This window comes from Manis javanica, chromosome 7, assembly GCF_040802235.1.
Source record: "Manis javanica isolate MJ-LG chromosome 7, MJ_LKY, whole genome shotgun sequence".
Lineage (NCBI taxonomy): Eukaryota > Metazoa > Chordata > Mammalia > Pholidota > Manidae > Manis > Manis javanica.
The window spans coordinates 138,664,520-138,736,608 of NC_133162.1; positions in this window are offsets into that span (position 1 = coordinate 138,664,520).

The window sequence follows — 72,089 nt, forward strand, 5'->3', positions numbered from 1 at the left end:
GGCACAAATAGGATAGATGCTGAGTGTTTTACCTTCCAGCTGGTGGTTTGGGAATCTCTGCACTGGAATTTCAACCAGAAACCTAGGGTTACATTGGCTGTTGCTTGAGGAGAAAAGCCAAAAAACAGTTTGCTTCCATCTGGATAATTAGAACCTCAGCCTGTCACTTCTGAAAGGGGAAACATACTAATTACCAAGAAATCTTTGCAAACTTCTAGAGGGAAGTAAAGAGGAAAATTCTAAAGCCAAGTGGTGATTGTTCACTAAACTTTGCAGCCTCCCATGAGACAGAGGTCGTGCTGAGCCAAGCCGGGCCTGTTAACACAGCCGTCGCAACGATAGCACCCTTTTCAGGCACCCCTCAAGCCTGGAAGAAGTGGGGAATCAAAACCATGTTTTCTTTCATCATTTCAGATAGGCGGAAGCACTTAGCTTCCACAGTGAGAAAGCTGAGGTTCATAAGGTTCATTCACTTGGACCCGAGTTCTGTTCTGTCTCATCCTGAGGGTAAAGAGTGCTGGCTTCTCTCAGGAAGGGGTCAGGTGGGGGATCTACGGCCTCACCGTTAGGATCCCACTTCTCTTCACTATTAGCAAAGCTGCCGTGGGCTGGGGTTGGTGTCTCCCCAAGATTCATATGCCAAAATGTGAACCATTAGTGTGATGACCTTGGGGGTGAGGTCTCTGGATCAGAGCCCTTGTAAGGAAGACCCCAGAGAGCTCCTTGTTCAGCTCCCACCACGTGAACATACAGAAGAGGACCTCTGCCTGGAAGCCACCAGGCTGCACCTGATCTCAGACTTCCAGCTTCCAGGCTGTGGAAGGCAAGCGTCTGTCTTACCCCCCACCTCATCTGTGGTGTTCTGCTAGAACCGCCCAAACTGAGTAAAGCACTATTTACTGTAAAATAAAGTATGTGGACACGGGTGCTGCATTTGTGTGTTATGGCTTTTCTTCTACCCTGGGATCCGGGTGGAGACAGCATTCTTGCTGGTGGACACAAGCCATGTCTGATAGGCGTGTGCATGTCACAAGAGGAGCTTGACCCCCACCATCCCAACTCTGCCAGCTGTCCACTCTGCCCAGCGTGTCCTGAGCCATGTCACAGCCTCTCCATATGATGTTTGCTCCATTTTTCAAATCAGAGACTCCTTGAATATTAGGACGGGGCTAGCTATTGTATCCCTAAATCTTTATGAAGTATGATAATGAAATAAGATAAATGATTTTTTCATCTTGTTGGAGATTATTTCAGGAATAGAGCAATCTGACAACTGCTCATGTCCTCTAGATTCTCCACCGTATTTGATAAAGTATCTGTAATATTGCACCAATGTGGCAAGATTTACACATTTAATTTGGTTGGACAGTCTCATTTCCCTTCAGCAATTCATCCCTGTATCATGTATTCATTTTAATGTTCAGTGAGTGTTTATGATATCTGCACCAGGCACTGAGGCTACAACAGTAAACAAGACGGTTGTGATATGATAGTTGCAAGACCCCCTGCAGTGTTCACTGTCCTTATTGTACCCAGCCTCCCGATGATGTCCATGTCCTACTTGCTGCAGTTTTTCTGGTTAGCACCTTCTGCCTTATTTCCCATCATTGCCCTTATAACTGCAACTGTGGTCTGATGTCGCTCGTTAAGGACTGACTTGTTTCCCACACCTGGGATGTCATCTGCACTGTCTTAAAACTGGCACAGAACATACATCATCTCAACTCCTGGCGAAGGTCTTCCAGGCCTAGAACCCCTCTTTGCAGGAGCAAATGCCCAGGCTCCAGGCTGGTATCAAGGAAGGGCTTCATGGCATGCTAAGGACTGTGCCAGTACTCGGGACCGGGGTCTACCAGAAGGTCACTCTCGCTCCTACTGCAAGGCCCAGGCCCTGGGGTCTCCATGGATCATACCACGGCTGCACAGGACCCCTACTTTGTCTTTAGGCTCTGCAAAGACTGAGCACAGGATTTCACTGTCCCTGGATGCAGTCTCAAGGATAGTGCTTATCCTTTCTGCCTTTCTTCAGCATAATTATTCCAGTTAGATTAGAACTATTATTCATTTCCAAATGTGACATTTGGTGGGACTCACTGTGGATGTTTAAAAAATTAGATAAGGTAGCAAAAATGAAAGTCATAAAGATGATGATGCCTTCAGCCAACCAGAGGTCATGCTCACAACAAAACGGTCTGGGACGTTAATGCTGAAGAACTCGGGCAGTGAAAGAGGCCCTCCAATCACATGACCACCACGACCCTCCCACTAGAAGGCTAGACACACATACACCATCAAGTCATTATTGAGAATAACGTGCAACACACATGACAATTTTACACAGCAGCCACTGTTCCAAGCAATGATTTATTGAATTCCCACCACATTCTCTTTAGGTAAGAACTGCCCTTTTCACATATGAGGAAGCTGAGTCACTGTAAATTTAAATAGTTTGTCCCAATTTCCATAGAAAGTAAATGTTAGATCTAGATTTAAGCTCAGAAAGTCTAACTTCAGAGCCTATTGTCAAATTGCATTCATCACTGTTCTTCAGGTAATTATGAAGAGAATATGACGCATAATTTCTAAATTCCCAGTACTCTGAACAAAGATATGTAGAACATCTACTCTGACTAGTCCCTCTGCTGGTTGCTAAAGATTTAAGTGAAATAAGAGATTTTTTTTCTGCCTTTAGGGTATCTAGAGACTAACTGATGATAAATATATATGTCAAAAGATATCATATTCTAATTACATTATAATACATATAAATAGATAATATACACTAATAATTGAAAACAAATAGTAATAATATATAACATAATATAACCTTATAAAGGCTATTATTGACATTATAAGAAAGGCTACAATAGATCACAAAGGCCGCACAGTGACAGCAATGACTAACTTCATGACAATGACAATAGCAGGATGGATGTTATGACGGAACAGAAAGGTATTTATGGAATGCAGCAAAAAACAGTTATAAAAACAGTTCATAGAGATAAATGCCTACCTCAAGAAACAAGAAAAGTCTCAAATAAACAACCTAATTTAACTCCTTAAGAAACTAGACCAAGAACAAACAAAGACCAAATTTGGTAGAAGGAAGAAAATAAGAAAGATTAGAGAAGATAAATGAAATAGAGACTAAAAAGACAGTAGGAGAGATCAATGAAACTAAGAGCTTGTTATTCAATAAATAAAACATTGGAAAGAAAATATAATTATAATTATCAGACCATATTTCTGATGAACATAGATGCAAAAGTCCTCAAGAAAATATTATTGAACCAAATTCAATAATACCTAAAATGGTTATCATGCTATGATCAAGTGAGATTTATTCCAGGGATGCAAGGATGATTGAACATCTGTAAATCAGTCAGTATGATACCCCACATGAACACAGTGTAGGATAGAAATCGTATGATCATCTCAGTGGATTCAGAAAAAGCATTTAACAAAATTTAACATTCATTTATGACAAAAATCCTCAACAAAGAATGTATACAGAAAACTTAACATAATAAAGACCATGTATGACAAGAAAAAAACTAACATCATATTCAATGGTGAAGAGCTGACAACTTTTCCTCTAAGATCTGGAAAAGACAAGGATGCCCACTCCTGCCATTGTTATTCAGCACAGTATTGGAAGTCCTAGCTAGAGCCATTAGGCAAGAAAAAGAAATAAAAGACATCCAGATTGAAAGGAAGAAATAAAATTGTCACTATTGTTGACATGATATTATATAAAGAATATCCAAAAGATTTAATAAAAAAACTGTTGGAACTAATAAAATAATTCAGTAAAATTTCAAGGTGCAAAAATCAATATACAGAAATCTGTTATGTTTCTATACACTAATTGTGATATATCAAAAGGAGAAATTGAGAAAACAATCCCATTTACAATTGCATCAGAACAAGGATGTGAAAGACTCATGTGTTGGAAACTACAGGACATTAATGAAAGTAATTGAAAAAGACACAAGTAAATGGAAAAATGTACCATGCTCATGGATTGGAAGAATTACTATTGTTAAAATGTCATACTACCCAAAGCAACATACAGATTCAATACAAACCCTGTCAAAATTCCAAAGGTATTTTTCACAGAAATAGAACAAACAATCCTAAAATTTATATGTAATCATAAAAGACCCTGAATAGCCAAAGGAATTTTAAGAAAGAGGACCAAAATTGGAGGCATTACATGGCCTGATTTCAAACTACATTACAAAGCTATAGCAATTTAAAACTGTATGGTGCTGGCATAAAAGCAGACACAGAGATCAATGGAACAGAATAGAGAGCCTGGAAATAAACCCACATGCATACATGTCAATTAATTTATGACAAGGAGTCAAGAATATACAATGGGTGTAAGAAGTGTCTCTTTAATAAATAATATTGGGAATATTGAACAGCTACATGCAAAATAATTAAACCAGACCACTATCTTACACCATATACAAAAATGAACTCGAATGGATTAAACACTTGAATGTAAGAAGCCATAAAACTTATATAAGAAAACTTAGTAAGCTCCTGGACATGGGTTTTGATGATGACTTTTTTTAATCTAACACCAAAAGCAAAAGCAATAAAAAACAAAAATGAGCAAGTGGGAAACATCAAACAAAATCTTCCATCCAGCACAGGAAATCATCAATAAGTGGTGGCTTACTGAAAGAAGGAAATAATTGTAAATTATATCTGATAAGGGGCTGATATCCAAAATATATAAAGAACTCATAAAACTTAATAGCAAAACCAAACCAAATCTGATTTAAAAATGGGCAGAATATCTGAACAGACATTTTTCCAAAGAAAACATACACGTGCCAACAGACACATGAAAAAATGTTTAGCATTGCTAATTATCAGGGAAATGCAAATCAAACCAAGAGTTATCACCTCACACCAAGCAGAAAAGCTATTATCAAAAAGACAAGAAGTAACGATTGCCGGCAAGAATATGGAGAGAAGGGAAGCCTTGTGCCTTGGTGGGGATTTAAGTTGGCGTGGCTGCTGTGAAGCAATACAGAGTTACCTCAAAAAGCTGCAGACAGAAATACCATATGATCCTGTAATTCCACTTGTGGGTATTTATCTGAAGAAAATGAAAAGACTAACTTGAAAAGATGTTGATTGTAGTGTATTTATAATAACAAAGAAATGGAAACAGCCCATGTCCATCAATGGATGAATGGATAGGCATAAATATTACATATACACATTTAGGTCTATACAAATATACGTACACAAACACAACACATATACACAAAGTGGAATATTATTCAACAAAAACCATAAAAAATAAGGAAATCCTGACATTTGCAACAACATATATGGAATTTAAAGGCATTAAACCAAGTGAAATGAGAAAGACCAACTTTATTATCTTTCTTATATATGGAATCTAAAACTAAACAAATAAATAGATAACCAAGCTCCTGGTTACAGAGAACAGATGGCTGATTACCAGAAGTTGGGGTTAGTGGGTGAGAACAGTGAGTGAATTGTTTTTGTTTAAATAGATTTGTTTTTTTAAAGACATTTAAGTTATCGGGTATCTTCCAGTAAGTTACCAAGGTGGAGGGGAAAGAGATTGAGGTTTGTAGTAGGTAGAATCATATAAAACTGTTCTGGTAGAAAACAGCAAGGGTAATAAACGCAAAGCCTTCAAGAATAAATCACAAGACAAAAAAGGGGAAAATAATAGATCATAAGAGACTTTTGTGATGTATCATTAAATGCAATGTGTCAGTCTCATCTGGGTTCTTATCTGAGCTAGTGAAGTTAAGAGCAAAAGTATAATGAAGTCAAAAGCTTTTGGATATTTGCAGCTTCAATGGGTTTACCTTAATATTTATACAAAAGATGTCCTGCAAATTGTGTACCATTATCTATTAGGAAATTCTCCACCTTCCTGAACTTGTTTTATCATTAAGGGGAAACAAGACTACCCTATTATTTTCACCATGTTTTATATTTCAATGGGCTTGGCAAAACTGTGAAATACAAATATTTAAGCAAGATCTACATGGTGGCATATACAAATAGGTTTTATAAGAGTTTAATTAGAATATGAACCCTCTTGGGCCCATGTAGATGGTTCATTACTGGGAAATGATTTGTAAAGAATTGGATTAGGTGAAGAGGAACCCAAAGAGGATGACCCATTTACTTCTCCATTCACCTCTTTAATATCATCTTAAATGGTAAATATTATTGACAGTTCTCACCAATTATCAATTTTCCAATGAGGAACTTATACCTCATGCATGGGCCAGGAGATTTGAAATCTAAAATGACAACTTCATATGGCATTTCAATAGAAAATGAATGGCATGGTTTTCTTTTGAAAGAATTTTTAAATTGTTATTTCATCCACTGAGGACAGAGATTTTTGAAATTTTATATATTATGGGCTCTAAAAAATGTTGGTGCAGACCTTGTCCAAGCACTTTCCTGCAACAGGCCTCATTTTCTTTCCAAGAATGATAAAGTTAGAACTATGATCTTCAAGGCCCCCTAAATTCCAGATACTGTGATTCACCTTGACTACTGAAATGGCTTCCCTGACATCTCCCTACATCTCTCCTCTTAGAGTGGCCAGAACTGTCCCTTTAAAATGTAAACGAATCATGTCACACCACAACTGAGGATTCTCTGTTTATCATTCCTCTTAACAAGAAGCCCAAATCCCCAATCACCAAAATAAAGCCCCACAAGACCTGGCCCCTATCACCTCACAGGTGGTTGTTTTTAAGGTGTAGTTAGAAAAATAAATAGAAAGGTCAGATTTTGAGTAGTTGAACCCTTTCTTCATAATAAAGTATGCAAGAAAAGTAATGGCTTAAAGTATGTTCCCTCAGAAGAGATTTTTGAACTTTAAGGTTAAAGTCTTGTTATAAAATTATAATGCTAATACAGGAAATTAGGTCATCTGGAAATAAGAAGGGAGAGTTTGGTAAACTTTCCTACCTTCCTGACTGTGTAAATAACTCAGGCCTATTCTTCTGTTTGAAGTCATCTGCATGTGCCCTTTCCCAAAATTTGCTTTGTCTGAGATCCTTTGAGATCAGAAACAATGAAGCTCTGTTCTTAAGATATGGGACATCCTTGCAAATATTAGCAAGTATATCCTTGGGCAAAGCGTTCTCAGGGAACCCCCCCATCTCCTCGTGGAGGCAGTGGGGTATGGTACCTACATATAAGGCGAGTGTGAGTCCTGCAGGGGCTCCGCTAGAAGAAGACGGTGCTGCACGCAAGGGAAAGGGACACGGTTGATGAACTCAAAGTCTTGAAGAATAAACTATGAGATAAAAAAGGGGGAAAATGATAGATTGCAAGAAACGTTGGCAACATCAGCCAGATGCTATTTATCAACTTCTCTGGATTTTTTACTTGAATTCATCAAATTAGGAGCAATAGTGTCACGGGGAGAGAAGAAGACAGAGAAAAAAGATGGAGGAAAAAAACATCGTGAAAAGGAACGCGTACTTGATGCTCAAATCTGTTAACTATTTTATATGGTATGATAACATCCAGCAGGTGTGATTTCAAAAGTATAAGTCTCTTACCTTTTTATAAGTATGAACTATTTACAAATAAAATTACATGTTGTCTGGAATTAGGCTCAAAATAGTCTATATAAGAGAGTGAAAATGAAACAGGAATGGCTGTATACATTCCTCCTATGTATTGAGAATCTGTCAGTCTGGGTAAGAAATACATGGAGTTTCATTGTACTATTTTATTCTATTTTAGTTGATGTTCGCATTTCCATGATCTAAGAACAGAGCACGCGAGGTGCTGTGTGAACAAAGAAGCATGTAGCGTTGCAGGAGATCGTGAGGCCCACGGAGGCTGGGCTCCGAAGGGGCCAGATTTCAAGTAATTCAAATTGAAACCTGCCTCCCCCGTGTGTGGGTACAGAATACGTGCTAATGGCTGGATTATGCCGAGGCCCACCCGTCCTTGACCTTTGGAATATAGAACACATTTCAAGAGCTCAAGGAACAGAGATACAAAAGAGGCGGTCACTCTGAGCAATTTTGTCCAAAAGTGCCTTGCGCAAAAGTCAGAAGGATATTGAAGATGATGGGGATGGGGACGAGGTGGGCTGGACTGTGAGGGGCGAGGAGGCCATACGTGCAGCCACGGCCCAACCACAGGCAGAAATAAAGGAAGTGAGGAGCGATGCAGATCTGACATGAGGTGGAACCATCCAGGTAGTGAATTCCCAAAACTGCAGGCACCCCTGGAGCCCACACCCTCCTGGCTGGGTCGGTCCTCAGCACCGCGCAGTCGGAACAGATGGCCCTGATTAGACTTCTCCAGTAAGATGACTTCCTCCCTTGGGAATGAATGATTGATTTTATATCCCAGCCTTTGCGTCTGTGAACCCGAGTGCCATTCTGGAAATGGCGACTATCTGCATTGCTGATCAGATGTAGTCCTCATAGATGAAGCCCAGGAGTTTATCAGCAGGTGGACAGCTTCCCTACACAGTTCCTTGGAGGGGGACGGAGAAAAGTGGTTTGATGAAAAGCTGTCTTGGGACCCAATTTTTGATGATTTATTGATATTATTTGTGGTTCATTACAAGTCACCTTTTGGTTCCATAAGATGATGTAATTAAAATCAGGGTTTTGGAGATCACAGCATTTTTTGAGCTTTTTGGGCATCTGGACCACAGGGTCCTACTAATATGAGATGTGGAATATAGAGTCTGAAACTGCTGAGAAGAGATTTTAAAAAAAAAAGAATTTAATAGCTCTTTAGGTCAAGTTTAAACAGTCCAGGAGAATTTAATTTTGGAAAGTTTGGGGCATACTAGACTCTATACTATACGTATTCTCTTGACTATGTGAATCTAAAATAAATTCTAATACTAAAGTTAACTTTTCTTTTTATTTGCCCATGAAAAAGGAAACACCAACCTTCCCACCAGTATTTTCCTCAAGCAAATTAGTACTTGTGAAAGTAGTGCTGAGACTGAGTTATTAAAGAATATGATTTTTTCTAAGAAATATGATCAGAAAAAGACATCTTTCCCTAGATAGAAACTTCTGGATACATGACACTGAATAAAGGTGGAAGGGTCTTAGAATGAAAATGTAGAGAGGAAAACACATCAAAAGATAATGGACTTATATCTTTTCTTAGAAAGCATTTTATGCCTGTTGCCATGGCGTAATTTTAAAAAGTACTTCCTTTTTCAATCTCAGAATATCCCAGTTTAATAAAAACAATTGTGCTGTCACCCTAATTCTCTGAGCTCTTCTCTTCTCTTTTATGATTGTGTTTGGTAGTCTTTAGAAAATTTAATTTTGTTTTTAAGTGAAAGGAGGGGTATTCAAAGAATTTACAGTAGGATATTTTGCAAGAGAATTTTTTTAGAGAAATAGTCTTGCTAATGTCACTCACAAAACTGCACATGGCTTAACATAAGATACTAGGTTAAATATTTATGTGTATGTGTAAATAAGATATATGTATAAAATGTATATGCCTAGGTATGATGTATACACATGCATACATATATACACACATATATAGTAAACACACTGCATATTATATAATATATTTCTATACATCATATTTTATATTTAATATTTACATATCTATATATAAATACATATTTGTACACATATACACACACCCACATATACACATATATACTCTAAAAATGAGAAATGATCCATTCTAACCAAATTGCTAATGTGGTCATTCAACTAAAAAAGTAAGTTATAAGCCTTTGAAAAATGGAAAAAATATTTCAGAAAATAGACAGTAAATGACCTATTTTTTTAAAGACAGACATATAGAACCCTTTCTATATAACACAGAGAGAAGAAAACATTTTCCAGATAAATTAAATAGAGACTGTATGTATACACATATTATAAAATAATTACAACTCCAGTCTTAATTCTGCAGTGAAAAAAAATGGTGAGAAAAAAGACAGCTAGTGCGATAGCAAGAGTGTTAATGGAGAGTAAATTGGGGAGAACTGCAAAAAAAATGAGTATATGCTACAATCAGTATTTCAGCAATATTTCAAAGACACTACCCGCTCAATGTGAATCATGAAGGATATGAAACAATAAGGTCTATGTGTAATGCAGCTCTAGGTATTGGCCAGCTAGATTCCTGAGCAAATGATTTATCTGTTCTCTAGCATGATGAAAACCACTGAATAGCTGTCAGTGAGATGTGTGAATATGTGGGTTCACACGTTTGCCCGAGCATGCACACACACATGTACGTGGGGTTGTTCCTGTGTGTCAGTACCATCGCTCAGTGCGCAAAATCCACGTGCCTAAACTGATATGTTTCTTCATGATCCTCTGTTTGTCTGGTATAATTTTATTAGGTTAATCTGATTTAAAACATCAGCCATCTAATAATTCAAATAGTCCCCTTAGGTAATGTCTTTTTTGCAGACACTTGCTCAGTCTCAGAGACTGTCCCTTCTCCTCTGCTTTTTCTACCTTGAGAAATAATTGATATACACTGTTGTACATTTATGTACAGCATGATGGTTTGGTTTACATATATTATGAAATTATTATAGTAAGTTCAGCTAACATCCATCATCTCTTTATACAGATGCAATAAAAAGAAAAGAAAAAAGAAGAAGCTTATCCTTCTGATGAAACTTTCAGGACCTACTCTCCGAACAGTTTTCCTGCACATCATGCCACAGTTGACTATAGACACCTTGCTGTACATTCCTTCCTTCATACTTATTTACATTATAACTAGAAGTTTGTATCTTTTGACCAGCTTCCTCCAAATTCCCCTCCCCTCTCGTCTCTGGTCTCAGTCTCTCTTTCTATGAGTTATGGGGTTTATTTATTTTAATTCTTTTAATTTAAATTTTCTTTTGGATTCCACATATAAGTGAGGTCATGCAGTATTTGTCTTTCTCTATCTTACTTATTTCACTTAGCATAATGCATTCAAGGTCCCATTTATGTTGAAACAAATGGTACAATTTCCTCATGTTTGTGGCTAAACAACATTCTGTTGTATACACACCACAACTTCTTTATCCATTCATCCATTGATGGACACTAAGGTTGTTTCCATGTCTTGGCTATTAAAAATAATGCTGCAATGAACATGGAGTACAGATATCTTTGTAATTTAGTGTTTTCTTTATCTTTGGATGTATTCCCAGAAGTGAAATTGCTGGATCATATGGTATTTCTATTTTTAAGTTTTTTAGCCTCCTTTATGCTGTTTTTCATTATTTCTATACCAATTTACAATCCCACCAATAGGGCCCAAGGGGTCCCTTTGTTCCACATCCATGCCAGACTTTATTATCTCTTATCTTTTTGATAATGACCATTCCAACAGCTATGAGGTCATATCTCATTGTGGTTTCAGTTGCATGTACCTAATGACTAGTGACGTGGAGCATATTTTCATGCATTGCTGGCCTTTCATGTATCTTCAGTGGAGAAATGTCTAATTCAGGTCCTTTCCCATTTTTTAATTGAGTTTTTTTGTTTTTTTGCTATTCAATTGTATGAGTTCTTTACACGTTTTGGATATTCATTCCTTTTCAGATACATGGTTTGCAAATACTTTTCCCATTCCACAGGTTGTCTGTTCACTTTCTTGATGGCTCCTTTCTCTGCACAGAGCTTTTTAGTTTGATGTCATCCCACTTATTTTTTTATTTTCTTGCTTGGGCTTTAGGTGTCACACCCAAAAAATCATTCACCAAGATGCATGTCAAAGATCTTTGTCCCTTTGTTTTCTTTTAGGAGTTTCATGGTCTCAGCTATGACATTTAAGTCTTTAATTCAATTCTGAGTTAATTTTTGTGATTGGTGTAAGCTATAAGTTGTTTTGTTCTTTTATATTTGAAAATCCAATTATCCAGCACCATTTATTGAAAAGACTTTCTCTTCTCTATTGCGTATTCTTGGCTCCCTTGTCAAGTATTACTCGACCATATGAGCTTAAGCTGATTTCTGGGCTCTCAGTTCTGTTCCATTGGTCTAGTTGTCTGTTTTTACTCTGGAACCATACTGTTCTGACAACTATAGCTTTACCATGTAGCTTGAAATCAGTAAGTGTCATACCTTATTCATTGTTTTCTTTCTTAGACTTTCTTTGCCTATTCAGGGTCTTTTGTGGTTCCATATAAATTTGAGAAGTGTTTTTCTACTTTTGTAAAAAATGTCATTGGCATTTTGATAGAGATTGCATTGAATCTATAGATGGCTTTTAGTAACATTGGCATTTTAAAAATATTAATTTTTTCAATCCATAAACATGGGAATCCTTTCCATTTATTTGTGTGTTCTTTGATTTGTTTCATCAATATATTACAGTTTTCAGAATAGAAATCTTTAAAATCTTTAAATTTACTCATAAGTATTTTATTGTTTTTGATGCTATTGTAAATGGGAATAATTTATTTCCTTTTCAGAAATTTCATTGTTAGTGTACAAAAAAAGTAGCAATTTTTGTATGTTAACTTTATATCCTGCAGCTTTACTGAATTCACTGATTAACTCTAATAGGTTTTTGGTTGAGTCTGCAGGATTTTCTATGTATAAAATCATGTCATGTCTAAATAGAGAAAATTTTTCTTCTTCCTTTCCAATTCTGAAAACTTTCATTTATTTATTTTTGCCTAGATTGCCCAAATAATCTAGTTAGGATACCCAGAACTATGTTGAGTAGTAGTGGTGAGAATGTGCACCCTTGTCTTGTTCCTAATATTAGAGAAAAATTTTCATCCTTTCACCATTAAGTACAATGTGAGCTGTGGGTTAGTCATACATGACCTCTTTAATGTTGATATGTTCTTTCTATGCCTAATTTGTATATACCATTAGATCCATTGGTCTATAAACACTGTTCAAATACACAGTTTCCTGACTGATTTTTCTGTCTGAATAATCTATTCAGATTGAGAGTGTGGTATTAAAGTTCCCAGTTATTATTGCATTGCTGTGTATTTCTCCTTTTGGTTGTGTTAGGTGCTCACATAAATGTTTAGAATGTCTTATCTTCTTGATAGATTGACACCTTTATCATTATATAATAACCTTTTTGTCTCTTTATACCACTTTTAATTTAAAATCTATTTTGTCTGATGTAAGTACAGCTATACCTGCTTTTTATATTTCTTCTTACCATTTGCTGGAAATGTTTCTTTCCTTGCCTTCATCCTCAGTGTTTGTGTGTCTGTTGGGCTGAAGGGAGTCTCTTGCAGGCAGTGTATTGTTAGATCTTATTTGCTTATCCATCTAGCCACTCTGTGTCTTTTGGTTAGAAAATTTAACCCATTTAAATTTAATCACTGATAAGTAAGCACTTACTTTTGCCATTTTGTTCATTGTTCTCTATTAATTTCTACAAAATTATTTTGTAGGCCATTGTTCCTCATTTCTTATCCTGCTGTCTTTTTTTGTCTGATTTCTTTTGGTATCAGTATCTTCTGATTTATTTATCTGTTCTTCATAATTGCTACAGGTTTTCCCCTTGTGATCTCCATGAGGCTTACATAAAATATCATGAAATTATAACACCTTACAACTTAACTTCAACAGAATTCCTAAGCTTTACCTTTTTACTTCTCCCACTCACATAGGTTATTGGTCTTACAATTTACATATTTTGTATATTGTGTAACTAATAACAGATTATTGTATTATGATTATTTTCACTAGTCTATTATTTTAACTTTTTAATTGAAGTTTAGTTGACAGACAGTATTATATTACTTTCAGGTATACAAAATAATAATTCAATACTTCCATACATTATAAAATAAATGCTCACCATAATAAGTATAGTTACCATCTGTCACCAGAATTATTACAACACTAATAAAAATCCCCTATGCTGTACTTTATGTCACTGTGACTTATTTATTCTACAAATGGGATTTGCACTCCTTAATTTTCCTCACCATTTTTTAATTTGTTAACTGGAGTTCGAATTGAATTATGCCTGCCTCTCCACTACTAAATTATTAAACCTAATTGTGTAGTTACCATTACCAGTGGTTTTACACACCTTTTTAGGCTTTTATGATGTTAGTATCATTTTACTTCCACTCAAAGGATTCCCATTAGCACCTCTTGTAGGGCAGGTCTGTGTGATGAGGTCCCTCAGCTCTGGTTTATCTGGTAAGGTTCTTTATCCATCATTTATTGCTAAAGGACAGCTTTGTCCGGTATGGTATTCTTGGTTGGAATTTTTTTTCTGCTAACATTTTGAAGATGTTATCCTATTCTCTTTGCCTGAAATGTTTCTGTTAAGAATTCCACCCATGGTCTTACGGTGGTTTCCTAGTATGTAACTTCTCTCTTTTGCACTTTTCTTTGTCTTTGTCTTTTGAAATTTAACTATAATGTGTCTCTGTGTAGCTGTATTTGGTTTCAGCCTATTTGGGATCCTTTCAGTCTCATGATTTGGGATGTCCATCTCTCTCCTGTGTTTGGGAAGTTTTCAGCATTATTATGTTAAATATAATCTCTCTTTTTTTCTCCTCCTTCTGGAATCCACATAATGTGAATATTATTTCTTTCCATTGTGCCCCATAATTCCTACAGAATTTCTTTACTCTTTTTCATTCTTTCTGCCATGGTCTGTGAGGACCTCTCTGCTCTGTCTCTCATCAGCCCCTCCCTGTCTACAATGACCTTCTTTTCCCTGAAACTAGCCAGGCACAATTCTTAGTATTTGCTGTTTTTTTTCTGTGTTGGATATTCTTCCCTGGACATAATTGCTGCCCTCTGGTGTCCATTCAAATGTCACTGTACAGACAACACCTTTCTTCCCCCGCAATGTATGAAAGAGGAAACCTCTGCACAACACAGGTGTTTTCTTTATCTTCACTCCAATCACCTCCATCTAAAATATCATATAAGGGCTTGGTGATGGTCTTTTACAGGCTTCCATCTCTCCAACAGGACAGAACCCCCAAGAAAGGAACAAAGCCTTTCACAGAGTACCAATGAATAAACCTCATTAAGTGCTAAGGTTTAGTGTCTACTGCATATTAATCACCTTACTTGGTACAAGGATGCAGAAGTTTTAGAAGTGACTCTTCCTCTTAGAGTTCTAATAGGTTTATCTCCTTAGGTCTAGGCTGGGGACAGAGTGAATCTAGTGCTGTCCACATACCCTACTATCAATTGGGTTAGTTTACTCAAAATAGATTTACCCACATGTGTGCTCACTCAAGTAAGTGGACTGAAGGTACATACTGTTCTATCCTGAAGATGAATAAGTTTTCTGGATAATTTTGGAGTATGAAATACAAAATGATTAAATCTGTCCCTTCTTACAAATGTGTTCAGAAAAACTGATTAGTTCTAAATCAGCTCAATAATAGTCCCCAGCTAATTAGAGAAAGTAATTGAGAAAATTGGAATAAATGAAAACTGAATATTTACATAGGGCATTTAGTAACAAAAATGAAAGGCATGTATTAAATGCTCACTCTGGAGATGTTTCTCCACAAGGTTTTTTTTTGCTGCCACTGAGGCTGATTGTGGGGAAGCTCAACTCAGAATGCTAGGAGGTTTATGGAGTAATGAGTTGTATATAACTAGAAACAACTTGGCCACGTCGCTCATATACACCAATGACTTTTCAATGCATTATCCGACATCTGAATCTATATCAGCCATTCAGTCAGGAAGTATGTCTTAAGACCCTCTTGTGATGATAAGCCATTATTTTTAATTAGAATGTTCAATTTTTCCCTGAACAATAACACCAAATAGGCAATACATGAAATGCACTATGCAACAAAAATAAATTCTCTTTGCCCTTTTTTCCTAAGCAAGGATTTATAAAATTGCTATTTTACATTGCCAATGAATTCTGAAAATCAAAATAAAATTATTTAAAATGCTAATGTTATTCTGTATTCCTGATTAAGTCAACCAGATTAATTTTGTTCATATTTGCAATTTATAACAAAATCTATATGCATTTTAACCACTCAGTCTACTTGGTACAGTTGCTAAACATTCCTATCAATATTGCAAAGATAGAGCATCTGATTAACCCAAATATCTAAACATAGTTGCCTGATCTTAGCTAATTTATCTTGTTTTGACAAAATCAAAAGTACTTAAGAAATAAGCGCACAAAATATTGTTCACCATGTTGTAAATGTCAACCTTATTGGGATATAATATTATGTGTGGAATTCTTGCTGATTTAAATTTCCCAGCATAATTGTAAATATGTTTTAATAAATCTCATATTAAAAATGATCTGATTACAACAGGACAAGAAAAATTAGACTCATTTGATAAGATTCTCATTTAAATACTTAAATCTATGCTTGTACTCAACGATTATGTCAAGTAAATTCTCCAAATTGGCTGTAAAAATGTAATTGCCTGAGAAATAATATAATAAAGAACTGAACCACAAATAGATGAAGTCTACATTATAACTCTAGAGCCAATCAGTAACAAGAGAATTGATAGAGTTTTGTTGTTGATTTTTAGAGTTATCATTCAAAACATGTTGAAGCTATGTAAATTTATGGCTTGGTATCAAAAAGTATAAAGTTAGAGAATTCATTCCTCTCTGTCTTTTTAAAGCACAGAATCAAATTGTAAAATCAAACCCTTTATTATGGATTAATTAAAGACAACATAGTTCCTTGCACTCTTTCCAGCTCTCACCGCAGCATCTCATCCTTGATCTTTGCTTCTCAGGATGAGAGAGACTCGATCCTGTTCATACCTGGAAAGCAGGCTGCATCCTCAGCTTTCACCACCCTGCCAACGCGGCCTCACAGCTGGAGGTCGGGTCAAAAGCACACCCTGAGACCCTTTCATCTGAGCCTCTTCCAGAAAGAACCACACTTCCTTCCTGGTTCTGTATATGTACAATTATTAAAGTGCCAATCACACTGTCTTTTTAAGATGATCTGTTTCCGCAGTTGACAGTGAGATCTTTGAAAGCAGTTCAAGTGTTCCTCAGAACCTCACCCGCCCCTAGAGCTTAGAGGTGACTCAGTGCATGCATGTTCATTCAGTGACAGAACTGAACCAAGCCTACTAAGCAGGACGTGTGTGCAATACACTCTGGGAAGCTCCTCAGCCTCTATGTGTCCATCCCCGGAGCAGAGTGCCAGACCCGTGAACAGACCTATTGCAGATGAGCAACAAAAGGACAACACACGACGAAGACCTTCTTCAATGGGAACCCCTGTCAGTCACCAAACCGCCAATACACACAGGATGCTCTGCCCACTTCCAGCATTACAGACACCCCTTCCCTAGAGGGCCTTCAAACCTAGTAGGATGTTTGCCATCACATTACATAGGCAGTTGTAATTTTTACAGTTATTCTAAAAGCAAGGACTCACATAAATATGGGGACCTTATTTCTTGGCTGTATGTATGTATATGCGCATGTGTGTGCTTGTGCACACTGACTGCATGAAGGTCACCGTGGGGACGGCATTGGACCATGGCTGCCCCTGTAACACCATCAGTATTTTTAAGCAGTTTGTGGAGTAGCTCAAACTCCTGTTCTGTGACACCACTTTCTCATTTGTAAAATGGGTGATGATACTTCCTACATCATACTACAATAGTGAAAATAATATTCTCCTGCATGTAAAATGCTTGGAAGACAGTTTCTTCTATGTACGTCAGGTCCTTTTATTATTAAGGAGACCTAAGCGGAGAAGGAGCATGTCCTCTGATTTTTCCCAATGAATGAGGAGAGCGCAGATGGATGTGGCAAACATTTCAGATGCACATGGCCCTGCTGGAGTGAAAGCAAAAAGTAAACATAATTTAAATTTAAAACTAGTTCCAAATGCCCCTAATTTCCCAATATCAAATAGACAGAGCAAGATGATTCATGAACTCTTCTTTATTAAATGAAAGCAGGGAAATCAGAAGGCAAATAGAAATGTAGCATTTGCTGGCATGCCAGCTGAGGAAATCTTACCCATGTGCCAAACTGAAAAGTGTCTTCAAGATTCACAGACCAGTGTTCCTTTACAGTGTGGAAAACTGGGGCATGACGTGAGGAAGATGTTTGCCTAAGGCCATTCTAGTAATTAGTTCACCTAAGACAGTTTGACAAATTTCAGGGCATCAGAGTTGTTGGGCTGAGCTGAAATTCGCCCTCAAATAAAATAGTGTTAAAGAAAATTTCATTTTTCTCTCTCTGATTGTACTGAAGGTAGTGGTTAGAACTTACCTGTTTGTACACCACTTGAAATCTACTCCTTACAATGAATACCCTTTATTTAACATTTGCCCGGTTACATTCTAATTTATTCCGCCATGCAGCGGACTGGATTCTGATGAGCAAATGATGTCACATCAGGAGGTAAAAACAAGAGGAGAGTAATGTCCTTGTGTTTACTTTTTATGAGCTTGTCTTTCAAATCTTGACTACATGAGATGAATGGTCCAACCTTTGAACTTAGAGGACAGAATCATTACATGCCAACATGGCTAATAGGCCACCTACACAGAGGCTGAAGTTTTAATGAGCATTAGGCAGTGTCCTCTGAGGTTGGGTCTATGAAAGGACTCACGGGTTTGCATTGATTTAAGTAAAGTATCAGATGCCAATCCCCTTTGAATTTTATAAGGCATTGGGCAGAAACACTGCCTGCAGCTAGAGAATAGCCCTGTTAGCCAAAGTCCAAGCCTTGTTACCAGATGTCTCTTTAAGAAAACCACTTTAATAATAATGACAAGATGAAGATGAAATGGGCATCTATTCACACTTTAGTATAAATTTATCTGTTCTGTTAAAATACTAATAAACCTCCCAAAGTGGGCCCTTTAAAGGGGACTGAGCACAATGCCTTTAGGAAAGGCAGGTCCGGCGCAGATACCAGGGCATCAAACAGCAAATGTCAGGACACAGAAGAGAACCACAAAGGCGACCTGGGAGGGGGCCGCGGAAAAACTTCCAAGATTTGCCCAGTCCCTGTCTACATAAGGAAAGTTATACTGAAATACTTAACCACAAAATACCCAAGTATGAGTTCTGTAGTTTTGCCCTTAAAGCAAGACTAGCCCAAGAAGGAAATTCACTTCGTCCTATTATTTCAGGAAACGAGAAAATGACCTAAATTGTGGAGAAATGAAAAATAAATAAATGAATGAAATTGGAATCTGGGACGATCTAGGAGCTTTCTTTGTTGGATAGGGTCACTCATTCTCTGACAAATATTTATTGATTACTCTAAAATTTATGTTAAAATATAAAACTCCCATGGGTCACAGGGAAGCCCCAGTGTGAAACGATGGTGAGACGAGTATACGTGGGTCCCGAGTGGGGTGAACCGTCCCTGCAGGTAGGTGAGGAGCGCTTCCCGGGGCGTCGGCGGGGCAGGCGCTGCGGGGCTGGTCAGGGTCGGGCTGCGGGGCGTCCGCGCGGGCGTCGCTATCCTGCTCTGTTGGTTGGTGGCGGGCGGGGGGGGTCCTGGGCGTGCAAACACGTCAAAGCTCAGCGATTCGTGCGTTTTATTGCATGAGCCTCACGAAGAAAAATAATCTTTGATCATAACAACAAAAACTAAGACCAAATAACAACAGTAGAATGCGTCCCTGGCACCAGCCCGCAGGTGGACGCCGCCCGGGCCCCTCGCTCCCCGCCCGCGGGCGGGCCCTGCGCGCCCCGGGAAGCCCTGCGCCGGGCCGGGAGCCGCCGGCCGCCCGAGGGGTCGCGGTCCGAGACGGCAGGGGAGGCGCGGCCCAGGCCGGCTGGGGCTCCCGCCTTCGTCCGCGCTTCTCTCGGGGGCGCTCGGCCCTTGCTCAGCCGCGGGCGGCCTGCGGGCAGGTCGGGGAGAGCGGCCACCGGGGGCGCGGGGGGCCCGAGGGAGGCCGTGATGGCGTCGCCCCGCCCCTTCCGCGCCCCGACGGCTTCAGCCCTGGGCCGGCGCTCCCCGGCCGCCCTCCAGGCCTGCCCTTCCCCGCCCGCCCGGAGCGCCGAGAAGCCCGCCGCCCCCACGGCGCGACGGGACCCCCTGAGCAGGGGGGTGGCCCTCGGCCCCCGCCGCGGCCCCCGCGCCGCCCGGGCCTGGCTCAGCCCCGGAGACCCGCCCCGCCCGGCCCGGTTATGGCCGCCGGCTCAGCGCCTCCCCGTCCGCAGGCACCGCGGGAACCCCGGCTCGGGCGGGGCGGAGGGGCCCCGGGAAGGGCCGGCGGGCGGCGCAACTGTTCTTCTATCGACGTGTAGGCAGAACCTGACCCCGATCCCAAAGGCAGCCCCCGGCCCCGCGCGCTCTGCTGCAGCCGGTCCGCTCGGGGGGAGGCGGGGCTGGGCCGGGGCCCCCGGGGAGTCCCTCCTGCGAAGGGCGCCTCGGGTCTCCGGCGGGCGGCTGCCCCCCAGGGGCCCTGAGGCCCGGGAGGACGTTTCTCTCCCCAAGGGGTGTATGTGAGGGAACATCTGGAAATGGAAATCCGCGGCGTCCCGCCTGGCCATTGTCATCAGTCAAACTGCTGCGTTTAATCAGAGCAAACGTGGTTGGAAGGCTGTAATTACTCATTAGTGCGAGAACATCGGCTCTAATTAGGTATTCGTTAGAAATTCAGAAATCGCGTAATATTAGCAATTAACACTGGAGCTGTGCTTTGAGATTGAATTTCTCACATCAGTAAACTAAACAGCCAGACCTGTGCTGGTTCTGGACTGCTGACTGGACTACGGTTCTGCGGGCACAGAAGGAGAGCTCAGGACGCAGACTTTTCTGGAGAACTTGGGGTCAGGCGACTAAGACCTGGGACAGTCCCTCGCCTGGGAAGTCACGGAGCCGGAGGGTCGGGCGGGCAGCCGGCACCCCTGTGCTCAGGGCAGAGCTGGAGGAAGGAGGGAGGCTGCCGTTGTCCAGCCCACAGACTGACAGGCCCATTAATGTGCAGACCCACCCCAGGTCCCCAGCCAGGCTGACGAGGACACCGGGTGCCAGGGTGACACACAGCACACACTATGGTGGTTAAAGCTCGGGGCTAACGTCCACACTGCAAGTGGCAGGCACCAAAACGTGGTAGGATGTCACGTAAATAAGACTGAGGCTTGCCAGTCATTCCAAAGGGCAGCATTAATCAGGATTAATCAGGCAGCCTTGTCTAACAGGTGGGACGTTTGTCTGTCTGTCTGTCTAAGAGAAGGCTGGGGAAGGGTGTTCCTAAGTTAGAACACAGTGTCAAGCAGTATATAGGGGGCAAATGAATATTACAGAACAAAACAGGCTGCTCGAGGGAGCAGGGAATTAAGAAAATAAGCAAAGGAATAAATGAGTTAAAAAAGGATTGAAATGATAATACAAAATGGAAATAAAATAATAGCTACAGAGCACAGATTCCTGCACTAGTTGTTTCTGAAGAGGACAAAAAACAAAGAAAATATAGTTTGATATGTTTCCCAGATATAAAAGCAACTTGATTTCAGATGTCAACCAGCACATCGAGTCCTGGGAAAGAATTGGCACATAACAATTACCTGGAACATATCGTGATAGAGTTACAGAACAGTAAATTAAATAAAGAATCTTTTAAGCTACCATTTCTAGCACTGCTAGAAAACAGGACAGCAATGATCAGATTCCTGAATGAACAAAAAGCTGTCAAGAATTTCATACCAGACATTAAGGGGTTGGGAATGCAGGCAGTAGACACTCATTCTTTAGAATTTCCAAGAACAAAATAAAGATTTCCAATAAGGCCTTCTTAAGGACACTAAGGCAGATGAACTTGAACCAAACAAGAGGTGGACGGAGACCCTCTGGCGAAGGGCTAGTGTGAGCGTTGACTCCGTGTAATTATAGACCAAACGCGAAAACACAGGCAGTGTTATGACTTCAATATAAAACCTGAAGATTACAAACTTCAGGAAGTAGAAAAGACAAAATGTGTGCACATTATGGATTACGTAAACCACAAAAACAGACCATGGAACAGACAGGGAACCTAAAGAAACAAATAATAAAATCAATTAAAAACAATAAAGACACTGAGTTCTGAACAGATGTCTCCATCAAAGAACAAGATAAGAAAGACAAACAAAAGTGGACTAAGAGTGTTTGACAGTAGATTTTCTCTAAAGCTTTCAGGAGCCATACAAATAAATGGACAAACAAAACCCTCTGATTTATTTATTCTCTTCCATGGTGTTTTGCCAGTGCGTTTCAGCCCCCAAGAAGTTCATTATGGATTCAATGAGATCAAAAAAAGTGATAATGGAACATTCTTGGGGTGAAAGGGTTTATTCCCAACTTTATTCCCACAGGGGCAGGTCAATCACTAAAATCCCGTCCACTCAGAGCGAGTCTGCACACAGCAAGCCCGTCTCTGCCTCCGGGCCTCTCTGCCCGGCAGCCGTCCCGGTCTCTGTCCATGGTGCTGCTGCCACCCCAGCCTCTGCTCTCCTGCAGCCATGCAGCCCGGACCCCTGGGTGGCGCTCTCTATATAGAGTCAATAAGCCGTCCTGCCCACACGTGTGTAGTGAGCAAGCCCACCAGGGTCAAGTGAGAATCCTGGCCACAGGAACCTTCACCTTCCCCACACTTGACATAAGCCTGAGGAAGTTCCACATATGGAGAAAGCATGTTAAACTCTCCCCCAAATGCCCCTCCTTTTCTGTCACAGGTTGATGTGCCCCCCACAGTAGAGAGGCCTGATGCCTGAAGGAATGACCGCTCACCCCAAGGCTGGCCGAGGTCACACTCAGCTTCAGAAGCACAGCCTCACGTTCCAGAAACAAACCTCTAAAAAGAGAAAGAGGGAACAGTACCTAATGGGGATATGTTCCCAAGGGCCCAAGTCACACAAAGTTTTTAAATCCTCGAGGAGACAGGCAAGAGGGACAGGACTTCAAAGGGGCACATGTCACATAAATAAGAGATGTGATGCAGAGAGAATGGTAGGGGGCCAGCCATCCATCCTGGAGCTGAAGGAAATTAAGAGATGGGCGGAACATTCCTGCTCACCTTGGAGCAGAAATGTGATGCAATTATTTAGCTGTTAACCTAATTAACAGGTGGTATTATGGAGTTAGAGAGTTTATGATTTCTAGGGTGGCCCGTGGAGGCCCCCATAGTTAATGACGCCTCCACTACTTTGGCTGTAGAAATGTTTTGGTGGTCCCTGGAGTGGTGGTCTGCTTTTCTTTAGTTCACAAAAATTCACAGCTTTTGAACCTTAAGTTGGAGACACCTGGGGAGGGGCCGCTATTTAGCCTCCCACCTTGACTGAATCTCAGGTTTTGTTTCTTTGTTCCTAATGGTCTTCCTGGGGGAAATCTTACTAGATCAGTACGTGATGAACACCCCTTCCACGGGATGCATAAAGCAACACTCAGCTAGTGTCTAAACCTGTTCAGCCAGGCGACTAGAAGCTTGTGTGCTTCTTTTTAGAATCTATTTTAAAAACAGATGGTGACTTGAGGATGAAGACTTGATAGCACAGCCTTAAAGGAGCAAGGGCACATTGTTGAGGCCACGAGCCATCCTCTGCCGAGTTTAGAACCTGCTATGCCTCAGTTTGAACCACTTACTAACAATCTTCACAGGGATTCCCAGTGCCTGAGGGTTAGGAGCCAAGTCAGGCTACCCTTTGCATCGCAAAATGGAGGCGTGTCTTCATACATATAATTATGCGGATCCTCTCTTTGAGCTTGTAGGAGGGAAATTTCACAAGCCCCAGAGAGGTCGGGAGTTCCACAAGGTGAGGAGAGGGCAAGCAGGGAGAAGTTCTGGGACCAGAGGCTGAGCTCACAGCTTTGCCCAGGGCCAGCCCTGAAGGACATCTGCAGTGGAAACCAAAGTGGTTTAATGGAAACGCGGAAGACACCTGGGAAAGGGCCTCTATCCCCAGCACAGAGAGGGGCTCGGCCACCTCAGGCATTTGAGGCTCCACCGCAGAACAATGGTCACAAAAGGGGGCGTCCGCTCCGTGCCCCCAGCCCTCCTCCACCGCACGCCTCAGGGATGGGGGGGTGCTCGCACCTGCTTACCTAGATCCTGAAGAAAGTGCCCCGGGCCCCGGGGCTGTGGGCTGATCACCTGGAAGCTGGCTGAGGCCACATGAAGAGCAGGGGAGACCCAGGTACCAGGACAGTCTGTGGTCAAACCATGCGTGATGCCTGTCACGCACTGCACCCCGAAAGGGCAGATGATGCAGAAACAACTTGGAATGTGATGTTTGCAGAGTTACCTTTGATTCTAGAAAGTGTAACTGGTAGGTAGCCGGGCGGACGTGAGCGGGTTCCGGCCAATCGGGTTCAAGGTCCCCCCGCCGCCCCCCACCCGTCACGGGCAGCAGAACCTGCTGGGACCCCGCCGGCCTGTGGTTCAGCCTCCTGCCTTATCAGCCCAAACAAGGTACAAAAAGCCCAGAGGGGCTTCCGGGGCCCAACTCGGGCCGGCCGCAGGCCCAGGGAGGCCCAGAAGGTGACCGGATCCTCCTCGGATTCATTATACCGCAATTACACTAAATGCACATCGCGGTTTGGGGACCCTGTGGGCGTCGCTTGGGTACTTACCGGTAAGCGGCTGACACCTGGGAAGCTTACAGAGCCTGAAACTGTCAGTCACGGTGTCCATTAAATGACGTGAGAGGCGGGGAGGGGCGTCCCTCCTTCCTAAGGGCCACCCTGACCCTGATGGCCGGGCCACTGCTGGTTTCCGAGCAGCCCTGACCGCCCTTCCCGACCGCGCACCCTGGCTTTGCCTGATGACCTGCTGTCCTTAAGTCTGTCTGTCTGTCTCTCCACTGAGTTCCTTCCTCTGGGAAGACAAAGAATCAGCGAGGCAGCCTCTTGTGGGGGGCTTCTGCCAGCCGGGGATGGAGTCCCTGGTCAGTGCGGGTGCTGTTCCCTCCCTGTGTGGGGAGGACCCCTGCCCCGGGTTCTCAGGGACCTGCGGTCCTTGCTTCCCTCCCCGTCAATCGTCCTGAACAGGGTGCCTGGTGATGTGGTGACACCTGAGTGGGTCTCGGACGCGCAGGAACCGGCGGCAGGGAGCTGACCGTGCAGCCCACCTGCGTTGACCTCGGGCAGCGGCTTCCGCGGAGCCTGCCTCCCACCGTGGGTGTGACTGTGGCTCCTGGCAGGGCATTTCCCAGGGCACCGAGAGGAGGGGTGAGCCACGGGCGGCCCGCTCAGGCCCCCGCATCCCCCGCTGCCAGGAGTGACTTAGCCGCACGCCCCTGACTCCAGTGCTCAAACATGCCGTGTGTCTCCCTGCCCTAATGGGAGGGTGTGCAGTCTGTTCTCTCTCCTGAATTGTACGTGCCTTCTGTGTGTTTCTCCAATGCACCTGTTGCGGCTTATGGCTTATCTATCCAGCGCCCTTCCAAATATAATTATGCATCATGGTTGAGACTAAATATAAAATAAATATACATTTAGTGATCCTTTGTGTGCACAGCTAAACTGCCCTCATCAGGTCACATTACCCAGGGTCAGACCCTATTCTGTGTAGAGGCAAGGGGCCAATTGAAGCATGGGGATCGAGAACCATTCTTGTCTGAAGATGGGAAACGGTTGGCTGCACCTGTGCCTGGGTGGGAGCCAGATCCTGCCCCTGCTTCTCATAACCCCTTATTTTCCAGACACTCAGGAACCCCTAAACAACTTCCCAGAAACAGGAATGCCAAAGACATCAGGTACAAATGACTCCAGTGGACACTCTCTGCCAGCCTTTCCCTGCATAGCCTTTGCAAGTTTCTCCAGAAGCCCGCCATCTCTCCCCACCCCCACTGCCCCCACCCAGTGGGAACCACCCCCAGCCCACGGATGGCCAAGTGACTTTCAACCAGTCTCCGTGACTCACCGTCCTCTTAGCGGAGTGGTCAGATAAAGCATAAACCAGATCGTGCCATTCTTCTGCTCCAAGCCCCCCAAGATGCTGGGCTCTTGACAATACCCCGGTCCTTCCAGCCCCCCTGTGGGCCGCCAGCCCCTCCTGACCCTTTCCTTTCTGCCCTGTCTTCTCCAGTCTCTGTCTCCTCCCAGCTCCTCGCTGCTGCTGCCCCAGGAATCTGCTGGCCTGCCCCTCACCTGCTACCTATACCCCACCCAGCCCTTTCCTGCCGACCCCCCACCAAGAGCATTCTTTTCCAGTGCTCAGCTTTTTTATTTCTATCAGAGCATTTAATATGATTTAACACCTTTTACTCATTAAAACATATACATGTATTTTTGAGTTGACCTGTTCAAAGGCATGCCTACTAGGGCAAAGGTATTTGCTGATTGTGTTGCTCTTCTATCCTGAGCACCATGCCTGGGACACTCACTGCATATCTGTTGAAGAAATGGATCTATAGGAATTATCTCATGTTTAAAAAAAGTATTTTGTGCAAACATTTCTTCAAAAGTATCTTGAATGGAAGCTGAAGATATGAATGGTTAAGAAGGTCAGTAAAAGCATGATCTTGCAGTGAAGTGTGGTCTCCACCCCAGCTGGGGGCTCACAGCACTTGCTATGTGCCAGGCTTTGTTCTGAAAACTACATTCATGCACACAATTCATCTTCACAACAATCCCATGATACAGTTACTATGATTTACCCCGTTATATGCATGTGGAAACTGAGGTACAGAGAGGTCAGGATGCTTACCCAAAGTCACACAGCCAACAACATGGAAGAGCCCATGTTCTTTGCCTCTGGTCCTAGAAGTCCCAGCTGCAGGGGGTGATGCCTGAGAAACTCCCAGAGGCCCTGGGGCCCCCAGGGGCCAGGCGACAACCACCGTTCTGCGGGTCGGAGGGGCAGATACTGAGTGAGACCGCGGAAGCTGAGTGGGGTCCCCTCACATGGATGCATCTGTGCATCTATAGGTGACATTTCTTTCTTTCATTATTTTTTGGGAAATGGATCTCGCCCTCCTCCATCTGGCAAACCACTGGTCATTTTTCATGTCTAATTATTGTAAGGCTTTGCCTGAAAACCTAGAATTAATTTGTCCCTCAACAAAATGTGCCATTTATTAACGAAGTTTTCACATTGATTCACTATCACTTGTTCATAAATTCTAACTCTGTTAACAGCCCATGAGCACCATGAGGATAAAGATACAGTTTACTCATATATACACGTACGTTTGTTTTTTTTTTTAATTTTTGAGTTTCCTTTTCAAAGGACAGTCTGTGAGGGCAGAGGTGTTTACCACTTTCATTGCTGCTCCGTCCTGAGCACAGCGCCTGGGGCAGAACAGTCCTCGCGTCCCGGAACCAGGCATCACATGGGGCGGCCGGACTTTTGGCTCGTGCCTCCCTGTCGAAGGTCTCACACCCGGGAGGAGAGGGGACGGACGCGGACCTGCTCTGCGCTGCTACAGGACCGTGGCGACCCTGTAAAGTGATTTGCTTCTCTCCACACCTTTCACTTTGGATACTCAGCACAGCATTAAAACCCATTATGTCCCCTCTTCCCTGTAGTGTCTCTATGGCAACTGCAGAGACAAGCCTGAATGCTGGAAAATCCCCTCAGCTGGAGCGCGGAACCCGGGCTCAGCCCCTCGGGCAGGATGGTGCCCTCGGCCAGGTGCAGCCCACTCGCAGTATTCCAACCAGAAAGTCCAGAGGAGACAGAGCTGAAGGGTCTGTTCCTGGGTCAAGATGACCAAAGCAGTTCCCAGGCCTCCCCACAGAAACCCAGCATCCGGGTGAAAGGCAGTGAGGGCTTCCTTCCATGCATCTGTTTGTCTGACGGAGATGAAACATACAAAGCAAGTCCCCCTCTAGGTACCAGGAGACCGTATTCAAGCAGATGGCAGCGATAAGCGGGGGACACGCACAAGCCCCAAAGCCCAGCAGGGTGTGGCTTTCCCTTCAGAGGCAGTGTAAGAAGGTGGAAGGCTTGGAGATGGGGTGCAGGGCTGAGCCGGGGCTGTGACAGGTTACAGGCCGGAGCGTTCCCCCCAAGGCTGCCCTGTGCTCAGGAGGGGCATGTACAGTGGGGCTGCCGGCAGGCTCGGGCTGTGGGACCAGAGGCCAGAGCCGGGGAGAAGCTTCTGTAAAGTTTGGTCAAGCCAAGGAGGAAAAAACTTTGTCCAGATGGGTCAGGGGCACAAACGGGTCAGCCATTCATTTATGAGGCAGAGACCTAATCATTTTAATGATTGAATCATTTAATGATTTGGTGGGACACAGGCCCTGCCAGAGGGGAAGGGCTGGAAGGAGGGGGCACAGCTCCAGGATGGCCACAGAAGAGCCCGTCTCTGTGCCATGGTGCCCTCCATCCACGTGATGAAACCAGATTCCCAGTGCGGGGGGACAGGAGGAGCCTCCGCCTCCAGGGACCCGTCAGCATCAGCGAACAGCAGGGCTGTCACTGTGAACCGACCTCTTCACTGCACGTCTCCGGGACTCAACACAGAGCCACAAAATGCACCCAATAAATACTTGAATCTGGTTATGTGGGGATATAGGCATGGTGCTGGAAATTATTAAGAATCTGGGGTTAATTCATTTATGTGATTAATAAAGGTGACCAGTTGGTGCCTTTCACTATATCTGTCGCTGAACAGTCAATATTTACATTTTCTTCTCAGGGTCTGGAAGTGGCTTGTAAAGACAATCCATGAAATGGGTCTTCTTGTAATTAGGTAACTCAGACCAGGTGCAAAGGACAGGAAGTGTTTTTCAGTGCCCATAAAAACCAACAAGAATTCCTTCCAAATTCTGTTGCTGTCGGTGTATGTGTATATATGCATGTGTCCATATGCATGTGTGTCTATACACATGTATGTCTATATGCATGTATGTGTGTATGAGTTTATATATGTTGTGTGTTGTATGTGTGTGTATGTATTACATATGTATGTGTGTGTGTATTTGTATGTATGCATTTTAGTATATTGAAGTAAGCAGGCCTCACCCTTCTCAGAATGTGCACATGAGGCCCTCAAGCCACAGGGATGGTCAAAGCCTGAAGCTTGGACTTGAGCTGCTACCGGGAGAGGCGTTGGGAAAAGCTGGTGCCCCACACGGTACTTCGGCTGCCTGAGAGGGGACATCCTTCCACTCAAGTTCACAGCTGCACTGCCTGGGAACCTGGGATGGTGGGGAGCCCAGCCAGCTGCCTGTCACCAGGGGAGCACGTGGGTAGCAGGGTCACAGAACCAATCACCCAGGCCCGGTGTGAGCACACGTCTCTGTGTCACCAAAGACATGTCCAACGTTACCCTCTTCGCATGGGAACATACAAGTTTGTTAGAATATTTGCCTATGGTGAGAAAATGGAGGGAAAAGTAAATAACAAACCAGAGACCTTGCACGGACCGGTGTGTCCTGGACTGAGAAGCACAGTCACCGTCTGCTCCCCATCAGAAAGATTCCTCTTCTCGGGCAGGTATCAAGTCAATGAAATCTGTAAGAGTAAGAAACCTAGAGACTCAAGATGGGGCTATTTTAAAAGGGCATCAGCGATGATTTCCATGATAATTCTCATCAGTCTCCAGCATGTACAGAATAAAGCGCAAAACCACCCACCTGGAGTCTGAAGGCTGCCTTTGGTTGCCCCCAGGCTACCTTTCTGGGCGAATCTCTTGCTTTCTCTGTCTGTCCCTCCTGCGTGGGGGCCGAATAGAGCCAAGTGTCGCCTCTCGTTCGTGTATTCATTCAACAAACATTATTTGAGTATCTTCAATGCACTGGGTAATGGAAGGTCATCTCGGCCTCATGGAGCTGATCTTGTGGTGACGCATGTATGTAGACAAATAAATAAACTTCATAAACAAGCAAAGTATATAGTGCTTTAGAGGGTCCTACGTGGGCCAAATAAAAAGAAAACCAAGGCACACGGCTAACATGTCAGGCAGGGTTGCAGGGGGCAGACGACAAGATTACCCAGCATCACCTCATCAGGAAAATGAATCTGAGGTGAGCATCTCCAAGCAGGCTGTGGAGGAAGAACTCTCCAGGCTGGGGAGAGATCTAAGCCTAGGACTGCTGTGAACCTGGGGTGTGTGGCACCGCGAGGCCAGTGTGGATGAGCAGAGGGAGGCAAAGGGAGACGCAGAAAAGGACGTCAGAGGGGCCTCCCCAGCCAGACCGAGGGGGGCCTGTGGGTGTGGCCTCTGCTCTGGGTACATGGGGCGCCAGTGCAGGAGGCAGTTCAGGAGCTACTGTGACCTCCCTCTGGAGGCTGAGCCTCACCACCCCTTGGAGAGGGGCCTGCAAGAGGGGCAGTGGGAGAAGCGGGTTTGCTGTCGGGCTGGGGCTGTACCCTGAGAGTTGTTATTCCAAACGGTCAGTGTCGGGGGGCGACCTGAGGTGCAGCCTTTGGGCTTCCCAACAGATGGGACATGGCCTGTGAGAAAAAGAGAAAAGTCAAGGTGGGGACGGAGCTTTATGGGCTCAGAATTAGAAAATGCAGATAGGAGGGGCCGCAGGAGGAAGCCGTTTGGGACGCAGTCTGAGTCGGAGTTCACCCCACACTGCGGGAGGGGCCCGGTCTCCGGGGGCACACTCTGCTCTCCATCCGGAATTCTGTCTTCCGCCTCTCCCCAGTCATTTATCCATGAAAGCCTCATTCAAAAATGATTTAATCTAGAAGCAGTTCTTTATATCAACCACTCCCACTGAAAAGTACATTTTTCCTTACTTAAACCAGAGTAACTTCATTTATTCTTCTCCAATTCCCATCCACCCAATAACGATTGTGCATCAGCCGCCCACACACGCTTCTGTAAGAGCTGAAGATACAGTGGGAATGAAGACCAGCAAGATCCCTGCTCTCAGGGGACTTTCATGAGGAGGAGGAAAGAAGATCATCAAGAAATAATTACCAAGAGAGTTTCAGATGGAGACAAGAGCTAAAAGGAGGTGATGGCATTTGAAGCAGAGAGCCTGGGAAGGAAGGGAGACCTGAGTGCAATGGTCAGAGAAAGGCGTCCTGAGGAGGGAGGGGTAGGGGGGCCGCAACGGTCAGGAAGGCATCAGATGCACACAGCTGGGGAGCAGCCACGGGAAGGGAAAGCAAGTGCGGGCTTGGCCCAGTGTGCAAGGGGCTCCCTTGTGAACAGGAGAGCACGCAGGACCAGGACGGCGGGGTACACGTGTGGCCCAGGAGGACGGGGAGCGAGGTGAGGGCGCTGGCCTGGGGCCGGACCACACAGCGCCTGGCTAAGTACAGGAAGGAGTTGGATCTTGCTCCGGAAGGTGGAGGAAACTGTCTCTTCATCCAGTCCTGAAGACAGGGAATGTGAATGAGTCGAGTTCAAAACTGTTTCTGCCAGGAGTCCAGGAGGTGTGATCCTTACCAGTAACAGCAACCAGTCACCACATATTCTGGGTCAGCGCCTTTCATGCGCCCCAGAAGCGCCATCCCTACATCTTCATAAAGCCCTACAAGCCACTATCACCTCATCCCGTGTATATATGAAAATGACACTCAGGTGGGTGAGCCCCCGGGCTTCTGGGGGGGGCAGAATTCCAGCCTGGGGGTCAGCCCATGCAGACAGTGGTGCTCAGGAGAACAGGGTCCTGCGGTTCAGTGCCTGGGCTGACCTCCCCATGCAGCCCCACGGAGAGTAGGCCCCAGACCATGCTGTGTTCTGTTCCCTGGCTGTTATTTTCTCGGCATGAGGAAGACCAATAACTCTTGGTGAAACAGGAAATGATCTTGAAGGAAGCACAGAGCTATTTTTAAAACCTAAAGTGATTGTAAAGGAGCCTCTGTTGGAAATCTGTGTAGGAGAAAGTTACAGTATTTATGCCCCAATATGCCACCAACTAGAAACTATACATTATACAACAATCATAAAGGTGAAAAACGGAAGACTGACAGTTTGGTATGAACAAAGGAGCTGATAATAATAACAGCTACTGTGAAAAGACGCAGAGGGAAATTCTTCCAGTGGCTCTGTAGTTGACAGTGAGGGCCTGTATACGAGAGAGAGCCGTCAACAAACAGGGCCAGATATACCCTCAGCCAAGGTTTAAAAAGCTGAGATGGAAATATTTCTGGGACAGTCATTACTGGGTACTTTGTCATTCCAGGATATAGAACGATGACTTGAAGAGGGGCAGAGGAGAAACAGAGAAAGTTATTTTTTTTAAGTCTTCAGAATTCTAGGGGATAAAACATTCACCGTACAAGATAAACCACTCTTTCCCTGCCCTGTGAACCTCCGGCCTCCACACGCCTAACACCAAGAGATGTGCAAATCAACGCCAAGAGCTCTGTGCAAACTGTCCTCAGAGGTTGGGTGCATGTGCAAGGGGGAGATTGGCGTCTCACCCACAGATGATGCTCACAGCATCAAACATCTGCAGGGCTGTCCCAGTGCTTCCAGGGCACGCTGCTTAGGAGCTCACTGTGTGCACCGCTGAGTATAAATATAAACAAAGGTGGCCTGGTTCTTCCAGGCAAGGTGACACCTGAACATGAGAGGTCTGAACAGTAGTCCCAGCCAACAGGAAAAGCGTGCATGGCCCGTCCCTGAGCCGTGAGGCCCCACAAAAGGAAGGGGCCGCATAGCCCCAGTGGCTCCTTCCCAAGAGAAGGTGACCGATCTTGTTGGGGCAGCTGATGAAGGGACACATAAGCCCCTCTAAAAGTGGACTTCATGCGGGATTTCATCTCTCATTCAAAAAAGCTTCTGCACAGCAAATAAAATCATCAGAAAAATGAAAAGACACCCTACTAAATGGGAGGAAATATCTGTAAACCATATATCTGACAAGGGGACTCATACAACTCAATACCAAAAAAAAAAAGGCAATTAAAAATGGGCCAAGGGTCTGAATAGACATTTTTTCCAAAGAAGACATATGGATGCCAACAGGCACATGAAAAGATGCTCCACATCACTAATTATCAGGGAAATGCAAATCAAAACCTCCGTGAGGTATCACCTCACACCAGTCAGAATGGCCAGCATCCAAACGACAGGAAGTGACAAGGGTTGGGAGGATGTGGGGAGTGGGACCCCTCCTACAGTGTTGGTGGGAATGTAAACTGGGGCAGCCGCTGCAGAAAGCAGTATGGAGGGTCCTCAAAAACTTAAAATTAGGAATACCATATGATCCAGCAATTCCACTTATAGGAGTTTAACTGAAGAAAATTAATTTACTAACAAAAAGATGTCTCCCTACTATGTTCATCTTGTCATTATTTATAATAGCCAACATATGGCAGCAATTTAAACGTCCATCAACAGATGAATGGAAAGGAAAATTACACACACACACACACACACACACACACAGAGTTTATTATGTAGCCATGAAAAAGAATGAAATCCTGCCATTTATGACAACATGGATGGAACTAGAAGACATCATGCTAAGCGATATAAGTCAGACAGAGAAGGCAAATACTTTATAATCTCACTTATATGTAGAATCTAAAAATAAAATGAAACTGAGCCCACAGATACAGAGAACAGATGGGTGGTGAGCTGCCAGAGGTGGGGCACGGGGCGTGGGCACAGGAGTAAAGGTCATCAAAAGTCATAGACGTCCAGTTATAGAATAAACACATCATGGGATGTAATGTCCATGGTGACTATATCAATGACACGGTGTTGCATATTTGAAAGTTGCTAAGAGTGTAAACCTTAAAAGTTTTCATCACAGGAAAAGTATTACCTATACTTGGGGATATTAACTAGACTTTCTGTGAGGATTGCTTTGCAGTGTCTCTAAATATTGAATCCATTATATTGTCCACCTGAAACTAATATAATGTGCATCAATTACACCTCAGAAACAAAAGTGTAAAAATGGTGGTCCTCAGTGAGAAACCAGGGGAACCTGGACGCCTCTGCGAGAAAAGCACACCCCACACACAGCCCGCACGTGGAGGAAGGCCGGGAGCAGGCGCCGCAGCGCCTGTGACCTAGTCACAGCTCCTCGCTCGAGGTCCCCAGTGTTCAAAAGGATCAGGAATAAGAATGACAATGTACTGAAACGGTATGGATTTTTTTTCAGAGAAAAATTTAATTACCATAAAAATCAAAGTAGGTACTTTTGTATATAAGCTTTCCTTGCAAACAGAAAATCAAACCATGTTTGGCTATTCCTGCTACATTTTTAATGAGCAACACCAGGCACTCGCCCAGAAGTGGTATGTGCATAGTATGAGTTAATTTCACAAAACTTCTGCATTCCACACAGGAGGACGCAGATGCCCAGACAGGTCTGCTGGCCTGTCATGGTGCCCCGTTTGCGGGGCTGGGGCTTCCTCCAGGGCTGAAGGCCTCTAAAGCCGGCACACCACGTCCCACCTGTAATGTAGGTCTTCTCATGAGCTGGAATGGCTCTCTGGCTCTCGCACGCATCTTCTTTCCTCCCTCCTCCTTTGTCGCTCCAAGAAACAAGGACACCAGAAAGGGGACAATTACATTTTGCTCCTACGGGGCATGTGACTCGGGTATGTTACCCCAGGCTACCTGCAGAAAAGGTAGATCATGGTACGTGCCCTCATTCACAAGGGCGCCGAACAACGGGGGCAGGGGAGCCGTGCCAGGCTGACAGAAGCTGCTGGAATAGATGCCAGGTGCGTGGCTTCTTCTCTGGTTAGCAGCTGTTAGGGGGTGAGATGCAGTTTTGATCCATTTGTGCTCCGGCTGCCCAGTGTTCACCAGCCCTGTGCCCGCAGGAGAACCGCCAGAGATCAGCTCCTCACATGGGAAAAACAAAAGGGTTTCTTTGCTCTTTGTCTTTTTATGAGGCGCAAACCTGGAGGGCACATGTAAATCACAAGAACCAGAAAGCGGTCCCTGAGAGGATTCTGAAGGAAGATAAGGGTTTGACATCTGAGCTGCAGCTGACATAACTGATCCCCAAGTGAAGGGAGCGCGATGCAGAATGTGGTGCACAAGTCACTAGAAATACAGGGAAGGGGGGTCAAGAGCAACACCTCCTGTGCTCTTGTCAGAGAGGGAGAAAAAGCTCACTGAGACACACTGTCCTGACCATCCCCAAAGACACATTTTCTCTATAATTCTCTAGGTTTTGGGGGCAGACCACAAGAGAGGACACGAGAACACTTTAAGCAACTCCTATCACGATGCATGACCCAGCGAGTACCCAGTGACACTGCACGTGGCCTTCCACATGTGTTTATCTCACGCTTGTTGCACTGCAGTGCACACACTCTTCAGCCCCACTAAGGAGAAGGTCCCCACCCACCTGCTTGAGGCGGTTTCTGACCTGCACAGACGTCGCCACATCTGTAGTCCCAACCAGCGCGTGAGCCATGGCTCCGTGAGACTCGAGCACCAAGCCTTGTAATCCAGAAGCGAAATGTTCTGAGTCTGCTGGAAGTTGACCCTGAACCTCCATGTCCCTGACCCCAAAGGCCCTTTGCTCTCCATTACAAACACGCCTTTAAAAGCGAGCGGGCATGTATACATGAAGCCTGTGATTATAATGTGTTAACACTTAATGTTAACATAAAATACTTGTTTTGCCAAATTTTATAGTTTCCTATCCAAGTCTTACACATGAAATGTATGTCTCTGACGTCATTTCTTAGTAGCTTTTTTATCCCCTCTCCTACTGACCCTACAACTTGGGATACAATGCCATGTGGGGCCTCTGGGGGCTGCTCGCCACCCCCCACCCACCCCCGCTGGCTTCCTGGCTTATACTGACTGGACCAGTGTCTCCCCCAGATCTCGCCATCCCAGGACACCAGAGTGTACTTTTCCTTGTATTCCATTTGTTCTAGATATTGACCAAACTTTAGCAAGCTGGCTGGCTGTACAGGATACGCTGACATGTCGCAATCACAGGCTTCATGTACACATGCCTGCTCACGTTTAAAGTCATGTGCACGACAGGAAGCAAAGGGCCTGTGGGATCAGACACATGTATGTTCAGGGTCAACTTCCAGCAGCCCAGGAGACTTTTGCTTCTATATTGAAAGAATGAGTTCTATACAAATAATAAAAACAAAAGCAAAGGGCAAATGGGAAATTGGGAACAAACATTTGCTACAAACATTGACTTTTGAAAGGTTAGTTTAGTAAACAAGGAACCCTTGAAGATTAGTAAAACCTGTAATTAGTATTACCTGTATTAGTAATACTCTAATAAATAAGCCAACAAATGACACAATAGGACAATCATACTGCAAGCAACACAAATGATCAATAAGCATTTGAAAAGGAAAATCCCCCCACATAATGAAGGATAAAGGATAAAATTAAACATAGTAGCGGGATTCCACTACCGCCTATAAAATGGAAAGGTCTCTTCTGTTTTTTAGTGAGTCATTTTCAGCAGTATGAGCAGACAGACAATTCTGTCTGTGTGGCTGCCTCCCAAGCATTTCAGGCCATTCAGAGTCGTCCCTTCTGACTTTTCTGACCATCCCACCGATGTGAGAACAATGCCCTCTTGTCTTTCTCCCCCAACCCCTAGAAAGAACCCCCATTGACTTGACAGCCCAGCAAACCCACAGATTGAAAAGCTGGGAGGGGTGCAGACTCCACATCTAAGGATCACAGCTCGGCAGTACACATCAAAAACTCCCAAAATAGTCTCCCTTTTGGACTAAGTAATCTCACTTCTACAGACTTATCCCCTGAAAATAATCAGAAACTTACACTAGCATTTCCGTGCAATGATAGTTTTCTCAGTATTATTCAGAAAAGAAAAAATGGTGTGTCCAGAACTTCAGAAATGCATAAGTACATCATGGTGAATAGCTACTATGTGAAATTATGCAGAGATCAAAAGTCATGCTTTTGAAAATTATTTTATTGATATATGACCTAAACTTTCAAAAACCTGAAATAAAACAGGACATAAAATTGTATATACGAATAACCCCAATTGTGCTAATGTATGTCAATAAATATCTTGTGTGTGTCATGATTCCCTGGCTTTCAAGGCCATAACTTCCTTTATGCCCCACGAGAACCGCCCAGGTGCTTATCTACTGCTGCTCAAAGCATCCTTGCATTTCACCCTGCTGGCTCCCCAGGCACGGGGCTGCCCCTAAACGGTGCCATGTCTCACAGAGCCACCCCAGATGCCCATCTGTCCCATGCACCCACCTCAGCCCTCCTGGGGCACAGGCTTACCAGGCTCCGTTTCCCTTCACACAGATGTCAATCAAATGTGGGGAGTGTCCCCGCCCTGGGCAGCCTGGCGGCCAGCCTCCCGTGATACTCAGCGAGGCAGTACACCAGAGGCATAGCCAGAAGAAAACGGGCAATCCCGCCTTCGGGTCACCTGTCAACAGACCGAGACGGAGTGTACTGAGGACGGCTCTGGAGAGACAAACTCGCAGGCGAGTGAGGGAGGCCGACCGAGGCGAAGGGAGATGCTGATAGAACAACAAGGAAGGCGAGACTGAGTTGGGGAGGCGCCAGCCTCGCCGGGTGCACGGGGCTTAGCTGGGCTGCAGATCCATCCGGGCTGTTCCTTGGTCCCTTGTCCCCTTCGGAGAGCAGGTGAGCCGGGCCACATTCTCCAGATGGAAGTGGCAGAGATGAAAGAGAGAGTGGCCATATCTGCCCAAGGTGGACGGGACAACAATAAAAACTGTAAACTGCTTGCCCCCTGAATTTTGCTTGCTCCCAGATTTCTTCTCGTTTTTGGGCTTATTCCTCTAACAGACAACCTGGTTCAGCTCCCACTGTGGGTGCCTAAGGGGGCTTTCTTGTGACTCATGTTCACCTGCCTCTTAAGTTTCAGCTTATTCTCCAAGTTTCCCCTCTAGCCCTTAGAGATGATCATACCTTCCCGTGAAGCCAATGAGCCAGTCAAAACCACAACTGTGCTGATTGTCCACTCAGACAAGCTTCCCGTGGGCAAAGGGCCATTCAGGACCCCTAGATCGTCATCTTGCTGACAGGTCAATCCCCTTTTCTATCCTTTTAACCGTACAGATTTCTTTTAGAGGTGCCACTGGGGCATTCCAGGTGTAAGACCAGGTCTTGAGCGACATTTGTTGGGGTTTCAGAAACACAGAGGTGCACGTGTGGAGGCCAGGTGGGCTTGCCTGTGGGGCGGTGCAGGGGCCCAGAGCGCACACCAGGATTGGGAGGTGCTGGGGTCACCAGCATGCCTGCCACCGACCAGCCTCAATCTGCCAGCCCAGCGCATGCCAGCACCTCCCCAGGTGTGGTCAGGGGGCCACCAGCCCCTGGTGCAGCCATATGGTAGATGGACCCCCCGGTCTGCCTCTTGAACACTCCCCAGACCCTCTGCCTCTAAGGCTCCATGACAGCAGGGGGCTCTGTGGGACACCAGTGCCCTCTGCACCCTTTCTGCTGGGTCCTCTTCAATCCGTGTCATTTATAGGAAGTGTAAGTATTGAATAGTGTTATTTAAATTGCATTTTATTCTGTTTTTATGCTTTATTTTTTCTTTTACTTCCCTGATAATTTGCACCCAGTGTACATATCAAATTTCTTCTACAGCTTTGAAAATTGTTCTATTTTTATTTCTCTGTTGGTTTTGCTAATTAACTAAATCCATACTTATTTTTCCTTTCAAAGTTTTATTGACTTCCATGCTATTTGTCTCCCTTGTAATGTTACCTCCTTCCTGGCACCTTGAAGTAAGTTTCATTTTAAATAACATATACAACAATAAATGTCATAAATATTTGCCACCTCAGCTTTGTTTTCTTCCTGTTGCTGGTCTGCCTCTGTGAGACTGTTCAAAGTAAATCCTTTTGTGATTAATGCTTATGATCTCTTTTTTTTTTTTTCACTTTAAAGTAATACCTTAGCATGATCTGAAATTCCGAACCTGCAGGCCCCCCACCACCACCTCTGAAAGTATTGCTTTCCTGTCCTTTGCACCCAGGAACCCCTCTGAGGGACTCTACGGTCAGCTCAGCCTGAATCCCATTCCTTACAGAGATCCTGCTGCGTCTGTCTCAGGTCATATCAGAACGGCTCAGTGTTTAATCTTTCACAGTTTAAACTCAGTGTGTCAGGTACGAATATAAATCAGTGATTATCTACCTATAATCTCTATAATCTCTGTCAAATGAGGGCTCTATACTTTAAAACAATTGTAAAACTCTCAATGATGATATATTTAATATATTCCCCTCCATTTATTCTTTTCTCAGTGCCTGACTGAAAGTCCTGTTTTACAGATGTTGACGCTTCTGAAACCGCACTCCTCACCTCGGGGTTCTGCCTGCCTTTGCCCCGTCAGCCCCTCTGGTGCTGCAGGGGAGCTCTCCCGTGACCCTCAGGCCCTCCCGTCACCCCTAGATTCATTCAAACGGGTCTCTGTCTGTCCCGAGTTACTTGTTTCAACCACCGTGTCTCCACACCTAGTGGGGTGGTTGCCCCGTTTCTGTTACATCCCATGTGTCGTGGTTTTTCTGAGGGGAAGGTTGACTGACTGAAGGAACGGAACTGGCCCTTTGGGCTCCCGGACTCCAGATCTAGGGGAGCCGAATCAGGATGGGATGCAGATCCTGAACCATGGGCCGCAGGCCTGATGCCATGAGTGGGTGAGGCTTCGGGGCGCCTTGTGGAAGGAGGGAGGGTGTGCCGAGCATGCAGATGGCCACACAGCTTTGATCAAGTGTGTAGACAACGGGAGATTAAAACAGCCCCAGCAATTTACTTCTTTAAAACAGTTACTTTCAGGGCACCGGCACGGTTTCCTGGCGAGCATCTGTCCTCTCCACCCCGACTCGTCTTCACGGTGGGGCATCCCTGGACCTGGGGAGTCGCACCCTGGGGTTGCCCCTCGGCCATCAGTGATCCCAAAGCAGGCCCGGGAAGCTGCAGCTCCAAAGAGAAGTGCAACCATGCAAAGCTGACTCAAAGTCCCCCTCACCAGGCAGAAAATGCAGGTGAGTGTTGGTCTGAGCAAAGAAGGGGTGGGTCAAAAAGCAAATTCAGAAAGTTCTCTAGAGTCCTGTTCCCCCAGAGAATTTCCCTGCCTAAGCTGCCCACACATGCTGGGACACAGCTGCGTCTGATATTTTTCTCAGGGAAAACACCTTTCCCTATTAATTTTCTCTTTGTGCCTGACAAGTGTATGTATTAAGGCATAAAATGTGTTTTCAATTCCAATTCTTTGTGTAATTATCTTTATGTAGCAAGAGCTTAATGTGAAAGCCATAATCATCCTGAAATACCAGTAATGACTGAATAGTTACAAAATTCACTGAAGATAGAAATAGTAGCTCCAACTACTTCTCTTTTAGTTTCCTGTATTTTAATTGATGTGTGGTGTGGATGTAGGAGTTCAATTTGTTTCCCAGGAACATTAACTTTTCCATTTATTCATCTAAATGCCTTTTACATTTTCCCCAAATTATTTTCAATAAGGCTCCCTAAAATTGTCTTCCATTTGACTTCAAATAAACACCATCAGCTTTTTGTCTCGCAAAGGGGCTACATATCGAGTCGCATTGCATGATCAAGGGAAGACAGTCATCTGCAAGTGTATTTGGAATTCCAACACTTCTAATAAAATATGCTAATAAAAGGGAAATAGAAATTCAATTCATGAAAAATGCTGTGATGATTGTTATAACCAAAATACAATCGTCAATAACTCTCTTTGAAAATTTGCTTGGTCTGGCTCTATTAATTCTGAGCAAAATGCAGTCGCATGCCCATATCAGAGAGCGTTTTCAGGGGACCCCTCTGACTCTGGGTGCTTGGTCAGTACAATCCTCAAGAGCTCTGGGTAACACCATTTTCCCTTCTCCTCCAGCCCTATAGATGGGAGCAGCTTTGTGTAAGTACTGATTTCTGGAGAGCGGCATCAACCTTCTTATACTTTGTGTCCAAATTCCTGAATTAATTCCTCCTCAAATGCTAGAGGAATTTCAGGACATTGAGTAATGTAGCCAATATCTGTCAATATCAATAGACTAAACAGCCTCAAAATTTCAAATTGTGACAATGAACATTTTGCTTGATAAAATTATATCGAGTTTTCAAGAACCAGAGTAAGTATTTTGCCCTAGAAATTATAGACTAGCATGTCATATTTTTTATCTAATATTACTTATAGTCAGTACAAAAAGATGAATAAACACATAAGGGAATGAATGTGTCTACAGGCCCTCCTGCCTCAAAGCCCTAGAACAAGTATGAAAGATATTACGATGTTCAAAACTATCTTATCCATAACAGCATATGTACACACACACACACACACACACACACACACACACACACACACACACAATTAACAATTTGTGGAATTCAGGGAAGGTGATCAGTTGATGGGGAAACCAGACTCAAACAGCAGCAGAGACAGGCTGCAGAGTGGGGGACGCGAGGGGGGCGACAAGACAAGATGCTCATGGGGGGAGCAGGGCTTCCTGGAAGATGCCCTGGCTTAAGAGTGGGCACTCAAATCGCTTCTAGTAATTTGGACCAGTATCTCCCAGGATCAGAGCTACATCGAGAGAGAGGTTAAATAAACATATCCAAGAACAGGATTTGATTTGCTTCAAAAATTACCCAAAGGTAGCAAACACTATTTAAAGAAAAGGAAAATAAGATTCAAAGAAAAAGAAGAAAAAAGTATTAAGTATTTGAAATCCATATTCCCAGAGAGTAGAGAGAACATAGCAAAAAATAAAATCAAAGCACCCCCCCAAAAACATAAACAATTCAGTAGTTTTAAATGTGAAATTTATTTTTTTAAAGGCACCAAGATATTCTAGGTACCAGAATTTCCATGACCGAATCAGTGTGCTGAAAGTGGAGCTAATGGTGTTTTTCTTTCAGGAAAGTGGCTCATGGAGGTCGAGAATCATGAAGAGTAGAAACTCAATAATTCACAAATCATAAATACATCTAATAGCAATTCCAGACCAAGGAAAAAGAAAAACAAAGCAGGGGGTAATCAAAGAAATAAGGACAAAAATTCCCAGAGCAGAATAATTATATTAAGAAAATCAAGGCAAAAATTAATGAAAAGAAAATACTAACTTCTAGGCACAATGTGATAAAATTTTAGAACTGAAAAGGCAATTTTTTTAATTGCAGAGAAAAAAGAAATGGGTAAAATAAATGTTATTTTAAATGAACTAGAATAAGACTGGTGCCAAACTGTTGATTAATAACACTAAATGATAAACATTTATGCCAAAGTATATGAGTTAATGAAATTATAAGCAGTAAAAAAGACAAAACATGCTTTCAAATATATGCAGATTCAAAAATACTACCATTGGATTCCCTTTATCAAATAATATTAAAATTAAATAATATGTTTAATAAAGAGGAAGCTATAGAATAAAGAATTGTGGAAAGCAGTAATTACTGATGTAATATAAGAGAAAATTAAAAGCTACTTGGAACTAAAAATCACAGATGATCTCTATGTTGCGCATGGTGGAAAAGTAAATTAAGAAAGCAACCTAATTTATAATAGCACTCAAAAGAATGAAATACTAAGAAATAAACTTATCTGAAGAGGTGAAAGACTTATACACTGAAAACTACAAAACATTGGTGAAATAAATTAAAGAAAACAAATAAATGGGAGCAAATCTCATGTTCATAAATTGGAAGACTTAATATTGTTAAAATGCTCACACAACCCAATGTGATCCAGAGATTCAATGCAATCTCTATTAAAAGTCTAATGGCATTCTTTTTTTGCAGAAAATCCATATGAATTTTAGATTCTCAATGGACAACAAATAGCCAATGTTTTTTTAATATATAACCTTATATTGGTATCAAGTACACAACAGGGTAACTCAACAGTTACCTGTATTGTTAAATCCTCACCCCCACTAGTGCAGTTACTGTCTGTCAACACAGGAAGATGTTGAAGAAGTATTAACTGTATTCTCCATGCTGCACTACCATCCCCATGACCCACTTATATTATGATCGAGAATTTCTGGGCCCCTTTACCCCCTCACCCTCCCCAGCAGCCCCAGCACACCCCACCCCATGGTGACCACCATCTCTTCTCAGTGTCTGTGAGCCTACTGTTTCGTTCATTTTGTTTAGTTTTGTTTTGTTTTTAGATTCCACATGTAAGTGAAGTCATATGGTATCTGTGTTTCTCCTCCTGGCTTATTCCACTGAGCATAATACCCTCTAGGTCCTTCCATGTCGTCGGGAAACAAATGGCCTATCCTGAGATAAGAAAGTTACACTGGCGGTCTGGCAGTTCCTGATTTCAAACATCTTACAAAACTACAGCAACAAAACAATTTGACACTCTACTTTAAAGACATTTATATCTTGAACAATGGAAGTGAGTAAAGAGCTCTGTAATAAACTCCAGTGTATATGACCAGCTGGTCTTACGGATGAGGTCCCAAAGCCACAGTGGGGAGGGACAGTCCCTTTAACAAGTGCTACCAGGAAACGGGGTGCTCCTCATGCAAAGGATGAAGTGGAACCTTCACACCATAAACAAAATTAACTCAAAATGGATTCAGCACCTACAAATAAGAGCTTATTTGTAGAAATAAGCTTATAAGAAACAGGGAAAAAGCTTCGTAACATTGGATTTGACAATTATTCCTTGTATATGATGTCAACATCACAGGAAACAAAAGAACAAATAGTCAAATTAGATTTTATCAAAATGAAAAATTTGTACATCAATATAACATCATCAATAGAGCATAAAACAAAACACAACTTAAATAATGGGAGAAAATATTTGCAAAACACATTTGCAAAAAATGTTTGCACATATTTGACATGGGATTACTACCAAGAATATATAGAACTCCTACAACTCAGCAATAAAATAAATAGACGACCCAATTTTTAAAAATAGTCAAAGAACTTGAATAGATGTTTCTCCAGAGAAGATATACAAAGGTCAGTAAGTTCATGAAAAGATGCTTAATATCAGTAGTCATCAGGGCAATGCAAAGTAGTCATCAAACACGATGAGGTGCCACTTCACACATGTTATGATGACAATTATCAAATAAATAAATACAACAGGAAAAAAACAGTTCTGGGGAGGATATGGAGAAATTGGAACTCCTGTGCATTGCTGTTGTGTATGTAAAATGATAGGGCTGCTGTGGAAAATAGAACGGCAATTCCCCCAAGAAACTGTGCATAGAATTATCACATGATTCAGCAATTCTGCCACTGAATATATACCCAGAATGATTGAAAGCCAGGACACAAACAATATCTGTACACCAATTTTTATAGCAACATCATTCATACTGGCCAAGCAGAAAACAAGCAAAATATATTTGGGTGGATGAATTAGTAAAAAAAATATAAATAAATAAACATGTAATATAATATTATATATAATAAAATATGTAATAAATAAAGACACATATATCACATATCACACACACACCTGAGTGTATGACTATGTGTGTGTGTGTGTGTGTGTATAATGTAATATTATTCAGCCTTGAAAAGGAAGGGAATTCTGATATGTGGTACAGCACAGATACACGTTGAAGACCTGCTGCACAGGGAAATGAGCCGGACACACAAGAGCGAATGTCACATGATTCTGCTCACAGGAGGGACCTCAAGGAGTCAGACCTGCAGAGACATAACGTGGATGGTGGACATGGGGTCTCGGAGGGGGCAACATGAGGAGTCACCAGGCCAAGGACTTGAGTTTCAGTTCAGGAGAGTGATTCACTGTGGTGAATCATGGTGATGGGGGCGTGACATGCCACTGTCCCAGTGCCACAGAAAGGACACACTGAAAATGACAAGCTTCTTATGTACATATGTTTTGCCACAACTAAAATTACTTAAGGAAATAAAATCAAACATTCACCAAAACCGAGTCACACTCTCTTGACTGGAGAGACAGCAAGTCACAGCTGAAAGACGCAGCAATAGTCGGGTTCTGTCCGGCAGCCCTGAGGGCCTTCCACACACTCGAGGGGAATTCCAGCAGATTTTGCATCACTGTCCAAACTTTTGTGCCAACCCTGCTTGCAAGTTTGCTGTTCAACATTATAGCAAATGCACATTAAGAGTCCAGCTGAGAAGTGGTCTTGCACATTGTGAGTGCCTGTGTGTGCTCTAGGGGACACATCGCACTTGAACAGTACTTTTCTCATGCCCCACAGGATGAAAGTCAATCTCCTTGGCATGGCACATAAGGTCCTGTACTGGGACTTCATCCACCTCTTCCTCAGCCCCTCACACACATTCTGTGTCCTCATGGTGTGTGTACAAAAGTGGGTGCTGCTTGTCTACACACCACATCCCTGGGTTTCATCACAGAAGTCTAGCTGGTGCCCACACTCAACCCAGAATGTCCTCTGCAAACCCAGTATTTGTATTCCAACTCCAGTCAGCCAACTGTGACTTTGGGAAAACTTCTCACTGTTTCCCTTTTGTTTTCCACATGTATGCAGTTGGGAAATCTTCTATTTTTTCAGGATCATCATAAGAATAAAAAATTGTATAGATGGAATGGAATTGTATAAATGATATAAATTGTATAAATCATTTATAAACTCAAAGCATTGTGGAAAAGCATGCCTTACAGCGGAAAACAGCAGAGGGTGTAATTTACTCAGAGTGTTGGAACCCTGTCTATTACAGGGGCCTTATGTATGTTTCTTCTTCACTTTTAACACCTATAAAATGAGAACAAGAAACTTGTTTAAGCATAACTCTAATGCAAGTTAATCCCTGGCACATATGACCTCACCAAAAAGCTTAGTTATGATTTCCAGAGCTCTTATTTCAGGGCACCCAGTTCACATGTTTTTAAGCCCTTTTTCTTTAGCGTGCACTGCCGTGCTGATCCATGGTAGCTGGTCAATATTAGTTGAACTTAGAAGAACCTACTACTTAGTAATGAATGCATTACAGAATAATTATAGAAATATCCACATTGAAAGATATTTAAACCACAAGTTTATAACTGCTGAACCACTTGCATACTTGAAACTAATGTAAGACTGTATATCAATCATACTTCAAAAATGAAAAAGAAATCATGAGTTTAATCCATTTGCATATTTGTGGGGGTCTTTTTTGCTTCTTTGGTTGTCATGCGGAGTGCACTGGCCACAATGGGCAGAGGCCTGGGTGCTGTCCGGTGCCCACAGCACCGCGGCCCCAGAGCAGAGCCTCAGGCAGCCCAGGTGCAGGGGTGGAAGTTGGGGAGCAAACCAGGGGGCCTGGGGCCCCCTCCTTCCCTTTGCAGACCCCGTCCTGTCCAGTTCTAAGTTTAACGGCATAAAGAGAGAGTGATACTGATGTTTATTGCAACGTTCTATAATACAGAAAATTAGGAAGGATTTTAAATGCCTGTTGATACAGCCATGGGTACATAAACTACGGTAGGTTCACACTCTGTCACATTCAGTGGGGTGACCTGGGTGTGATTGTTCAGCGCTCTGTGAGCAGACATCCTCCACAAAGAGAAGTGAGTCAGACCAAGAGTGGTAACACAAAAGAGGCTCCAACTGTAGCTTATTTCTCCAGAAACATGGAGCAGATACTGCAAACAATTACAAGTCCCTATGTCTGAATAACGTATTTATTGATCTTGCTATTTTTATATTAAATATTAAAATATCTAATACCTGGATAGCCTATATGTTGATTTTGTGTTTAAAATATGCTGGTGTTTGTAAGTGTATGTGTACATATATATGCATGCATGTAAGAGGTAGAGAGAAAAATTTCTTAATTGCAGAGAGACCTTCTGATGAAGTCTTGATAAGAATTTTCTGAGACAGCTATTTCCTGAGCCTCTCACTAATTTAGTAAAGGAAGTAAAATCATTGAATCAAGGAACCCAGTATTAGATCTAAATCAGTCATTAAATGAATTCAACTTTCTTGTCCTCTTTGTCTAAATCCCAATGTTTTTCTCTAAGGTACTGTTGAAAATAAGTTTTAGCTTCTCTAAATTAATTCACAGGCATAAAGTCAGCTTTGTAGGTATGTTACCTTCACTTCAAATATTTCTGTGTTTCTGTATATCAATTATGGTTTTGGTTTTAAGTTAGGAATAACTATCTTCTTATTTTCCTGTGCTTGGAATTATGATTATTGCGTTGGCTACATCCATCTCTGTCTTTGTAGTTTTCAAGATTTCCACTAGTTAAAATAGCTGCTTTGGTCCTGTGAAGGCTCTTATGAATAGGCCTGGGAAAGCTCTGCACATCCGAGCTGTTCAAAGTTCCTGAGAATTAGTCCTTTGTACAGGCAGGCTTGAGAAAGACTGACTTAGAGTAATTTCTTGTTTCTTATATTCTTTATTTTCATAGTACAGCTTTTAAATGACCATGTTAAGTCCTGCCTCTTCCTCCTTAGTCCTTCACACCCCTTCAAGTTCCACTGCAGTGGTTCCCTCCTCCATGAAGCCTTCCCTGAACCACTGGAATGAGACTCCACACTTTTCACCCCTTATTGCCCCCACTCAGCTGAGATCCTCATTTAATGCTGGTTTTTCTGAGGGTAAAAACTGTATCTGTGTGTGTATATTTGTGTCTCCACAGATGAAGGGTGATAGAGAATAGATGGATAGATGATGTTCAATCCATCAGAGCTGAATACAGAGCTCAATACAGCTACTTTGTGAACGTCTAACAGGGAAATGATAATTCATAAAAATATTTCATACACTAAGATCTGTGCACCTTAACATTAAGATAAAATAAATAAATAAAGCATTTCATTAGCTTTACTAAAGGGCAGGTGTCCTCCTGGGCAGGCAGAGGTGGCAGGACAAGCTCGCTCCTCTCTCCTGCGAGAGGTACATTTAAAGTTCGGGAGCTGAGCTCCAAGTGTGGGTGGCTGGCTCGTTACTGTCATCCGATGGCCATTATGCAGGATTACGGACCGTACCATATGGAAATAAAACCACCACCTAAATTTAAGGCGAAGTGGAAGGAAACCCACTCGCATCATTTACATTTCAAGAAATCCCTTTGTAATCCAACATAAACAAAATAGCACTGTAGAGCAGTGACTGCTCATCTCAAGATGAGATTTCCGACACCTCGGAGGTGTGGGTGCAGGAGTTCTGTGCTGAGACACAGGCACACGAGCCCGTGCACCGTGCTGCACAGACAGCGTCCCGCCCACACCCAGCCAACGTGCAGACTTAAAACCGCTCACGTCTAGTCTTCTTTTGTGCCCCCGTAAACTGGTACTTAGATAGAGACACTTCGTTTCTATCTCTGTAACAATCATATTAAATTTTTATATTTAATATAATGAAAAGAAAAGGAAACTGACCGACTGAGAAATATTTGCAACATGAATGGCACACAAGTGTAATTAATACTAACAAGGCCAAGAAAGTTACCAAAGAAACTACAAATGGTCAATGAACATGTGGAGATAAGCAATCCCATTTATAATAGAGATTCAAAATTAGATCTATTTCCTATAATATTGTCAAACATGAAAAGAAAACAGACATTCAGTGTGATGATAGACCCACAGCCCATCACTGAACCATGTCACATTGTTACAATCTTTCTGAAGGACAATTTGGAAAAATCTCTTAAAGTCTTAAATTTCCTGCTTTTCTGTTCATAGAATCATACAGGCATGTTTATATAAACAGTTGTAAAACAGTAACCCTAAGAAAATGAAATAACTAAAAAAATAATTATCAAATAACTGTGAACTTATATTGTCAGTGAGTGGACCATACAGAGTCATTTACTGGCATGTTTATGTATAGAGAAAATATTTATGGCCCATTTCCGAAAAGGAGCCAGTTTTTTATTGATAACACATGCTCAATGTCACCACCCACTTGTAAAATAATTAGTGTTGAGCCCAATACAGGGCCTGATACTGAATTCCTGCTCTGGTACAAAGCCCCTCCTTCCAGGGCCGAAGGGACCTGCATACATCTGGGTCAGGGGCATGACTGATTTAACAACCTACCATTTTCATCTACATCATTTCAAAGGAAAACACAGCTATACCATGACTCGTCAATGGCTTAAATGTAGTCAGGAGAGCTTGTTCTTCCCAGAATTTTCAGAAAAGTTCAATATAGGTTTAAATTTTAAAAAATGCATTTTTATAAAACTGTATGTGCATGAAAAAGAGATTCCATAATGTTATCCCCAGGCAGTCACTGTGCTAAATCTCATTTATATTACAATGGTGCTGTGGTAACTGATGGAAAGGTATCATTTAGGCATCTTCCTTAATAAAATAATAATAATAAATCAAAATGAAAGTGAAATCGAACTAAAACGCAGTTAAAAAGACCATCTACCATGTACCTTTTTAAAAATTCATATAAAGAACAAGATATATTTCATCCGTTTCCTGAATCATAACTTTGGGAGATATATTAAAATAGCTAAATAACATTCAGTCAAGGAATCTGATCTTCGTCCTCCCCTTCAGAAGGCACAGTGGACGCTGCACTTGGTGTCTGAGAGCTCGGGCAGAAACGGACCGTCTGAGACCCTCCGAGGCTCGTGGCCCGCGCTGGCCGCCCCCCGTAACGCACCCCTGTGCACGTGTACTCGGAGCTCTGGGCCAGCGTCCTGGCTGTTCATCATTCAGTCCAGATGAGCTGTGGCTGACAGGGTGCTGGCGCGTGTTGGGCAGACAATTAAATACGCTTGTTGTCACTGACAACCAGCAGTTATTGCTCAAAATGTCCCAGGTAGAAAGTGAGACTTCGGTGTTTATTGGAAATAAAGGAGAAATTTAAATAAAGTAACAGTTCCAGATAATGACAATGAAGAGCTACCATTCAATAGTGTGTTGCTCCTTCAGATTAGTGGAAACGGAAAAATTTTTATTCCCTCTCTTTCTTTTTCTGTCCTTACTTGCTGGTACAAGGGATTAATTCTCTACCTGGTCAGGCTTTTGACCAAGGGAATAATCTGTAATATCTGCCTTGTCTGTGGGATGAGGTAGAGAGGTGGGGGATGACCCTTTCCAAGCAGGGTGACGGGACGGCCCCTTGAAATAGGTTCTAGAGCATAAATGAACCCTCGGTAAGCACACAGAGAAAAACGATATTTTGAGAATGAAGAAAACAAATGAGACTTTGACAGAATTTCCACGTGGAAAAAACACTTCCCCCCGACAACCCCCTTTGCAGCAGTCATATGCCTACGATGCAGGAGATCCTTCTCAGTTCTCACATGCGACGCCTGCTGTGGGTGCCGGGCATGCACCCGGGGAGCGACGGAAGGGCAGGTGGAGGGCAGCTGATGTGGACGAATCCGTTTCCTTTGGAAAAATCATTTAAGCTGCTGAGAAGTGGAGGTGTGCCTCTGTAACCCCTAAAAAGAATGGTTGACCAAATTTCCCATTGAGAAGTCTGTCTTGGCTGACAATTGCGCTGGCGCCGGACGGCAGTGCCCAGGGGGTTCTCCCAGGGCGGCCGCGAGCATCCCACCGCGTGGGAAGCAGGGAAAGCCGTGGTCACAGGGAGCACAGGAGACCTTCCCTCCTTCTGCGGGTCACGGCCCCAGGAGAGTGCGGGGCCCCTGGCGTGGCCGCCCGCCTGCTTGGAGGACCAAGCCCTGGAGGGACGGGGGAGAGCCTGCTTGTACCCACTCTGCAAACTCCCATCAGCCGGCCTGTCCCCTGGTCTGTCCTCTACAGACGCCTTCCCTGGAGCGGTGGGTCTGGCTTGGCACAGATGCCCGGAGTCCCTGATCGCCCTGCTGCAGCATGGCATAAGGGTGGCTGGCCTTCTACCTGCCTAGCACCTGTCATGCCCCCCAGCCCCCAGGAGCCTCGGTGGGCCCGTCCTGACCAACGCAGAAGGCACAGAGACTCGTGGAGGAGGCTTCCCTCGGTCGGTCTCTCATGGCCCAGGCTCCCAGACACCACCCTGGAAAGCATGAAGGGGCAGGACGGCCGGCTGTGCCCCATGCCGAGTGCCCCAGTGCCAGTAGTAGGCTTCATCCTTGCCAGGACTGTCATACAGGGCTTCTGCAGGTAACTCTGGCCTGCTAGCAGTGCAGCCTGAATGCCCCACCTGCTGAGTTACCAGCCAGTTTAGTGAGAGTTTGGCAACGGATAGATGAACTAGAATTCTATTTTATTGGGTGTGCACTGTTTCTTGTAGACTTGAGCCTCATCCTGACCCACCAGACTCAGGGAGTGGATCCCGACAATCAGTTCACAGTCTGTGTCTCCACTTCTCTGTTGTCTTCCACGTTCCATCTTTTCAGATTAAAGGGGGAGTGGAGGTGTTTTGACCTGTCCTCACAGAGCAAAGCGCTAGCATGTTCCATCCATACACACACAATCAGTCACTCCTCTAGCCCCTGTTTATCACATCCTTTTTGAGGATGAGACCAATAACTAGAGCAGCACATGTCATCCGGTTGTACCTGGCTCAGGGTCCCTGTCAACAGCATTTCTTGTTGATTGGTGGCTGAGATCCCCCGTGCCCACTGCCCAGGGGAGGCAGCATTATGCACGTATGTGAGCAATGCTCACCTGCCTCCGACTTTCATTTAAAAAGACTTGTGCTTTCTTCTGAAATAAATGTTAAGTCTTTTTCAGGGTAGAGAAAAAATTTTAATATCACTCCAAAAATGCTCTGTATATTTTAGGAGCTGTTAGAAAATATTTGTTGAATAAGGGAGTAACTGATAGATGGCAAAGCATGTAAGTACAGGCGATTATCAATCACCCCAAAGCTGATTACTCCACAATACAATTATTATCGACATTTTTTACATGCTGTAACTCCATCCTTTTTATTATTTTGAGCTTAGGTATCATAGTTCATATATGGAAAACCCCAATAAATTGTTTCAATTGATCATTTACTATGAATAAAGTTTAATTCAATCAAACCATTGATTATTTTTCTTAAAAATTTCTTCTCATGCATTTTATGGAATACGGCTTGAGTGGCAAGGGAAGGTCTTTTACAGTAAAACAATGGGTTAGATCTCTGACATATAGCAGACCACAGAAATAAAGGTGAAGCAGAAAAAAATTGAGAGAGAGAACTGTATTGATGCAGTATTGTGCTAATTTTGGACATAGCTGGCCATTTTCGGAGCAGAGTAACTCAGTGCAGGCAGGTTGAGACAGCAGATGAGGTGCGTTCAAAGGAGAAGTTAGACTCACACGTCTTTACAAGATACGTTTTCATAGTTCCTAGGATATAATACATGCCTGTTAATCAATAAATGCCAACATACCCCAAAAGCAAAAACAAAGAATCATCTCTTCTGGCTGCGAGTTCCCCTCTTACTGTGTGGGACAAACCCACGCGCTGTCGTCCCTGACCCTTCACCCAGCCTGGGAGAGCCCGGCGGGGGTATGATGACGGAGAGCAGGACAGTGAACAAGACAGAAGCCGCCGCGCAGGGGGCGGCGAGCTGTCCGCACGGTAAGATGTGCCCAGGGGGGCTCCCGCGTGCGCGTGGACTCGCCCCCCGGGGTGAAGGGACTCACTCGGCCCAGAAACTGTTCCGCGTCGCAGGGCGTCCTGCCTGTCGGTGGCCGCCCCTCCTGCACCTGCACGGGCTGCGCGCCACCCCCGGGGCGGGAGCAGGGCCTGCAAAGCACTTGGCACCTGTTAGACACACGCCGTGTTCGTGGCACAGCAGGGCCTGGCATCACGCATGGCATGTTCCGTTGGGACTTTTCTAAGAAACTTGATAGTGGAGTGAACACTTACCACACCATCCCTTTGGGGCAGTCAGGGAACCCACAGGAGTGCGGACACGGGGACTGGCAGCGGCGGGGAGCCCTCTCCACTGCTGCGCCTGGTGGGGACAGAGGGAGGGTGTGGCGGGCCTGCCGCTGGGTAAGAGCTGGACAGGACGCAGGGGCGCCTCTGGGCCGTGTCTCCATGTGCCCATTGCCAGGGCCCGGCTGCGGCAGCGAGGGAGCGGCAGGAACACGTGCTCCGACCTCTCCCCCCAGCCCCCCACCCCTTTCGCCTGCCCAGCGGCCTAAGGCCAAGAGCAAGGCCTCCCTGAGGCCCTGTGTGTCGAGGAGCCTCCAGGAGGCACAGACAGGAGCAGGGCAGTCGGAGAAGGGAAGGTGGATAAGTACTGAGAGACCGACAGGTTGGGGGGCCCCCTGATGCCACCAGATAGCATACAGAACAATAAGGGCAGCCTTTTCCTGCCAAAGACTAGCGGACACCCGGCCAGCGCTCCAGGTCAGCCTGTGGTCTGCGGAAAGCCCCGGACACAGCCCCTTAAATACCCCGTCTGCCGTCCACGGCATCTCCACTCGCTTCTTCTGAATAAAAGGCTTTGTGGGCACGTGGGACACGAGCCGCGGTGAGCTGTGCTTCTCTCGGGCAGGACACGGTGTAGACCCAGGCCTTGACGGTCTTGGCGTGTGTGACAGTGAAGTGCAAAGTGAACCCTGGGGTATTTTGAGCCTAACTCGGTGAACTTAAATGTGAACATACTTCAGGAAACTTAAAAAGACTCAGCTGGGGTTAAATTGCTGAATAGCCAAGCTCTGGGACTGGAGCTGAGGCAGTCGGTTCTATTTTCAATATACCCATTAATGGTGTCTTTTGAAATTCTTTAGATTTCCAAATACCGCTTCAAAAGGTAATTTGGATGGAAGTGGGGGAGTTGCGAGTAGGCAGACACAGCAGAACTTCCCTTCCACACGGTTTTCTATTCATCCACAGATGCCTTTGGTCTGCAATTTGCCTCCAGAAAATGCATACAATTTTCTTTGATAAACTAAAAATCCCAGCCTCATGCTGCTCTTTTGGGGGAAACCATGAGGCTTCTACAGGAGCAGGTAAACAAAGCAGCAAATTGTCAAAAGCACTAACATTTCAAAAATTAGAATTACAGTAATTGGATACATCTATTTTTAAGGGTTCCTGTGCAAATAATACCCTAACACTATTTATTCAAAAGGTTTTAATGTCTCAACTCTCGTGCTCCGGGTCCACCACACAGGTCCAAGTACAGATGGAAGCCGAGGGATGGACAACTCCTGGATAAAAGCTGAAGAGAAAGAACAGCCCATGTGGGGCTGGTGGAGGGGATTCCCAGTAACAGCGGTCGCATGGAGTCTAAATGGCACCTCTGTCCCCAAATAGTGCGGAAATAAGACAGGGGGCACGTAGCAACGTGAGAGCCTATCTCCTTCCTATTTCTAAGTTTGTTCCCTGTTTCTTCCTTTGTAACTCTCTTTAAAAATGTGCAGGTCCTGAACACACTGAACTGTAAAATACTAAAAATATTTTCACAGTTGCTGTTGGGATACTTTTCCCTGATTTTTAGCTGTCAAGTTTATTTTCCAGAAATAAATTAAACTTGCTCCAGTCCCAGAGCTTGGCTATTCAGCAATTTACTTTGGGAAATATTAATCCTGAAGTAAAATATAGCACACTCAAAAATACAAATAAAAGGCTCACTGAAACATAAACTTTTAAGAGACACTTCCTTGATTGTATTAAATCTAGGCATCCAAATATCCAGGTGAGTTTCCACTATCACGCTGCACTTGGCTGAAAGTCCATGCCCTTAACCGAAGACCCGACTCCCTCAGCTACTCAGATCACATTCGGTCCTGACGCTTGTGCCAGCGCCTCCCCGTTTGCTCTTATTCCCAGAGGGATCCTGGACAAGCCCGTTGCCTCTGTCCTGCAAGGGAGGGCGTGGGGGTACAGCGACCCTCCTGTCGTCCCAGCCAGAGGATGCGTAAAGCTTGGGAGACGTCATTTTCGTTTTGTCCCTTTCACTGGAACATTTTTTTTCGCGGTAGGGCCTAGAATAAATAGCTTCTCGTTTATTCACCTACTTTAATGTGAACCTATGAAAATACCACAATGTTCCCCAAAGGAGAGCAACTTCCCAGTGACACAGGCACCTGAAGCAATTCCAAACCTCTGCCTCAGGTGCCGATGGCCGGACCGGTGCTCCTTATTCAGGGCTGGAAACAACTGCCCAGACCAAGGAGGCAGGCACCCCGGGATCAGAGCACGGAGTCGTCCACAGGGAGGTCCGGGCCTCGGGGGCACCAAAGGACCATGGTCGGTGGGGGCGACGCCCCCCCTGGAGACCCCAGGCCACCCTCCCAGGGGTGGGGGCTTCTCCCTGCAGCCAGCATGGAGTTGTCCCACCGAGTGGAGGAGAGGGGGGCCGAGAAGACGTCCTGAGCCCCCGGCAGGGCCACAGGGAACTGAACAGCCGTGTGACTTTGTGGAAAGAATTTGACGATCATCAGAGGAACCGACTCCAGCTCCTCCATCAGCTACTATGTGACCTTTCCCAAGAACTCATTGGAAAGAACAGATAAAATAAAAATATGCATAAAATAATAACAGTTACATTGGTTGCAATGACAATAATTTACCTGTCACTTTGCATATGTTATCTAGTCAGTCGTAGTGGAAACCATGAAAGTTACATACCCGCTTCCTCTTTCATGAAGGGTGAAGTTGCTAGTCTAGAATTCACAGTCACTGCCAGCTACAAACCCCATAATGTTTCCACTCAGTGGCGGCCAAGGTTTATCTCCAATCTTCAGAGGATTCTAATCCTCCCCCACCTACCCAAAGTTTGTTTTAGTTCCACTGAAATATTTTTTTTTCCTCCCTGAGAGTCATTATGTTGTTATGGAAAGATGAATAATAGCAATTTAGTAAAGTATATAGTACAGAACTACAATGCTGAGAAATATATATATTTTTCTAGAATCTCTTGGGTGCCTGTGAGCCCAGGACACAGGCAGCTGAGCGCAGGAATGGGGCACCTTCCCGCAACACTGGGCATAGAATAAACTACCCGTGGTAAAATGTTCCAAATGGAAATAAATCCCCCAAGTAATCAGCGAACAAGGGCTGGTATTAGCTTCACATGGTGAAAAGGCAATTTGTGGCCCACGGTTTGAGTCTCTCTCGTAGCTCATTTATTCTGTAGGAGATGTTATAGCAATTTGAATATATGCTTCCATTTACAGTAATTAAGCAAACACACACGGCACATAGGGAATAATGAGACTTCACCAGGGATGTTCTTTTTTTTTTTCAATATCAATAGCTGTTATTCATACATATTTACATGATATTTAGGAGATAGTGTTGGGATGACTACTTTGTGCTTCATTCATTGATTCTTCAGGAAATGAGAGCACACAGACAGATGAAAAGTGGATGGGTGGGTGGATAGACACACAGAGATCAGACAGATGGATATAGATAGGTAGATGTAGAGATTAGGCAGATAAGTTAGATAAATGGATGAAAGATGGATGAATGGATAGATAGATATAGAGATTAGATAAATAAATAGATACAAAGATTAGATAGGTACAGAGACTAGATAAATAAATTTGTACATTAGATATAGAGATTAGATGGATGGATGGATGGACATTGCGATCACAGAGAGATATAAAGATTAGACAGGCATAGCGAATAGATCGATCAATTTGTATATTAGATAGATACAGAGATTGGATGAATGGATATAGATATAGAGATTAGGCAGACGGATCAGATAGATGGACAGATAGATATCTTGATCAGATAGATAAATAGATATAAAGATTAGGTATAGAGAGAGATCAATTTGTACATCAGATAAATATAGAGATTGGATGGATGGTTGGATGAATGGATGGATGGATGGATGGATGGATGGATGGATGGATATAGATAGATACAGAGATTAGGCAGATGAGATGGATGGATGAAGGATGGGTGGGTAGGTAGATAAGACGGGTGATAAACAGGGAGAGAGGAGGGCAGACAGCGGCTACACTCTGCGGAGTCAGAGAGGGGTTGTGCAAATGTGGCCCTTGGCCCAGCCCCTCCCTGCGTCCACACCACCCCTCTGCAGGAACAGGCTTAGGGCTGCACCTCCCCAGGAGGACAGCTCCACTCCAGCCGACCCCAGGAGCAGCCCATCCTCTGTGTACTTCTGGGTTGTCGGGGGTGATGTGTGGGCAGTGATTGTAACTGAATCTTCTTTATTTGGATATGTTTTTTTTGCCTTGGGACCTGCTTGCGGCTCTCTAACCCATGGGGAAGCTCAAAGTTGGGCATGTTGAGTGAACACAAGCAGGAAGGGATAGATAATTAAGGAAATCATAGCCCAGTGGTGGGGATGGGGAATGAAGTGGCAGAACGCAGGGTGACAAGTCCCCACGTGGGGGACGCAGTCCCCCGTAATTCTTCCGCCAGATACCCAGGGAAGCTGCTCCCTCCAGGCTCAGACGGGCTCCTGCCCCAGCGGGCAATGTTATGCACACCAACTGCGGGAGGGCACAGTCATTTTACAGAGGGGACTGCGGCCAGAGGACAATGAGGAGAGATGCCCAGGGCCACCTCTGCTGACCCACCTGAGGACGCAGTGCCATCCCACCTGGGGATGCGTGGGGAGAAAGGCACGAGCACTGCAGAGGGGAGGAGAGCAAGGCTGGGGTGTGGCGGGGCACACGGTGGTCAGACCCCAAGTCATGAACCTGCGTCCTACCAGGGAGGATGGGGAAGGCCTTTACCACCCATGAAGGTCTCCCTCATGGTTATTTCAAGCTGGGTGCTTTCCAAGAGGTTACCTAACATTTCTTCCCAAATGAATCGGCTGTACTGTGCCCATACCTCCATGCCCAGGGCAGGTGGAGCCCACCAGGCCAGTGTCAGGGGGGTAAGGCAGGGTGTTTGGTGTGTGAATTCCTCTCGCTCCTTTTTAGTTTCATATGGAGGAGATTATTTTGCATGGATGCTATATATGCATAAACTCAAGGACAATGGCCAAATAGGAATTGAATCAAACCAAACACGTCCTCTTAGTAGCTGAGTCAGCCCACGGTCACTGCACTGTAAACACTGCTTGGTTTTTTCCCAGGATTTCTTAGGTTCTGGAACCTCTGGACAGCTTCCTACTCTCCCTGCCCTCAAATCACGAAAAGTCAGATGCAGCAGGGGACCAACTCCCAGACAAATGGCCGGTGGACAGGCTAATGAGGTGCCTCATTCCTGCCCATCAAGAGGCTGTAGCACGTGGCGCATGCTTGCTGGGCTCCCACAGGCAGACCCCAGGGACTGGCTTTTCTCACAGAGCCGAGGACTGCAAGCAGGATAAAGAAGAAGGGGACTGGAGGTCAGCCCGTGCTGAGCGCTGCTCGCACAGGGCATGTCCATACCCGTGCAGGGCGTCCTGCGTCTCAGGCTGCTCCCGGCCCAGGGCTCTTTCTAGGGAGAGACGGTTAAGGGAAAACCGCAAAGGCAGAGTTTCTTAGTGTTTCTTTCCCTAAGGATTCAGCAGGACTGTGAAGAGGAGAAAAGACACCCCTTTGCCAGAACCTGAGAGCTTCTTTTGGGCAAGTATGTAGCTTTTCCAAGACTTATTTTCCTGAAATGTAAAATGGAGAAAGCTAAGGAGTTTCTTATAGAGTTGAGATGGTTCAGTGACATAATTTACTGAACAACCGTGACATGAATTTAGTAAATGTCGGTGTTGTGGCAGCATATGGCTCTGCCTCAAGCCAGGGCCTCTAGGCAGCGTTGGGCCCTTCTGCTAAGTTGTGCCATTGTGTAAACACCGGTTTTGAATTTGGCCTCTTGGCCCTGTGATGTCTTCCAGCGTGCACCCCTGAGACTAGTGCATGGACCTCTGGACCCCAGGAATCTCACAGGCTCTGTCCTAAGGTCACCATGACTCGGAAGTGTCAGGGTGGAGGTGAATATTAACTGTCAAAAGGCATAACCCATTCTCATTTACAGCAATAGCTTGGATGAAAAAATTAAATGGATGAAAAAAAGCCAGAGCCTTGGAACTATTAACCGGCCAGCGGCACAAACGCAGGACTAGAGGAGACAGACAATAAAGACAGACACCAAGGAACCGTAGCAAAGGGCCGCAGACCTGTGCGGTGTCCCCAGAGTCTGTCCTCCATGAAAACACAGAGTCCAAGGGGTCCGGTGACTGTGGGCGGAACAAGGTGTTGCCTGTCCTGCTGAGCAATCATCGCACCGGCTGGGTGACTGTCCTGACGGGCGGGCTGCCATCTAGACAGAGGGCTTTACTCCCACCCTGTTCCTCCAATGGCAGAGCTGGAATAGCCGCTAGGTGCACAGAGGAAGCGAGTGGAGTTCTCCTAGTGGGAATGCAGGTTAATAGCCCTGGCAGCCTGGGAACAGGATAGGCTGGCTCACAAAAGTATGGGTTTTGCATCATAAAAAACAGACAGGTGGCCGTGTTGGCGGTGTACCCTACATATCTTAGCCATCGAAGATGTGTTCCCTCAGACATAGTAAGGGATCTGGAAAAGGCTCTAACAGAGAAAGTAGAGGGCTTGAGTGACAAGAACAGGTTTACCCAAAAGAGGAACTCATTACAGGCCCTGTATTAAAAAACGTAGGGAAAGGAAAAGGTCATTTCTTGCCTCAAATATGTTAAGAATCTATTATGTACAACACATACCTAATTCTGACACCAGGAAATAAATTAGATAAGCTAATCAGAACACAGGGCTTATGAAATTTACTACCCAGTGGAAGAAAAGCATGTTCATAAATAATGATAGTATCATGTAGAAAGTAGCATAAATACAGTGCACATAGAGTCCTCTGAGAATTAGACTTTAAATAAGAATGGACAATCAGCCTAGGCTTTTTTATAACAAAAAATGCAAAGAAAGCTAAGGGATTTGAAATTAATTGTTTTACTCTTTCAAGAAAATAAATGTAACCCAAGCAGGTTTGGGCTGGGCACCCAAGAATACATGTTTGAAGTTTTTCCAAATTCTCCCCCTGAAAGGTCACTTTTATTTCATTTAAAGAAGACTGGGTTATTGAAGAAATACTAGTAAAATTAACATAAGTCATACATAAAGAACATATAGTTCCATTAAGTTCATGCTAAAAATACAGTATTTTTCAATGTATATAAATGTAAATGGACATATATTTACATACACATATACACATAGCATGAATAATAAACAAGGAATATTTTTAGACCTTCTCTTTGGGCTTGATTCACACATGTATGGTAACACCTTTCCCCATTAATAAAGATGTTTTGTGACCTCATCCTTAACCGCTCATTCCTGTTTTGTGCACTGTAATACATTGTTAAAAGCCTCAATTGTTGGACACTTAATTTGTCTCCAGTTTATTATTACAAATATTGTCGCAATGAGCACACTGATAAATGTACACATTTCACAATATTTTATTATAAATGTTCCTTCGCTTGTGTGCTAAAGTACAAATGCGTGCCTATTTCTACACACTGCTGGACACATTAAGTATTTCTATTTTATTTTTTTTATGACTGGTAGGAAAAATGCAAAATCACAATGCTGTATGATTTACATTTCCTTATTTTCAAACAGTATCCAGTGTTTTTATATATTTGTGTATTATAAATCATGCGAACTTATTTATTTTAGAAATTGTAACCTTATGTATATGTTTTGTCCTTTTCCAATAGGATTCTTTATTTTTCTCATTTATTTCTTATTTATTGATAAGGATGTGTCCACATGTATTTCTCAGTATTGACTCTTAACATTTTAAAACATTTTTTGTTATTTAAGCTCATTTAAATTCTATGCAATTAAAACTATTAATGTTTTTCTTTATGGCTTCTATTTTGGTTTTGTGTTTTTAAGTCCTCTCCAACCACACAACTTGTAGGTATGTTGTTTAAATATTTTGTGATTTCAGAATTTACATTTAAATATTTTAGCATATGACACTAATTTTGGGGTTGTGTGAAGCACAGTATGGAATTTTTTTCAACAATTCACTCATTATCCCATCATAAATTGATTTCACTTTTTTTGTGCTGAATTGAGATCCTTCACTGAACACCCCTAATGCCAGCCACTGAGAACATAATAATGACAGAAAAGGACAAAATTACTTTCCTCATAGAGCTTATGTTGCAGTAAGAAAAACAACTATTAAATGAATTCTTAGCAAAAATATTTGTTGAAAACCATGGAGAATAGCCACAGTTTGGGGACTGGGAAAGGTTAAATATACTAAAACCTGCACGGGGGTGTGGACAGAAAAACAGCTTTAAAGAAGAAATAATACCTGCTCAAAGGTGCTGGGGTGGGTGGAACATGCCTCATTCAAGGGGCCGGAAGAAATCCTAGCACGGAGGGACTTGGAAGGTAAGAGGCCACCTCCGGGTCAGTGCCCTTGGGTCCACTCCACACCGGCTGAGCTGATCCCCCACCCAGTTCAAAGGGGAGATATCAGCTATTCTAACATGTTTTTTCTTACAGATAATTGGAGAATCATTCTTTAAACTTCAGAGAAATATTCTCATTGGAGTTTCTTTTTATTGAAATACTAACCCATGGAGGGTTTCTTTTTTACTTGTCAATATAGTGAATATTTTTAATTGGATGAAGTAAAAGGCTTCCATCTCCACTCAACACACGTTCCTTTTGCTCTGTCCACACGTATGAGCGTGAGCATGTGTGCCGTTTTTCATGTGGCTTGGTTGGCTACGATTTATTACGAAACTCCTTAGCAGTTAGTTTTCAAAGAGGAATCCTTGATTTTTAAGTTGTTTAGCTGTGTGCCCAGGTTAGAGCAGGCAGCCAGTTAGACACGAGCAGAAGGGCCAGCCCGCCCCCAGGAGGACTGCTCCCCGGCCACCCCGAGCCCTCAGCTCCCAGGCCCACAGGCAGGGCTGCCTGGCTTCTCAGGAGGCCCAGGACCACAGGGCCTCCCTCATCACAGCGCCTGTGCAGGGCCCCAAGACCTTGTCTGCAAGTAACCCCACCTCATTCCAGTAACATCTAACTGATGGGCACTGTGGTTCGGCCCCCTGTGGTCTCACTCAGGTCCTTACAGGTAAGGTGTCTGCTTACTGAGAAAAGGTTATACAGCCGAGAGCTGTCAGTCATCCTGCCACCCAAATGATGTGAGACGCAGGGCAGGACTTCCTGCCATCCTAGGTGAAATGAAAGCTGGACCAACCCTAAAAGCAGCTGCTCTGGTTTCCGGATGCCACTCTCCTGTCCCCAGAGTGTACTTACGCTTTGCCTAATAAACTGCTGTTTAAAAGAGTCCTAAGTCCTTCTCTTGGTTAAATTCCCTCCTTCAAGGAGACCATCGGGCAAGCACAGCACTGTTCGCTGGCAACATTCAGGCCACACACGTTGGCCAGTTCTGTGCGACCGCCAGCAAACCATCCTCAGGTGTCTCAGCAGCTGAGCTTCTCAGAGAGGCAGGTCCCTTCAGAGGCGCCGTGGCCACTGGATGGGAGCGGGCGGGGCAGTCGTCCAGTTCACCCAGGCGAAGCACGGCTGAAGGAGTAGCGAGCATGCCTTCGACGTGGATGTGACCTTATGAAGACACGGGGATTCTGCAGTGTTTTCCCATCATGTGAATGGCACTGTGTTATGGAGACTGTTGCACATGTAATGCTGTGACTGTAAGTCTCCTTCACACCACTGTCTGCACCCCTAACGCGCTGCTCCTGGATGTGTGTTCCATCTGCTTACTTACTGACAGAGGAACACAGGAGACAACTACCACAACAGCTGCCACAGACAATGTTGAACACGGAATTAGCCCCACCCCTGTCCTTTTATGAACTTCTTTGGGACATACACCCAGGAATGGTGTTCCTGGGAATAGTGAACATACACGGACAACAGGACAACTGCCAGTTGCTCTCCAGGTGAACCGTACCAGCTCACACCCACATGCCCCTGTCCACACCAACATTTGGTATGAGTCAAGCCTCTATGATTGTCTAAAAGGCATGTCCTAATAGTGTGAAATGATACCTCAGCTTATTACTGCCTCAGTTCATGTATGTCTGGACTCCTGGGGGGAAGCAGCAGACCCAGAGCTTTGGCATACACCACACCTGGGCTGCGGGACAGGCCTGGGCATGGGGAGGGTGTATGTGTTGGGAGAAGGACCCATCCTAAGTATGGACACACATCCCCTTAAGGGGCTGGCCTGTCCCTCTTCTCCGTTCTGTGCTGTTTCGTGTACCCACTAACCCAGGGAGTTCCGTGCTATGTGGGTGGGCAAGCTATTTCCCATGCACCAGCTCTCCTAAATACATGTATTGAGACTCATTCTCCACCACCCACCATCAGGCTCTGCTGGCCCCCCTGCCACCCCTAAACAGCAGGTGGAGGGTGCTGTATTCCTAATTCAGCTGTGTCCAGTGAGGGGATGGATGGACAGCAACCTCTTCTGGGAGACTGTGGGGGGAAGTCACTGTAAAATGGCATCCTGGCACATTCTCTGACCCCCGTCAGCATCTTTCTTACCTCAAAGCTGTTCCTTTTCCCTCAATGGGACTCATCACCTTCCAGCTCCATAATATTTTCTCAGAATTATACTATTTCCTCTTCCGGTCATTTCCTTTTTCCCTTTGCCTCATGCATCTCAACTTCCAGGTTAGCATGCCATATTGCCTAGAAGAATTCAGGAAATACGTCCATCCCCATTTTATGTGTGAGGAAACTTAAGGCCAGTGTTTAAATGATTTGCCCCACGTCCCTGAGGCCGTAAGCAGCAGAGAGCATGCACCGTTAGATCTAACTGCAAACCTCGGGTTCTCTCCCTGGAATTCACATCATATAGATGTAACATACAGGAATCACTTCTAAGGATATCATTTCTCAGACAATAAAAAACGAATCATCTTGTTTTTACAAGCTCTGGTGCTGGAAAATCACTTCAAATTTTCCCAGCAAAATGAAACCCACAGAAGATATTTTCAGTCCCAAAGGTTCATTCCCACTTGAAGGAGATGAGAAAATACTGCTGAATACATGTAAAGATAATTTTGAGTCCTGTTTACAAAGGCAACTCATGTGGAAACTGTGTGCATGAACCCCAGGAGTGGACCTGAGCTGCTTTCGGCTCAGACCCTCTCCTGTGACACTGTGACACGCACAGAGAAAACGGAAATGAGCCTGCGCTCTCCGCCACTGACGGGGTTGGCTCCACATTCTGGTGAGTGCCTTTCCATGCAATGCCCTGAACAATGCCTATGGAACAATGAAAAGTAGTTAATTTTTAGTCAACCACAGGGTGGCTTGTTATCGAAGTGGACACACTAAAGTCAAGTCCCAAAATATAGAGTACTCAATGGAAAGTACTACCAGGGCTGCCATTTCACTGAATCATTTATGTCAGTGTTGAAAGGACTTCTGGGATGCTTGATCATTTTTGTGTTGTTTTTTTTTTCTTTTTATTCCTGTGCATTTTAGTTTTGGGAGAAAATAATACTTGAAGCCAAGGGGGATGGTTTGGGGTAAGCCTTGTGATCCAGGTGCAGGGGGCTTTGCCCTGTAAGGGACTGTGGCAGGTCTTTGGGTGTCGGAACAGAGACCAGCCGTGGGTCTGTGGAGCAGCCAGACAGCCAGCAGAGCCCCACACCTGTGGTCCCAGCTGGCCTCTGTCCTGGGCAATCCATCCCTACGGCCAGCACTCTACAGCGTTAGCCAAGGCATGTTGCCAGGCTGACAGACAGAGCTGAGAGTCGAGACTGTAGCTGAATACAGAATCCAGAGCAGAGATGTCCAATCGATTTACTTTCATATTTGGGTGGAAATACTGCTTATATAAGAGGACAAAGCAAATGGTACATGGAACAACCTGTATGCAAAAACTTTTGCCAGTTGCCTTACATTTGTGACTCAGCCAGGTTAGCACAAGCCTGTGATGTTGTTATTAGAAATCAGCTTCCTCTCGAAGTGTCCCCCCTCTACCCAAAATTCCCGAAGGGAGGGAGTGGACTCACAGTGCCCAACAGGAAAGGCACCCAAGCTTCCCTGCCCAGCCCCCGGGCGCCTTCCCAGAGTGTTAGCTGCTGTTGATGGCCTCATAACGCTCTGTTGGACATGCCCCAGTGAGGACCACCTGTTGCAGCTGCTTGGCATTAGAGACAGGGCATCACTTTGTCCATGTCACCCTTTATCCCGAGCACAGGGCTGGCTTTCATCTGCTTCCCTGCAGATAACTGGCATCAATAACAGCTCTTCATGAGAACTGTCAGAACTGCCAGGAGTCATCTTCCACTCAGAGACTAGCTTCCACCCCCACCAGTAGTCAGACCTGCCCATGGGGTCACCCAGAGCCCCTCCACCCCACCCCAGGTTGGAGCAGACTCACAGGCACTCTCTCCCTAAGACCTGTGTACTTCTGAACCCCAGTCTAGCAACACGATGGGAGACTAAAATAAATAAGAATTCACCTCTTATGCAATATTTGTATAATAAACTAACCAATGTTCCATAGAGATGTAATTCAATCTGTTTGACGCCTGAAGACGAGTAACACCTGCCCCAGCCCTTCTAGCCGACTGGAAACTGCAGGTCCAGGGAGTTACTGGCTCACGCAAGGTCTCACAGGACTCGAGTTTGGCCAAGTCCACAGTCAGGACCTTCAAAGACATTACCTTGCTTTCCTACAAATTAGGTACCTCCAAGAGGGCATCTTATAAATAGATCTTTTGTACGTTTTTCTATAAAAATAGAACATTCTTCAAGAGGTCATCTTCCTTCAATGACATGTTGGCTTGGACTCTCATTACCTGGTGAAAGAATATGTCTAAAAACACTTTGGACAGTTTACAACCTCAGTAAAAGGCAAGGTATTGTTATTATTAAGTTTAAGGCTTAATGGTCTTTGTGTAAATTATATTTTTATTATTTACTTTATTTAATGTTATTAAAAATTATTTATACAATAATCTCAAATCTATGTTGTTAGTGGAAGAAAATAATACAGACTTCATGATTAATTTGCCTATAATTATTTATACAATGATCTCAAATCTATGTTGTTAGTGGAAGAAAATAATACGGACTTCATGATTACTTTGCCTATATTATAAGGAGAGCTGTGAACTATGCACACTCCAGAGCCAATTGCTTCAAGGTCCTTTATGCAAAATATTCAAGGGTATGTACATGATTTATACAGTGCTAAATCTGTAGGAACCTGTTGCTGTTGATGAAATGGAGCTGCAACCTGGCTTTGTCTCAAGAATACTACATATTCATCTGCATTGTGAATATACAGTGAGTAATGCTTATGAATGCATATATAAAACATTGAAAGTTAGGTGTTACTGTTACTAATAAAATCATGCTACAGATTCCAGTGGAGGCACAGCTAAAATCCCAGCCACCATGTATTGAGGGTATTTATGTGCCAGGAGGTACATTAGACACTGCCTGCCTCACCTCGTTGCAGTTCTTCCTCCCTGTGGCTCTAAGTACCTGGTGCTGAGGCTCACGGAGGCTCGGTGATGTGCTCGGCGGCCCGGGATCTGGGAGGGGTGGAGCACACAGGATTTAAATCCAGGCCTGTGCACGTCTTCCCGTGTGGCAGTTCCTCCCAAGCCCGGGACAGAACCAGGCACCCGGCATTGCTGAGCACCTGATGTACACACATCTCGCGGCTGCTCAGCAGAACACTAAGGCAGCTACTGGGGTGAAGGAATTGTGCAGATGTGGTTAAGATCCCAAGCCAGTTGACTTTAAGATAGACAGATTGCCCTCCTGTGGACCTAACAGCCAGATGAGCCCTTAATGCATCAGGCTCTGCGACAGAGAAATTCGAAGCACAAGTGGAATCTCGCAAGAGGAAGACCCTCTGATGCTGGCTTTGAAGAGGGAGGAGTCCGCACGGCAAAGCGTGGTCACTGCAGACTAAGGACAGAAAAGCACTGACCTGTGACGTGGGGGGGGGTTTAGGATGAGGAGTGAGGATGGAAGGAAGTCTGATCTCTGCAGGACTGGAAGAGAAACAGTGTCCTATGGACATTCCGTGTGGGGAAGGAGGGAGCTGCAGCCACAAAGCGCCTCCCACTGTACTTGTTATTCTTTTCTTTAAAAAGAGTAAGTAAATGTATGAAGGTGACCATTCTGCAATATACACAAATACCAAAATTTTATGTTGTGCACCTGAAATAGTAAAATGTTATCTTTTAGTAATACATCAATACAGAAAAAGCCTTCCTGTTCATACTGACCTCGCTTTGTGCTCCAAAGCAGGACAGCAAACACAGTAATAGTATTAAAGAAAGTGACTGGACAATATTCCTCTAGAGAAATTTCTTAAAGCTTATGTATGTATAATAATTAAATAAATAATAAAGTCTTTTTATTTATAATAATACAAATAAGATGTTCATTTTAACACTATTTAAGAAGTATAAAAACAAATCAAAAACAAAACAGAAATAAAAAGCCTATACTTCTATAAAAAGTAAATAAAATTGTAATGTATGTGTGTCTGATGAAATATGAAGAAATATACAAATAGTGGTTTATACAATTTGTAGCATTATATAAATAATAATACTAATAAAACCCTAATATGCAGGTTTATGGAAAAAGCAGTATTCATTTAAAACTATTGAAACACAATGTATAAAAACACATAAAGCGGGGGCGGAGCCAAGATGGCGGCGTGAGTAGAGCAGTGGAAATCTCCTCCCAAAAACACATAGAGCTATGAAAATATAACAAAGAAAAATCTTCCTAAAATAGAGACCACAGGACACAGGACAACATCCAGACCACATCCACACCTGCAAGAACCCAGCGCCTTGCGAAGGGGGTAAGATACAAGCCCCGGCCCGGCGGGACCCGAGCGCCCCTCCCCCCGGCTCCCGGCGGGTGGAGAGAAACCGGAGCGGTTTTTTTTTTTTTTTTTGGCGAGCACTTTTTGGAAGCCTTAGAGGGACGGGCCCCCGTTGCTGGGGAGGCAGGGTGGCGGGACCGGTGAGGAGGTGCCTGGGAACGGCGCCGGAGGACAAAGAATATCCTGCGTTTCTCCCTGCGAGACCTGGGGGCGGGTGCCTGAGACCGGTGCCTGAGGACGGAGGAGGTCGCGCGTTTTTCCCCTTTTTTTTTTTTTTTTTCTCTTTTTGGCGAGCGCTTTTTGGAAGCCTTGAAGGGACGGGGACCCCAGTGCTAGGGAGGCACGGTGGCGGGACTGGTGAGCGGGTGGCTGGGACCGGCGCCTGAGGACAAAGAATATCCCCCGTTTTTCCCTGCGGGACCGGTGGGCGGGTGCCTGAGACCGGCACTTGAGGACAGAGGAAATCGCGCGTTTTTCCCCTTTTTTTTTTCTCTTTTCTGCGAGTGCTTTTTGGAAGCCTAAAAGGGACAGGGACCCCGGTGCTAGGGAGGCAGGGCGGCGGGACTGGTGAGCGGGTGCCTGGGACCGGCACCTGAGGACAAAGAATATCCCGCATTTTTCCCTGTGGGACCGGTGGGTGGGTGCCTGAGACCAGCACCTGAGGACGGAAGAAATCGCGCGTTTTTCCCCTTTCTTTTTCTCTCTTTTTGCCGAGTGCTTTTTGGAAGCCTTGAAGGGACAGGGACCCCGGTGCTAGGGAGGCAGGGCGGCGGGACTGGTGAGCGGGTGCCTGGGACCAGTGCCTGAGGACAAAGAATATTGAGCGTTCCTTCCCGGCGGGACCGGTGGGTGGGTGCTTTTTGGAAGCCTTGAAAGGACAGGGACCCTGGTGCTAGGGAGACAGGGCAGCAGGACCAGTGAGCGGGTGCCTGGGACCGGCGCCTGAGGACAAAAAAAAAAAAAAAAAAAAAATCGCTTGTTTTTTCCTTTTTTTTCCTTTTTTTTTTTCTCTTTGTTTCTGTTCCCTCTCTCATTGTTGCTGCTGTTGTTTTGGTTTGGAGAGTGCTTTTTGGAAATCTTAAAGGGGCAGGACAGGTCACTTAGACCAGAAGCAGGGAATCTGGGGATCTCTGGGCACTCTAACCCCCTGGGCAGCAGGGAGCACAGAGGCCCCTTACGGAGATAAATAGTCTCCTGGCTGCTCCCCCTCCAACGGGGCTCCACCATTTTGGAGGAACAGCCCCAGCCAGGCCAAGCCCACAGCAACAGCGGAGATAAACCCCAAAGCAACTGGGCAGGAAGCAGAAGCCCTGTCTGCACACAGCTGCCCAGCACAAGCCACTAGAGGTCGCTATTCTCCCAGGAGAGGAAGGCTACAAACCAAGAAGAAGGAAAGCTCTCCCAGCTGTCACGTGTACCAGCTCTGCAAACTATCTCTATCACCATGAAAAGGCAAAACTACAGGCAGACAAAGATCACAGAGACAACACCTGAGAAGGAGACAGACCTAACTAGTCTTCCTGAAAAAGAATTCAAAATAAAAATCATGAACATGCTGACAGAGATGCAGAAAAAAATGCAAGAGCAATGGGATGAGATGCAGAGAAAAATGCAAGAGCAGTGGGATGAAGTCCGGAAGGAGATCACAGATGTCAGGAAAGAGATCACAGAAGTGAAACAATCCCTGGAAGGATTTATAAGCAGAATGGATAAGATGCAAGAGGCCATTGAAGGAATAGAAGCCAGAGAACAGGAACGTATAGAAGCTGACATAGAGAGAGATAAAAGGATCTCCAGGAATGAAACAACACTAAGAGAAATATGTGACCAATACAAAAGGAAAAACATTCGTATTATAGGGATACCAGAAGAGGAAGAAAGAGGAAAAGGGATAGAAAGGGTCTTTGAAGAAATAATTGCTGAAAACTTCCCCAAACTGGGGGAGGAAATAATCGAACAGACCATGGAATTATACAGAACCCCCAACAGAAAGGATCCAAGGAGGACAACACCAAGACACATAATAATTAAAATGGCAAGGATCAAGGACAAGGAAAGAGTTTTAAAGGCAGCTAGAGAGAAAAAGGTCACCTATAAAGGAAAACCAATCAGGCTAACATCAGACTTCTCAACAGAAACCCTACAGGCCAGAAGAGAATGGCATGATATACTTAATGCAATGAAACAGAAGGGCCTTGAACCAAGGATACTGTATCCAGCACGACTATCATTTAAATATGATGGTGGGATCAAACAATTCCCAGACAAGCAAAAGCTGAGGGAATTTGCTTCCCACAAACCACCTCTACAGGGCATCCTACAGGGACTGCTCTAGATGGGAGCACCCCTAAAAAGAGCACAGAACAAAACACACAACATATGAAGAATGGAGGAGGAGGAATAAGAAGGGAGAGAAGAAAAGAATCTCCAGACAGTGTATATAACAGCTCAATAAACGAGCTAAGTTAGGCAGTAAGATACTAAAGAAGCTAACCTTGAACCTTTGGTAACCACGAATCTAAAGCCTGCAATGGCAATAAGTACATATCTTTCAATAGTCACCCTAAATGTAAATGGACTTAATGCACCAATCAAAAGACATAGAGTAATAGAATGGATAAAAAAGCAAGACCCATCTATATGCTGCTTACAAGAAACTCACCTTAAACCCAAAGATAAGCATAGACTAAAAGTCAAGGGATGGAAAAACATATTTCAGGCAAACAACAGTGAGAAGAAAGCAGGGGTTGCAGTACTAATATCAGACAAAATAGACTTCAAAACAAAGAAAGTAACAAGAGATAAAGAAGGCCACTACATAATGATAAAGGGCTTAGTCCAACAAGAGGATATAACCATTCTAAATATATATGCACCCAATACAGGAGCACCAGCATATGTGAAGCAAATACTAACAGAACTAAAGAGGGAAATAGACTGCAATGCATTCATTGTAGGAGACTTCAACACACCACTCACCCCAAAGGATAGATCCACCGGGCAGAAAATAAGTAAAGACACACAGGCACTGAACAACACACTAGAACAGATGGACCTAATAGACATCTATAGAACTTTACATCCAAAAGCAACAGGATATACATTCTTCTCAAGTGCACATGGAACATTCTCCAGAATAGACCACATACTAGCTCACAAAAAGAGCCTCAGTAAATTCCACAATATTGAAATTCTACCAACCAATTCTTCAGACCACAAAGGTATGAAAGTAGAAATAAATTCTACAAAGAAAACAAAAAGGCTCACAAACACATGGAGGCTTAACAACATGCTACTAAATAATCAATGGATCAATGAACAAATCAAAATAGAGATCAAGGAATATATAGAAACAAATGACAACAACAACACTAAGCCCCAACTTCTGTGGGATGCAGCGAAAGCAGTCTTAAGAGGAAAGTATATAGCAATCCAGGCACACTTGAAGAAGGAAGAACAATCCCAAATGAATAGTCTAACATCACAACTATTAAAACTGGAAAAAGAAGAACAAATGAGGCCTAAAGTCAGCAGAAGGAGGGACATAATAAAGATCAGAGAAGAAATAAACAAAATTGAGAAGAATAAAACAATAGCAAAAATCAATGAAACCAAGAGCTGGTTCTTTGAGAAAATAAACAAAATAGATAAGCCTCTAGCCCAACTTATTAAGAGAAAAAGAGAGTCAACACAAATCAACATAATCAGAAATGAGAATGGAAAAATCACGACAGACTCCACAGAAATACAAAGAATTATTAAAGACTACTATGAAAACCTATATGCCAACAAGCTGGAAAACCTAGAAGAAATGGACAACTTCCTAGAAAAATACAACCTCCCAAGACTGACCAAGGAAGAAACACAAAAGTTAAACAAACCAATTACAAGCAAAGAAATTGAAACAGTAATCAAAAAACTACCCAAGAACAAAACCCCGGGGCCGGACGGATTTACCTCGGAATTTTATCAGACACACAGAGAAGACATAATACCCATTCTCCTTAAAGTGTTCCACAAAATAGAAGAAGAGGGAATACTCCCAAACTCATTCTATGAAGCCAACATCACCCTAATACCAAAACCAGGAAAAGACCCCACCAAAAAAGAAAATTACAGACCAATATCCCTGATGAATGTAGATGCAAAAATACTCAATAAAATATTAGCAAACAGAATTCAACAGTATATCAAAAGGATCATACACCATGACCAAGTGGGATTCATCCCAGGGATGCAAGGATGGTACAACATTCGAAAATCCATCAACATCATCCACCACATCAACAAAAAGAAAGACAAAAACCACATGATCATCTCCATAGATGCTGAAAAAGCATTTGACAAAATTCAACATCCATTCATGATAAAAACTCTCAGCAAAATGGGAATAGAGGGCAAGTACCTCAACATAATAAAGGCCATATATGATAAACCCACAGCCAGCATTATACTGAACAGCGAGAAGCTGAAAGCATTTCCACTAAGATCGGGAACCAGACAGGGATGCCCACTCTCCCCACTGTTATTTAACATAGTACTGGAGGTCCTAGCCACGGCAATCAGACAAAACAAAGAAATACAAGGAATCCAGATTGGTAAAGAAGAAGTTAAACTGTCACTATTTGCAGATGATATGATACTGTACATAAAAAACC